The sequence below is a fragment of the Protopterus annectens genome, chromosome 5.part0 (genome assembly GCF_019279795.1).
Source record: "Protopterus annectens isolate FY-2018-M chromosome 5.part0, PAN1.0, whole genome shotgun sequence".
In the NCBI taxonomy this organism is placed as follows: domain Eukaryota; kingdom Metazoa; phylum Chordata; order Ceratodontiformes; family Protopteridae; genus Protopterus; species Protopterus annectens.
In genome coordinates, this window is record NC_056735.1 from 1,211,617,762 (window position 1) to 1,211,689,850 (window position 72,089).

Below are 72,089 nucleotides of genomic sequence, written 5' to 3' on the forward strand. Positions count from 1 at the left end.
TCCAGCCTTCTGTTGCGATTTCACAGGATTTATCAGACACCATTCCACTAGATATTTCTTCTCCTGCACGTGGAGCTGCTAGGCCTCCTCCAGCTATGTCTATTAAGGCCTTTGCCAGGGCTAAAGCAGCCAAAACTTCCAAGCCAGTGCCTGCCAAGCCCCCCTCTCACAGGCCCAGCACCAGCTCCCATATGCTTTCTTTGGCACAGGATCTCATCACTTTAATCCGGGGATCCCAGCCTCATCCAGACAGGGCCTCTCTCCCTCCTCCAGAAAAGAGGCCTAGAGCAGAGCCCCCTGAGCCAGTAGCCACAGATGACTCTTCTGATGATTCAGAACATTCTGATCCTCCTGAGGCTTCTTATTCTCCTTACGAAGATTCCGATGCTGAGGAGTCCATCCCTTCAGCCTCTCCTCCTGAGGAATTTTCCTTTGGGGAAACCTTGCATGCTATGAGGGAACAATTCCAGTGGCAGGGCCAGGATTTCTCAGACTCAAGAAAAAGGCTTAGGACCTTTCTACACTTACCACAGCATAGGCCTTTAGCTATTCCTCCAGTTCTATCTGTTGTTGATGATGCATTTAATGATGCTTGCACTTCTCCTGATACTTTGCCTCCAGCTCCTGCTAAACCAGATAGGTACTACAGGGTCCCGGACACTCATCACCACTTATATAAGGCCCCTTTTGCAGATCCAGAGACTATCTCCCAGGGCCCTAAAGCTGTAGCAGCTACTTCTTCTAAAAAACCCCTCCCCTCTGAAAGGGATTCCAGGTCCTTAGAGAGATGGGGTAAAAAAGTTTACACCTCTGCTACTTTGTCAGCTAGAGCTTTGAATTGCCAATTCCATATGATTCAATATCAAGAGTTTATGCTTGACCAGTTGACTAAAAAGCTGTCCTCTGAAGAATCTTTAGATAAAAAGTATGTTCAAGAACTGTTACATAACATTCAGCAGGTTAGTAACCATTCTTTAAAATGTGGCTATGATGCACTGGAGGCTTCCTTTAGATCAGCCATGACGGGCACAGTTATAAGGAGGCATGCATGGTTGAAAGAACAGGCATTACCAGACCATATCAAATCTAAGCTTTTGGATGCACCTATGGACAAGGTCAATTTATTTGGTGCCCCCGCACAACAGGTTCTCAAAAAGATGGAAGAGAAAGCAAAATCTGTGCAAACCGTAAAAGATTTCTTACAAGTTCAACCTCCAAGGTTTAGCAGGAATTGGCCCTCCAAGAATTGGTCCTTTCCGGAGTCCTCTAAGGCACAAAGAGGCAGGAATAGGCGCTCTAGAGGCAGAAACCAAACCAGAGGTGCCTACAGGGGTCGCCAGTGGCAGGGTAACAACCAACGAGGCACGGACACAGCCACCACCACTACAACAACTCAATCACAGTGACTTGGCGGTGACACCGCCTACCAGGGAACAACTAGAAGCACCCTTAGGCGGAAAGCTAACCTTATTTTTAACTGGCACTGCATTACAAGAGAAAAATGGATTTTGCAAACTATAGACCAGGGTTACAGGTTCCACTTCCATACTCTACCAGGAAAGAGAGGAATGCCGAACCTACCACCTACTCAAAGGGCAGAAGCTCTAAAACAAATATCTCAATTATTAAGAATGAGAGCTGTGGAAAAGGTACCACCCATGGAGCAAGGGAAGGGATTTTACTCCAGGCTCTTCCTGGTACCAAGAAAAGAAAACAAATGGAGGCCTATTCTAGATCTGTCTGCTCTAAACACATTCCTCATTGTCCCAAAATTCAAAATGCTGACTCTACAGCAGCTTTTTCCCATGCTGGGCAAGGAGTCTTGGCTGGTAACTCTAGATCTCAAGGAGGCATACCTGCACGTCCCCATAAGACCAATTTGCAGAAGATACCTCAGATTTCTTGCAGGATCAGAGCATTATCAATTCTCAGCATTGCCCTTTGGCTTATCTACTGCGCCCAGAGTGTTCACGAAATGCCTGGCATCAGTAATCGCTCATTGCAGACTTCAGGGGATTCAAATCTATCCCTACCTGGACGACTGCCTGATACAAGCGGACAACAAAAACAAATTAACAGAAGACTTACAAAGAGTCATCTACCTGCTTCAAGCCCTGGGATACACAGTCAATTCAGAAAAGTCAAGGCTGATTCCATCCCAAATAATAACTTTTCTGGGTGCAGAACTGGACACATCCAAACAAATGGCATTTCTAACTGCAGAAAAGAAAGAACAACTTCCTCTCTACTTTTGGCATTAACAAAGCAGAGCCATCTAACTGCAAGAAAAGTGTTACAAGCTCTAGGCTTCATGGCATCCTGCATAATCCTGGTCCCTCATGCCAGGCTTCATATGAGAAAGCTACAGTGGTACCTAAAGAATTTGTGGTCTCAGCACAAGCACAGCCTGGAAACCAAAATTCCAATGATTCCATGCCTGAAACAAGAGTTCTCATGGTGGGCACAGGCCTGCCAATCAAACACAGGACTGCCCTTCAGCAAAAGTCATCCAAGACAAACTATCACGACAGATGCCTCAGACCTCGGTTGGGGGGCACACATGATGGACAAGTGCATTCAAGGCCTATGGACTCAAGACCAACTGCATCTGCACATAAATCTAAAAGAAATGATGGCAGTAAAATTGGCAATCCAGGCATTCAGACCTCTTCTCCACGAAGGCCAGCTGTTGATAAGGACAGACAACACCACAATTATGTGGTACATCAACAAACAGGGAGGCACACACTCATACCCCCTATGCCGGCTGGCATTAGACCTATGGGATGTGGCTCTGGGTTACAACCTTCAGTTACAGGCTATTTATGTTCCAGGGAAGGAAAACATTCTGGCAGACATATTAAGCAGAACTATGACAGATGCCCACGAATGGATGTTGCATCCGGACATCTTCAAAGCCATCACAAGAAAATGGGGATTACCACAAATAGACTTGTTTGCATCCCCATGCAATCACCAGTTGAAGAAATTCTGCACAAGGACTTACCACCCACTTGCTTGGAAGGTGGACTCCCTATCCTTCAGTTGGAAAAGCATGACAGCATATGCATTCCCACCACTTCCTTTGATACACAAAGTGCTTCTCAAGATCAAAGAGGAACGTCCGAGGATCATTCTGATAGCCCCAGACTGGCCAAGACAACATTGGTACCCACTTCTGAGGAGCATGTCCAGGGAACAAATATGGAAATTACCACTGATCCCATTGCTGCTGACACAGAACAACTACAACATTCTGCATCCAAGCCTAAAAACTCTGCAACTAACTGCCTGGAACATCACATGACAGAAATTAGCACAAATGTATCACAAAGGGTTAAGGACATAATCCTGGAGGCTCGTAGACCTTCAACAAGAAAGAATTATGCAGCAAAATGGAAAAGATATCTCATCTGGAGCACTGCAAAAGGGCAAGATGTGACTCTGGTGAACATAGCCAACATCCTGGAGTACTTGGCTGAGCTCTACCACACAGGACTGTCCTATTCCTCCATCAAGATACATGCATCAGCTATTTCGGCACAATACAGCTTGGATCCTCCTGTCTTCTCGCATCCTCTGCTCAGACAGTTTCTGAGGGGAATTAAAAATGTAAAACCTCCCAGGAAACCTCCATTGCCAGCATGGGACTTGAACTTTATGCTAGAAAAACTGACTCTGCCTCCTTTCGAGCCAGCAGCTACAACAGACTTATAATACCTATCCTGGAAGACTGCCTTCCTGCTGGCAATAACTTCAGCAAGAAGGGTCTCTGAACTACAAGCATTAATGGCAGTACAACCCTTCCTGATCTTCCACCAATATAGAGTGTCCATGAGAACAAATCCTACATTTATGCCTAAGGTGGTATCCAGAGTCTCTTTAAATCAGGCTATCCACCTTCCTACTTTCTACCCCAATCCACAGAACAGGGGAGAAAAACTCTTGCATACCTTGTATGTACACAGACAATTACGCTACTACCTGGACAGGACAAAAAACAATACAAAAACTGACCAGCTTCTGGTAGCTTATGCAACAGGAAAAGAAGGAAAACCAATTTCTAAACAGACAATCTCCAAATGGATAGGAAATTGCATTAGACTGTGTTACTCCTACCATGGAAATAAAACTCCAGAGAACATCAGGCCTCACTCCACAAGGGCCACAGCCACTACCACAGCTTTCTTACGAGGAGTGGCTACCAAGGACATTATAGAGGCTGCTACTTGGACCTCCGTGCATACATTTGCCAAGCATTATAACTTACCTCTATATTCTAGATCCCGTGCTGGCTTTGCCACTGCTGTTTTGCAAGGGATCCTGACTACACCATAATCTATTCTCATTTCCTCCTCCCCTAGTTTAGCTGTGGTATTCTACCCATTTGTAATGACTGCAGATGCATCCTTGAAGGACATAGTACAGTTTTGTACCTACCATAAATGTAGATGTCCGAGAGGAATGCATCTGCAGTCGGGATTACCCACCCTCCTTCCCCTCTGAGGTACTCCTAGGGTACTTACCAATCTTCAGCTAGCTTGGGGGGGATCTATTATGGTGTATTTGTTTGTATATATGTACATACATGTTTATTTTGTGTGTTTGCTCTCTACTATTTGGAAACTTTGGCATTTATCCAAATTTAGCCTACCAAGAGGGCACCTGGCATCTGGGGCAAGAAACACTGAGGAAAATGGCATCGGCTGATGCCTTTATACCCGAAAACTGCCGCAATGACGTCGGGTGAAGTGCGACACCAGCCGAAGCCAGACCCAGACTTTGGAATCCGGCCGACCGAAGGGCTGCCTGACGACAGGACAACCCATTTGTAATGACTGCAGATGCATTCCTCTCGGACATCTACATTTATGGTAGGTACAAAACTACTTTTTTCTGTCTTCATCTAATATTCTGCCTTCTTTGGATATTACATATCCCAGGTATTTGACCTGTTTTTTTCCAAAGTTGCAGTTTGTTTTTGTTTACCTTGTGTCCTTGACTGGCTAAAAATTGTAGTAATGCTATGGTATCCTCTCTGCATTCTTGCTGGGTGGGGGCTGCCAGCAGAATGTCGTCTACATAAAGTAAACTCTGACTGCCTTTCAGTGGGATAAATCCCACCAGGTTACTTGCCATTTCCTGTGCGAATATTGTTGGACTTTCACAATATCCCTGTGGTAGTCACATATATGTATACCTTTTCCCCTGAAATGTAAATGCAAACCAATGTTGGCTGCCAGGGTGTATCAGTATTGAGAAAAATGCATTGCTAATATCTACCACAGAAAAATACTTTTGTTGAGGTTTCAAATCATTCAATAAAGTGTGTGGATCTGGCACCGCAGGTGCCCTGGGTATAACTGCATCATTTACAGCTTGTAAATCTTGGACCATACGCCATTCTCCGTTTGCTTTCCTAACAGGAAATAAGGGTGTATTACATGGTGAATCGGGAGATTCTATCAAGACTCCTTCCGTAAGTAAGGCTGCTATTATAGGTTTGATTCCTATTTCTGCATCCTTTCTCAAGGGATACTGTCTCTTTTGAGGTCTAAATGCTGATTTTGGCGTAATAGTAACTGGTCCTGTTGTACGAATAAGTCCTACATCTGATTTCCCTGTTGACCAGAGAGTCTCTGGTATGTCTCGTAAGGCTTTTTCCTCTTCCTCTAGTAAGAGTGCTATTCAGCTGTCCTCACTTGCCTGTGAGTGTACAGCTGGGTGTGTCTGCGTTATCCAATTTAGTTTCTGCTTTTGTACTCCCTGTTTAGAAAGTTCTAACTCTGCTTTTCTCACCTTGTGACTTTTTCTCCTAGGTCTGCCCACTTCACATTTCTATCTTTAGTTAAACTCACATGTGGTAATCGATTAGATTTGTAAAGTGCTAGGAATTCCTGGAGCAATGAACAGCTCACTACACTGTTTCCCGTACAAATTTCGTAATACTAATCTGTTAGCATGGTTTCTAAACAGTTCTTGCTCATATTCTTTATCAGGTCCTGGTTTGCTACAGTAATATAGAGGGCAATGCAACAAATGTTGTTTATCAGTGTCAAGGGAGGGGGATTTACTGATGGCTACACTCATCAATTCTTCGGTTACTGCCCCTGGACCAGTCGTAACTTAGCCCTGGCTGTACCAATAAAATGTTTCACCCTCCGGTCGCACTACAAAAGTATCCATTTGTCGCTGTGCTTCCATACCCTGCATAGTTGGAACTACGGCTATGCCAAATATCTGCATTAGGTCTCTGCCCAAGAGATTCACTGGGCATTTTGCAGAAACAACAGTTTTGTTTTTCTGGGTCATCCCTGAAACTGGGTCAGTTATCGGTATGTTGTGGGAGAGTGGCTCCCGATACAGCTGTCCATTAGCTGCTTTCACTAATATGTAGTCAAGTGATTCTGAATTTTCTGGTAGTTTGGAAGGATGTATCAGGGTCCGTGAAGCCCCTGAGTCACACAGGAATTTAATTTCCCTCCCCTCTACCAGAAGTGTAACTTCTGGTTTTGTGTCTGCTAAGTAGAGCTCTAGGCTCAATAATGCTAAGTCCAAAATTTCATTTTCTTCATTATCTGTTTTTTCATGCACATCCTCTACCTCTTCTATCACGTCCTCTACCCCTTCTACTACATTTGCACTTGTCTTTTCTTGTTTATTACTTTCCAGTGATTCTTGACTACCATATAGTCAGTCCTCACCCTCCTTGTCTTCTGTGGTTACCTTTTTATTTTGCCTGCAATCCCTTGCTAAAAGTCCCTTTTTCCCGCATTTAAGACATTCACCCCTTTTCATTCTCTCTTCAAAGTCCTCTGATCGTTTATCAGATTGTTTCCCTGGGTATTTTTCTTACCCTTCTTCCCAGTTTGTACTAAAAAGACTTCTGATCCGTCTTCTACTGCAAATACTTGAGTTTTAATTTTTCTTTTTGCTATTAAAATGCCTTTCGGCATGTCTTGCATATTCAAGTAATGACTGTGATCTACTTGTACGATGATCTACCATGTGCTTTGTAATAAAGCTGCTAATGGGTGCAATTCTGCCTTTCAAAAAATGCATTCTTTAGCTGCTGCTCATATGGGGAATCATGTGTTTTGGCTTCAGGTACCTGCATTCCACAATGGTTATTAAAACATTCTAATAATCTGGCATAATACCTAGCAACAGTTTCACCTTCTTGTTGTATGCATTGACTAATGCAAGTCCAATCAGCCCTAGGCTTCCATTTCTCAGAGATTTGGTCTGTCAGACCTTTCACTCTGTTGTCCAGTTCTGCGTTACTATGTGGGAGTGGTCTAAGCTCTGCGTCACTGGGATTCCAGTTGTCACTGATCATGTGCCAATCTGGACCTACGATTTGTCTACTTTCTCTACTTCCTCTCCATTCAAATGGTAACAACCTCATGCTCTGTAAGTCTTCTAAGAATTTTCTAAAATTAACTTTTGGATGGGGAATTCCCTCTGTGGCTTTCCGGATGTCTTCCGGTGTCCACGGTCTATATACTAGAAGAGTTGGGTCCTGTCCTGCCTGCGGATTTGGCACTTCTATGAGTGGACATATCTCTTCTTCACTCATAGCTTGTGAATTTGTATTCATTTCATACAATTCAATATCCCCTCTTAAGTTGCGCACTCGAGACCTGGTCTCGATAGGATCTCTGACAAACGGTTTTGGTTTTGCAGGAACAGCTGGGTATAGCGGAGGTGGATCAGCTTGTCCACTCGCTTCATATTCTGGTAAGGGAAGCGGAGGGGGCGGAGGGGCTGTTGCTATTACCAAGTTATTGTCTTCTTTATCTAAAAACATTGCTTTTGAATTTTTAATCTTTTGTTCCCTGTGGTTTGCTTCCTCAAGCCACCTGTGTGCCTGAGGGACTCCTAATTGTCGTTGCTTTTTTAGCTGACCTTTCGCGTCTGTTTTAAATTGTCTAACAAGTTTAATAAGTGAAGGTTTATTTAAATTTCCATCAAATTTGTACTTATTAACCCATTTTGTATAATACCTAACATTATCGTCACGGTGTAATTGCATATATTTCGCGTCTTCGGTTAAGGGCGGGTCTCGGGAACTTTTTGTGCACTGATTTCCCATGTTGCCTTAGCTAAGTTAGAAATTGTTACGTAACCCTTTTTATCACGTGGTACCATGATTTACACCTTTTCACAGTTTATCTAGAATGATTGCCTACATATTCTGTTTCCCTGATCTATGACAAGACAGCAATCTTTTTTGTCCCTGATCTGCACATGCAAATCTCCCTGACAAAAACAATACTGTAACAAGTCCCTGATCTAAAACAGAAAAAGGTAAATTCCTCCTTACCTGAGCCTCCGTGTCTTGATCCCACCGGAACGTTGACTCATCCTCCAATCACAGATCAGAAACACTGGCTGGCCTCTTTTGAACGACAATTCAGTCGGAGGTCTTTTAAAGCAGAAGAACCGATGTGGCCACTTCTGTGTACGGGTTCATGCCACCGGGCCCAATTCTGACCTGAGCCAGAGTGAGAGATATGTTTCCGGTCCGAAGGACCAATCTGTCAAAGGAAAAATATATTTTAAAAATGATCAGTACATGGTAGGTTCAGGTTAAGGCACTTTAATCTTGCAGCAAGGAGACAAAAATGTGCTAATACAGAGTTTGTCTAACTAGAATCAGGAAATGCAGGCATTTTTATACATTTTCTAATAAGACATTGCCTACCAAGCTGACGTAGTAAATCACAAGTTTTAACATCATCATTTCGTAGTGCTTGTTTATACGATTTTCTGCTTGTACTATCAATTTTTGTGAGAAACTTCCTAAGAAAAACAACATGGCCTTGGCTACCACCGGTTAGATATATGCAATGTTACCATTCAAGGTACTATGGCTAATTTGAGCACAAAGCAAGTATAGATTGCAATTCATTTCTCCAACAGTCCTTTGTCTATGTTATCTCTAACTTCCGCAGCTGTGCGTGTTCTCATACTTCGAACAGAGCGGATTGTTTAAAATCATTACATTACAGAATATAGCATTGTTCATTCTTTGCTTCTTGACCTAGCAGATAATCACCTGCTTCTCAAGTACATTTCCAAAAGGCATAAACATGAATATTGCTGTGCTAGCAATTACTAGGTCAGAGGGCATCTTGCAAGTTTCAGAAAGCACACTGCAGTTTCAAAAGCATCTTTTAGTCTCATATAAAATTCAGCTGTATATAAAATAATGCATATAAAATAGAATGAAAAACATGTTAACTCATTTAGTTTCTAATTAGCATTAAGCACACACATTAATACATATTTTTCTGACATAATCCCACTTCATAAAGGGGGACCTTCCACAGAACTGACAAACTGTTGGCCAATTGCTATTCTTTCACCTCTTTCTAAGCTCTATAAAAGGTGTATTCGTCTAAACACTCAGGTTTCGCCCATCTCATAGTACCACTACAGATGTCTTATCCTTCACTAATATCGTAAACCATCGCAGGAATAACAACTTTGTATCTGCCATCTTTCTAGACCTATCAAAAGCATTTGATATGGTCTCCCATGCCAAACTAATAGATGTACTAACTGAGCTATCCTTCTCACCATCTGCCAAAGCTTGGTTTCATAACTATTTATCTGGCCATCAACGATCTGTTCTATGGCAAGGTGACCTCGTTCCACACCTTCCTTTATCCATCGGTGTCCCCCAAGGATCTGTCTTAGGCCTTCTCCTTTTCTCCCTCTTCAATAATAATCTACACACAGCTACTCTACATGGTTCTGTAACACAGTATGCAGATGATTCAGCACTTATCTATGCTGCCACTTCTCCATCAGCTCTTCATTCTCAAACACAGTAATCTTTCAGTTCTGTTGAAACATGGTTAGTCAATGCCCATCTAATCCTGAACACAAACAAAACTAAATTATTACTCTTCCAGCCTAACAAGGCATCTATCTCATGCCCAGCATTTAACATAATAGCCAAAGACAATACTGTCCTCTTCCCAACAACCCATACAAAGCTTCTTAGAGTGGAAATAGACAATAATTTAACATTTGACTTACATGTGTCCCTAACAATAAAAAAGTCTATAAGAAACTTAGAAGTCTATGTAAGCACAAAAACGTTCCTGACCAAAATGGCCAAAATTACATTAGCACAAACCCATCTGCTCTCCACTCTACTGTATGGGTCTTCAGTTTTAACTAATGTTAGGAAAAATGACCTATCTAAGCTAGAAGCATAGTATAATAAAATTTCTAAGTTTGCATCTGACTGCCCATATAGAGCACATCATTGTACAGCTTTAAGGATACTAGAATGGCTCGAGCTCCCCAACCTTGTTCTTTACAACCAACTCTCAAAATTGTAACACAACCAACCAGAATCTGTGCATTACAAAATCTCATCCTTCCTTACAGTTCCAGCAGACCACTTTGCTCTAACAATAAGAACTTATTCACCGTCTCCAGGAGATTATTTATTTTCCATCTGGATATCTCATATATGGAACTCCCTAACTCCATTCTCTGAATCTCATCCACTAACCACTTTAAGCCATTACTTAAAGCTTATCTAAAAAATATCTGGCTGTGTTCCTGTACTAACCTCTCGTGAATGCTCTGATACATCAAAGTATACCCCAACCATATCCAGCTTCTTCCCTAGTGTTTAATCCTTTATTCCTACCAACCTGTCTTAACCTTATATCTTGACACAAGTCATACTTTACAAATAGTACTATGTTCAAGCCTAGGTTTTGTTGTCAAGATGTAATGTGTATTTTCTTATATATACTACATTTTGTTTAGTTTTACAGTATTGATTATTGTAATGTGTGCATTAAAATTTACTGTTACTCATGGAGCTTTTCTCCCCCGGGCCTCCGTTGAAAAAGGACCTGTGTCCAGTCGGACTTTCCCAATAAACAAATGTTAAATAAATAAATAATTAAATAATGCAGATGCTTTTATGACAAGTCATCTTCAGTTAGTGGCATAGATGATCTTGCCTCTCTGATAGAAAAGCGAGTGATTTCTGTTTCACATTCTTGTTTTATTTGTTTGATTTATTGTTTGTTTGTTTTATTACTTGTGGCACTTCAACTACACAAAACCCATGAACTGCAGAGTTCCAGAGAAAAAGCTTCCACGGTGACAACATAAACTTAACTAGTGTGCAAATAGAAATGAGAAAAACATTCAGGAATGGTATGCAGAATGGGGAAAGTATGACAATTATATAGATTTTGACATGCAAATGTAGAATTCATTTAGTGCGTTATATCATTATTCATAAGTACGAATTTATACAATTTGTGAGAAGTTTCTGAAGCCAGGTGACATGGGCAAAATTTTAGCAAGCACTGCAGGACGAACCTGTTGCAGGAATTGTTTTACCTTTAACTTGCAATGAGTCAAAATAGTAATCATATTGTTTGATGAGTCATGGGAGGGGTGGCGGCATGAAATGGTAGAGAGGATAAGTGAATAATAAGAAAAAAAGATGTTACGTAAAAGGTTGAGGTAGTAGGGTTTTAGAAGGTGAAACAGTCTGAAGGTAAAAAGTAGACACAAGGGAAAATGGAGGATGACATATTTTCATAGCTCATAATTTCTCTGAAATGTTGCAGCCAAGACTAAAGTTTAGAGAACAGATTAAAGAATACAGTGGAATATTAAATATAGACCGAGTTTTTATGCTGTTTTTGTGTGTTTGATAAATTATTACTTATGACATAGGTAATCATACACTTATGTAAATGAAAAAAAAACATATTGACTTTAATTTTAGTTGCAGACATTATGCATCACTTATAATCTATCTAGTTACTGTCAAACATTTCATAGCTCATTCAAATCCTGCCATCTTTTAAACCTCTTTCCTCATCTGCATGTATTGCTCCCACAATTTCCATTTTTTTCTGTGTAATTTGCTCTTACCCTTTTTTTCTAAAGAACCAATTTCCACTTGTTTTATCTTTGTTATTATGGTCACTATTTCTAGTACAGTTGGTTTAAACTTTGGTTTCCATTTCCTAATAATTGTTTTTTTGGCAGCCACCATAATTAGACTCAGTAAGGCCTTACTATGTCTAGGCAATTATGATTTTGTATCATAGCTCAAAAAATGATTTCCTTAGTCATACCAATTTACTTACCCCCATGTTTCTGACAGAGTAGTCTGCAGGGAATTTTTACAGTCTGCCAGTTCATTACACTCCCAGAAAATATGTTCCAATTATCTATATCTTCCTCATCACACCTCCAAAATTTGATATCTACCTGGGGAAAAATTCTTTGGAAGTCTACTTGGGGTATAAAAATACCTATGTAAACACTTCCAAGCAAAGATCCTAAATCTTCTAGACTTGCTTATTTGGGAGAAATACATACATCCCCTCATTGATTATGAATTGCTTATCCATTCTCTCTTCCCAATCCTTTCTAAACTCCTCTGATTAAGTCTTATAGTTATACAGTATTTTATAAGCTCTACTAATGACTAATTTTTTAACAGCAGCTTCTATTCCAGATTCTACTAAAAATGCTACTGGCACTGGTCTTTTGCGTAGTTTGTCCTGTCCATCATAATATTTTTGATTTTCTGATAACTCACTCCTGTTCACAGACTGCCAGTGTACCAGGCATAAAAATGCATATTAATGTAAACCTTGTTCTCTGAACTTTTTAAATGAATTAGAGTAATATTTAAAAATTGCTCCTGATTTTATTCACCCCATTATTTTTGGCTTTATCCAGATCGGAATTATTTCTATTGGTGTTATTTACTAGGTGGTTTATTTTGCTGTTTTTAGTTGGTAAAGTTTTCGTCTTTATCACTGCTTCTGCACCATGGGTTGTGCAGTTCTGATAAGATGTTAAACCAAAGTACAATTTGTCTAAATTGGTGTTAGCCCAGGTGGATGTAAAAGTTCCCACACACTTATCAGAGAGTCTTAGGGGTGCTTTATTAACATTAATTTTCATACCATATAAAATACTTTAAATTATATGCACACACATTTTTACATTCTTGCACAAGTTATCAATACAAAAACTCAACTAAATAATCCTATTTTTCATTCTTTTTTCTTTTATATTTATCCTCTATTCTCCCAGCTTCTGCAACCACATTCTTATTTCAGCTAGTGCATCATCCTTTTACATTTTCTTGTTGTATAACATATTCTGACATATTTTTCCAGAGCACCCATATTGTCACAAACAGTACTTTATGTAATTTATCATTATTGCATTTCTTTACTTTACCTTACAATCCCATATAATGTCATATTTATTTTTATACATTTAAGTCATTCCCATCTATCTATATTTGTTGTTAAATTTTCACCAAAATTTGTTATTCTTTTTGTAATAAAAACATATTTTGTTTTGTCCTTCACAACAGTCAGTGCATTTTCTTTCCTCTGTCACATTTTCATACTCCCTTCATTTGTAATGTGTCCAATAAAATTCTCCACAAAAGAAAAGTCCTGTGCTTCACAAAAATGATTCATAAAAAATGTTATTTTTTTTAATCTTCTTTTAATGAATTCCTTGGGTGCACAAAGCAGATTTTTCTAAAAACATATTATACCCTTATTTTCTTTTCCCATCAACCTCACTTACATATAACTTCTATAACTTCATTTATTGTCGTATTCTTTCTTCTCAATTCCATTTTTTCATACATTTTTAAAGTTTTTCATATAGCACTTAGTTGTTAGTAAATGTCTTCCTTTTACCTTTCTCATTACTCATTATAAATGCTAAGTGCACCACTAGATTTTTAAAGTTCAAACTACCTGATTATTTTTTATTATAAGTTGTTATTCTTCTCATAGGTTCAGTCTTGAGCCACAACTCAAGCTAAAATCTGTAATAACTATTTATTAATTTGAGTGGAAACATGTATACCCCCCTCCCCCAAATGTGCTCATCATCTTCTTTCGGCTGTTCCCGTTAGGGGTTGCCACAGCAGATCATCTGTTTCTATTTCTTCCTGTCCTCTGCATCTTGCTCTGTCACACCAACTACCTGCATGTCCTCTCTCACCACATCCATAAAACCTTATCTTAGGCCTTCCTCTTTTCCTGTTACCTGGTAGCTATATCCTTAGCATCTTTTTCCCAATGTACTCAGCATCCCTCCTCAGCACATGTCCAAACCAACGTAATCTTGCCTCTCTGGCTTTGTCTCCAAACCTTCCAACCTCAGCTGACCGTCTAATATACTTATTCCTAATCCTGTTCACCCTCGTCACACCCAGTGCAAATCTTAACATCTTTAACTCTGCCACATCCAGCTGTAACTCCTGCCTTTTTGTCAATGCCACTGTCTCCAACACATTCTTAATGCACAAGTATTTATCATAGGTAAGTACAAGGCTAGCTGCCCTTATGGACCATTTTAAGCGTAGCCAGTTTCCCTTTTTGTACATTAAATAACCTATCCCATTTGATTATAGATTGGCCTTACCCATCCCATGGTCAGTAATTATATATTACCCCTAATGAGAATAACTGGGATCATACCAGTATAATTTGAGGTGCCCCGTGCATAGGAGAAAGCATTTAAAAGCTGCCTGTTTCCATTAGTAGAACACTAGTCAGTCCTGGTATAAATTTTCTGTTTCCCATCCGTAGATATAAGTTTTGTTTGAATATGGACAGGAGTAAACTTAATTTTATATGAATATGGAGTCTGTTCCAGAGCAGTGATGTCCTCTGTGAGATAGATCTGTCCCTCCAAACTGTTCTGTTGATGTTGCAGAAGACGTTTAGCTCACTAGACCACATGTGTCATTTGACTTGCTGATGTGCAGTATGTCCATCAGTAATGGGTTGGAGGATGCCTTGTATGCCAAACACAGGTAGCTTCTTAGCAGTTTGTAGGATACTAAGTATAGTGAGGGCTTTGAGTTGGTCCATGTAGGACATGTCGTCTAGGCTTTGCATCCTGTGTCTGTTATATATTATCCATGGATACATGTATGTCTTTTTCCTGAAATGATAAAAACTTTTACACCACGATAACATTTGTTTATATGTTCCAGTATTTCTCTCTCCATTTACTTGTGTCACTTTCATACTCACCAAATGTCACTCACAAAATTTTTCTTTCTTGTTAAATGTATTCCATTTGTCTTTTATCTTGCTAAATCCCTTGCACTTCATTTTAACAGCAGAACAACTTTATTAACTTCTTTTCAGTCCTAATTATAACTTCAGTTATCCTTTCCATGTTTTTGTTTTTAGAATTAAATCATCTGCATATGTCATACATATTAGTAATATAACATTTCCTTCCATCTCACATCTTCCGTCCCTCATTTCATGCACGTCTGTACTGCTGCATTCATTACTAACTTAGATATGCACTTACGCATTGGGCTTCCATGTTTTACTTCTCATTTAATACTTAATTTTCTCTTCCATCCATCCATTATAACGTGTACTCTTAATTTTCATAATATTCATTTATTGCATTATTTTTCTACTGTGCCATAGGCCTTTAAAATCTGCCATATTGCTTTATGGCTCACGTTATTAGAGGCTTTAGCTACGTCATATGGTATCAGTCTTACTTTTTTATTTTCTTTCAGTTTTATCTCTATTACTACTACTTTCATTATAGTTAACATTTATTTTACCTATCTTCCTTGTATACCATAGATCTTTTTTCCTACTACCTCATCCAACACTTTATTCATCCCTTTTTGTAATATTTTCATAAATATTTTGTCAGTATTCCCTAGTGTTATAGTTCTCCATTTTTTTTATCTTTTCTTTCATCCTTTTTCTATACATTTTTTTCACTGATCAATATGTCTTCTTCCATTATACCTTTGTTCATCCATTCATTTACTATTTTGAAAAAAAACTCTTTCATCTTTATTCATTTACTTGTAATACTCGTAACTTATACCATCCAGTCCTGGCACCGATTCATTCTTACCTTCTTTTATCACCTTTTCTGATGTTCATCGTGTTACCCTGCTGCAGTCATCACACTTGGGTTATCCTGTCATCAGGCGGTCCCGCAGTCGGCCGGAATTCCAAAGTCTTGGTCCGGCGTCGGTTGCTGTCGCTTCTTCCCTGACATTAGTGCGCCAGGGGTATATATAATGCATCTGATGCCATCTTCTTCAGTCTTTCTTGCCGCGCGGTGCCCGAAGCAGAAGCAGTTCGCAAATGCTGCTCGGCCGACTCCTGAGATTTTCGAACTCGAATTTCAGACCGAAGTCTTCAATAAAGCTAAGTACCCCATCGGGGAAACTTTTCTTGCCTCAGACCGATGTCAGAAAAAGTTAACAATTGTATTTCTTGTGGGAAGCAAATACCTCATAAGGATTTTCATTCTTACTGCATACCTTGCCTAGGCCCAGACCACAACGTCACTAGTTGTCGTTTTTGTGCTAGGTTTAATAAGCGTACTATAAAAAGACGCTTTGATTTCGCATGACACTACTTCGGTAGAAAATTTAACTACACTATGCCGTCGGAGCAACCGACTACCAGCGTGCACAAAAAATGCAAGGATATGGACAGGCAGCCTAGACCCAAGCCAGACTCCGAGGCCTCGGCTGGTCCGGTCTCTGGTTCACTGGTCTTCAGTGAGGCTCCGACGCAGCCCCTGACTACCGCAGATCTGGAACCCAAGACCGCTTCGGAACTTTTGGCAGAAAGTACCAGGCTGACGCAGCCATTTTGTTCAGCCCCTACCGACGACACTGCTGAAAAAGATGTCAGTGCTGCAGAATCACCTTCGGTTTTTGAAGGCATTTTCAGACTGACGACGCTCACCATTAAAATGTATCCTAAGACGAAGACTCCTATTAAACCTAAAAAGACTGCACTTCAGTCCCCTGTTCAAGGCCCCATGCCTAAGAAACAGATGCTCAAAATGGCTGAAGATTTGATCTGTTTAATCAGGGGTTCCCAACCCCCTCCTGACAAAAGGCCTAGACAAGAGGAAGATTATGCATCCTCTGAACAAGTGTCTATTTCCTCAGGCTCCTCAGAGGACCAAGATTACTCCTTCTCCCCTTATGAAGATTCTGATGCTGAGGATTCCATTCCCTCAGCTTCTCCCCCTGAAGACTACTCCTTTGGGGAAACTTTACACACTATGAGGGAACATTTTCACTGGGAAGGTCAGGACTACTCTGACTCAAAGAAAAGGCTCAGAGAGTTTCTTTTACTCCCCCAGCACAGACCACTTGCCATCCCCCCAGTTTTAGACATTGTGGATGATGTTTACTTAGAATCCAGTTTGAATCCAGACTCTCTGCCTCCTGCTCTGGCCAAACCTGACAGATACTATAGAGTGCCTGATTCCCACAAATTTCTTTACAAAAGTCCTGTTGCTGATCCAGAGACTATCTCCCAGGATCCCAAAGGGGCTAAGGCTTCTGTGGCTAAAAATCCTGTACCCTCTGAAAGGGACTCCAGAGCACTAGACAGGTGGGGGGAAAAGGTTTACACCTCAGCCACTCTAGCTATGAGGGCACTAAATTGCCAGTTTCACATGCTAAAATATAATGTCTCAGTTAAAACAAAAAATGAGCACACTCCCTCAACAGTCTGAATTGAAAGAAAGGCAGGATCTGTTGCATGCAACTGAACAGGTGGGCAAACATACTTTACAATGTGGGTTTGATTCTTTGGAGGCTTCCTGCAGAGCAGCTGTCACTGGGTCTGTTATATACAGGCATGCTTGGTTAAAGGAACAAACTCTGCCTGATCATGTTAAAGCAAAGCTTCTAGATGCTCCCTTACAGCAGGATGTTTTTTTTTGGAGTTAAAGCAGAAGAAGTCTTAAAGAAAATGGAGGATAAGGCAAAATCTATGCAGACAGTCAAAGATTTCCTACAGGTACAGCCCCCTCGCTTCAGCAGAAATTGGCCAACAAAAAATTGGTCCTTTCCAGCTACTGACAGGCCACAGAGGGGTAAATACAGATGTCCAAGAGGCAGAGGACAACCACAAGCCCAGTACAAACCTCGACAATAGGGCACTGCAGCACGGAAGGGAGGAGAAGACAGATCCCAAACTACCAGAAGGCAAACTCAATGACTTGCACCTCATCTGGCCAAGCAACACTCTCTTGGCAGCCCCCTTGGGAGGAAAACTCACACTTTTTTAAGACAACTGACACATTGTCACAAAGGACAAATGGGTCCTAGACATAATTTCATGAGGATACAGATTCCATTTTCACACCTTGCCAATGAAAAGAGGAATGCCAAACTTGCCACAAAATCAATGGGCAGAGGCACAAAGACAAATTACAGCTCTCATGGACATGAGAGCCATTCAACTGGTACCTACTCGAGAGCAAGGCCAAGGATTTTACTCAAGACTCTTTCTAGTTCCCAGAAAGGACAATGCCTGGAGACCAATTCTGGACCTTTCAATTCTAAACACCTTCTTACAAGTAACCAAATTCAAGATGCTAACACAACAGCAGCTTCTTCCCATGTTGGGCAAGAAAGCATGGCTAGTAACGTTGGACCTCAAGGAGGCATACCTGCATGTCCCTATCAGACAAAGTTGCAGAAGATACCTCCGTTTCATTGCAGGTTCAACCCATTACCAATTGTCTGCACTGCTCTTTGGCTTATCTACTGCTCCCAGGGTCTTCACAAAATGCCTGGCACCAGTAATTGCATACTGCAGACAAAGAGGAATTCAAATATACCCATACCTGGACGACTGCCTCATCCAAGCAGAAAGCAAGGACATCCTCTTACATCATCTGGCTTTTGTAAAACATCTTCTAAGTTGCCTGGGGTACACAGTAAATGAAAAGAAATCAAAACTAGTACCCTCACAAAATATGACATTCCTGGGTGCCAGCTTGAATACAATGGCCCAGAAGGCTTATCTGATGCCAGACAAACAACTACAACTGACTCAGTATTTCAAAACAATGGCAACAAAGACCCAACTACCTGCAAGAAAAATTCTGCAGGCCTTGGGCTTCATGGCATCTTGCATACTACTAATACCATTAGCAAAGCTGCATATGAGGAAATTACAGTGGTACCTAAAAAGCATATGGTCTCAACACAGCCACAGCTTGGACACAATGATATCTCTCATTCCCTGCCTACAACAGGAGTTTCTATGGTGGTCACTGGCATGTCACCTCAACAAGGGTCAGCCTTTCACCTTGACCCCAGCCAGACAAACTATGAAAACAGATGCATCGGACTACGCCTGGGGGCACACATGGCAGGACAGTATGTTCAAGGCGTATGGTCTGCAGATCAAAGGAATCTGCACATCAATCAAAAAGAGATGCTAGCTGTACAGAATACTCTGACAGCCTTCATGAATCTATTACATCCAGGACAACTTACAATAAGGACGGACAACACCACAGTAATGTGGTACATAAACAAACAAGGTGGTACACACTCCTACCCTCTATGCAGGCAAGCAATGACCTTGTGGAACACTGCTCTGGCTTACCAAGTTCACTTACAAGCTCAATTCCTGCTAGGACAAAAGAACACATTGGCAGACCTCAGCAGAAACATCATGGATCCCCACGAGTGGAAACTGGATCCACAAGTATTTGCAATGATAACTCAAAAATGGGGCCTTCCAGACAGACTTGTTTGCCAGTCCTCAAAACTATCAACTAACAAAATTTTATACAAGGACACTTCACCATCAAGCTTGGAAAGTGGACGCACTCTCATTGAGCTGGAAAAACCTGACAGTATATGCCTTCCCTCCATTGCCTGTCCTCACAAAGGTGCTTCTGAAAGTCAGAAAGGAGAGACCACGACTGATACTCATAACCCCAGACTGGCCATGCCAGCACTGGTACCCACTATTGAGGAATATGGCGCAGGGCCCACCTTGGATTTTACCAGAAACTGCCCATTTTCTCACCCAGCAAAACAATCAGATTCTTCACAGCCAGCTAAAAACCTTAAATCTGGCTGCATGGAAAATCACCTAAACATCCAGCCAGCTCCACTTTCCCAAGCAGTTGTGGATGTTATTCTGGAAGCTAGGACGCCCAGCACCAGGAAGGCCTATGTGGACAAATGGAAAAGGTTTTGTGCTTGGAACCAAACTAAAGGCCAAAACACACTTCAGCCTCACCTGCCTCAGATTCTACAGTATTTAACTGAGATGTTGCACAAAGGACTTTCTTTTTCTTCCATTAAAATCCATGCATCAGCTATTTCAGCCCACTACAACACAGAACCACCCTTATTTTCACATCCACTTCTAAGGCAGTTCCTCAGAGGGGCAAAAAACTTTAGGCCCCCCAGGAGAGCACCTACACCAACATGGGACCTCAATTTTGTTCTGGAAAAACTTACGCTACCTCCCTTTGAACCAGCTTTCTCTGCAGATTTACAGTTCCTATCATGGAAGACTGCCCTGCTACTAGCAATAACTTCAGCTAGAAGAGTCTCAGAGCTGCAGGCACTAATGGCAGTGGAACCTTTCCTCATTTTCCATCAAGACAGAGTTTCTCTACGAACTAATCCTTCCTTCATGCCTAAGGTGGTTTCCAGTGTGTCTTTAAATCAAACCATTCACTTACCCATCTTCTTCCCAAACCCACAGAACAAAGGAGAAAGACTCCTGCATTCCTTGGACATTCACAGGCAACTTCGCTACTACTTGGATAAAACTAATGCTTTCAGAAAATCTGACCAGCTCTTTGTATCCTATGCTACAGCTTCACAAGGGAAGGCTATATCAAAACAAACCATTTCCAAATGGATAGGACATTGCATTCGTTTTTGCTATACCAATTATGGAAAACCAGTTCCTGCTACCATTAGGCCCCAGTCTACCAGGGCAACAGCTACATCTACAGCCTTCCTCAGGGGGGTACCAACCAAGGAGATTTTGGAAGCTGCAACTTGGAGTTCAGTACACACTTTTGCCAAACACTATCACTTACCACTTTACTCTTAAGACTAGGGCTGGCTTTGCCACTGCAGTTCTGCAGGGCCTTCTAGCCTCCTCTAACCCTCTATAACTCCTCCACCCATCCATAGCTTTGGGATTCTACCCAAGTGTTGATGACTGCAACAGGGTAACACGATGAACATAGTACGGTTTTGTACCTACCATAAATGTAGATGTTCGAGTGTACACCCTGCTGCAGTCCAGGTTACCCTCCCTCCATCCCCTCTGATCTAACTGGCTAAATCTATACAATACCTTCCTGATGTATTTGCTTATAGCTGGAGGGATTTTGTGTTTGTGCAAAAAATTACTTTATTTGGTACTAATTACTGACAACCTTTTTGGGGGCACCTGACATCTGGGGCAAGAAAAACTGAAGAAGATGGCGTCGGATGCATTATATATACCCCTGGCGCACTGACATCATGGAAGAAGCAACAGCAACTGAAGCCGGACCAAGACTTTGGAATTCCGACCAACTGCGGGACCGCCTGACGATAGGATAACCCAAGTGTGATGACTGCAGCAGGGTGTACACTTGAACATCTACATTTATGGTAGGTACAAAACTGTACTTTTCTTTTCTTGTTATATAATTTTCTAAAAAAAAAGTCTTTACATTTTCACTTTTTCTTTTTACTTTCCATTTTTCTTGCCCATCCATTTTCTCTTTTTCATACATTTTCTCTCCAAAATCTTCTACTACTTCCATAATGTTTTATTTGTAATTTATGTCTCCTTTGCCATCTAGGATAGCATTCATCCTTTTTTCTTTCATTTTTTACGTATTTTCCTAAATAAAGAAGAACCACCTCTTTCTTTCCTTTCAAAAAAAAAATCTTTGCCTATGCAACATAATTTTTACTTTTTCTGTATTCTTTTTATACATGTTTTTATGTTTCCCTTATCACTTGTCACTCCCTTGTTCTCTCTCTTTTGTATAATTCTACAATTTTTTTATTTCATTTGATTTATTTTTTATTCTTCTTTCTATTTCTAAATATACATTCTATATTTCTGCTTTTACATTACCCATAAGTGTGTCCATTTTTTATAAAATGTTCTCATTGTCATGTGACCTTTCCGTAATATTCCTTTCTTATCATTTATTCCTCCTTTTTAAACTCTGCAGTTAATCTCTTTATCCATTTCCCTCCTTTATTATCTCACTGTTTTCCCCTGTACCAGCCCAGACAGCGCTATGATCTGAAAACTCCGCAATCTATACTCACTGTGTTGTTTCTTTCATCTCTTTAGAGTACACTATATAATCAATTTAATTCTTAAAATTTCTCCTTTTATATGTCCATTCTGTATTCTTTCCTATTTTAGCATTTAGTTTTGTTAAATCCTTTAATATTTTAATATCTAGTGTTGCTTATCCCTTTTCTTTCCTCATGTTACACTTAAAATCTCCTACCATCACTATTGACATATTTACCAACACCCTTTTTTAATTTCTGCAAATAGCTGGATTCTCTTTTTGTATATTTACTAACACCTTTTTTTAATTTCTGCAAACAGCTGGATTCTCTCTCTGTCATGTTAGTATACACATAAATCACTATTAATCTTATGTTGTATGAGAATGAAACAAAAATATACATCACTACCCTTCATGGTACTATTAGTATTACATCTAAAACTCTTATTTCTTTATTTTTATAAGAATTCCTATTCCAAAATGTCCAACCCATACTACCTGTATTCTTTTCCCTTTTTCTTCTTTGCTACATCTGGCGTCTAGCAAACAAAAAAAAATCCTTGTTTATTTTTTATTTATCTTATAGTGTTTCTAATGCTATTCACAGTTAATCTAAAATTCCTGCATCATCATTTTCCTTTTTTGTATTGTTTTACTTCTAGGTCACATTTTTGTACTCCTTCTCCTAAGTCCCCCACCAAGTGATTTTTCACTATATTGTTCTTATTCTTTTCCTGTCTCCATTTCTCTCTCTCTCTCTCTTCTTCTTGTCCACTTTCTAAAATTGTAAATCTGTTCTCTTCCCATTTATTAATAACTTCACCTTGGAATGTTATTTCTTTTCTAAATACCTCTTCATTATTTAATCTTTCTTTAGTATCCCCTTCTCCATACCACCTTTTCTTTCTACATTTTCATCTATTCTTTCCTTTTCTTATGTAAGTCAGTCTTTCCATTTTTCCCTCTCCCCATGTTGGCCACACCTTCATTTGCTACAGTCTTTTACTAAATGATTTCCATTTCACAAAATTAACTTGAATGTGTTGGCTCCAGTACCTTACACATCCTGTCTTACATTCACAATTATTGTTTTTGAAATATATTGAATTTCCATATCATTAACATCTATTGCTACCCACACTTCCTAAACCCCAGTCTGTACATTTCTTTCATTACATATATTTTTTAACTTCTTGTATTTTGCTGTGTAATAAAAAATGTTTTAACTCACTCTAATCCATAGCTGGTATCCTAAATCACATATTTATTTTCTTAGTTGTCATCTCAAGTTTTTCTGCGTATCTTTTTTCAGTCTCAGTCAGAAATTTTTCCAGCAAGTGAAAGTTTTCAAATGTTACTTCATAGACCTCTTCAGCTCCCAAATTAATTAATGATTTTATATACTTAATGTTAAACTCTAGTGCCAAAATAATAATATCTATAATGCCATACCTGTTCACACTGCCATTGTTTTTTGCTTTTTAGTTCTATTGCAGGTCATTTTCTCAGTGGCTTTTTAGAAATTGCCTATGTTTGTCTTCCTTCTTCTATTGTTTCTTGCTTGCTGAATCTGCATAATGTATTTCTTGTAACAAAAAAAAAAACCCTGTTGCAGATCTTCCACCAGCCAAGAATACCTCAAATGTTTCATTTCACCAGATTTTGCTTCTGTTTCTAACTTCTCAGTTTCTTCCCCCTGTATTACTTTCTCTGCCATGCCACTCCATCCTGCTTGCTCTCCTTCCTTTGGCTCTGCCTGGTTTATCAAATCTACCAGCACTTGTTTCTCCAGTCTTCCACTTTCCACCTCTTTAACAATTATTTCATCTCCTCCTTCTCCTTGTTTTTTCAGTGAGTTTTCTCCTGCTGCTGTCTCCATTTCTGCTATACTTTACTCCATATTGAAATTCCTGAAACTGCAGCAGCAGCCCACTGGTGCCACTTAACAGATTGAGAGAGTGCTTCACTTCCTGTACTTCAAAGACTAGGGGTTCTTTATTAAACATCATATTAACAATATTTACAATATTAAAATATTTTACATTATTTACAACTATTTACATCCTTTTCCACTTCTTTTTCTTCATTCGCATAAACTTTATACATGCATTTCCTTTTTTCATTTATTTTCTGACCCCACCCTTTTTTCCATAACCAAAATCTTATGTGAAGTTGTTCAATCCCGCCGTTTATTCTTACACATGGGTACGGAGCTGAGCCATCGTCTTCAAGTCGGCCGCTTTACTAGCTAAAGAGCTTAGAGTAGCTCGAGGCCAGGCCCCCTATCCCATGATGATGTCCGTCCTACCCCAGATCTAGTTTGCCGCTGCAACTGACTGCAAGGTCTTCAGAGAGCTCGGGCCAGTAGTGTTTATTACTTACCTTTTTTGGATAAAAATTGTTTATATTTTCGCTAGATATTTACTGTAGGATCCTTTCTTGCTAAGTGTTGGTATATATAGAGTTAGAGTGCAAGTAGTTAGTGTGTTTGCTGTTACACATACATTTTTTTCCCTTAGTTGTGTGGAGATCTCACAACTTAGGTTGTTTTTTTTGTTTTTTGTTTTTTGCTGTGTGCTGTTTTGTTATATTCTAGTGTTATAACTTGAAGTGTAGTCAGGGCTCTGACAACTTCATAGTCTGAGTTTAGTCTCCATTGGATATCATGTCGGATCACAAAGAGAAGCAAAAGTCTGGCTTCAAGAAGTGCCAATGCAGACAGAAGATGTCCATTACAGATGCACATGTTAGTTGTGTTTATTGTTTAGGGCCTGTACACCTTCAAGAAGATTGCTCTATCTGCCACTCCTTCAGCAGCAGGGTTTTATTAGAAAAGAGAAGGAAGCTGGTAGATAGAGGCTTGTTGAAGCCAGACTTTCAAGAAGCTCTGGAGAAGGCTGACCAGACCTCCAAGTCCTCGAAGGGGTCGAAGTCATCAAAGGTGTTTTCAGAGCCCAGGTCATCGGCTCTGAGCCCTTCTGTGAAGGTGTAGTTGTCGGCTCCGCAGTCTTCAGAGCCATGCACCGAACAGGTGTTTCTGAGCCGGTCCCCGGTCTTAGAACTGGTCTCCGAAACTCTGAAGTCTCCAATCCTTTGGTCTGTGGCATCTTTGGCTCCTTCAACCCGATCTTCCAGGACCCTTTCCGATGTTGATGTGGACCGGGTGGTGCAGAGGCTTCTGGAGAACCTGGCACTGACTAAATTGCTGTCAGCTTTGACCCAACAGGGTTCGAAGCCTGTGACTGACCCTCTGGCTGTGGCTACTCCTCTGCCAAGCAGGACCTTTGGAGATGAAGGAGGTGGATCTGATGGTTGTGGAGAATTCGGAGCCAAGGCCTGTTCCAGTGCCTTCAACTCCATCAACCCTGACTTCTTCGGCTCCATTGGAAGAGTCTTGGTGCCAAAACTGTCTCATTGGTTCCGGGGGGAGGGTCGAACTGATGCGTTGGTTCCGACATTTCCCCTCTGGGCTTCAGCGTGGATGAACTCGGCTCCATACTCTGGTTTGGAGACCGCTGTCTCTGTGCCGGGGAGGCAGGCACCTTCTTCAGAACTGGCGGCTTCCTCGGGTCAAAGCAGAGGTGCCTTCGATGTCATGAGGAGGGTTATATCATCTAAGACACATGCATCATCAGGTCCTTCCTCTTCCTCCCCTATCATGCCACGTTCTGCCTCTACACCACAGGTCCCTGTGAAATGTCGAGACCTGGAGCCTCAGGTAACCCCATTGGGTGATCCCTGCTCTACTGAGACCACACCAGAAGCTCCCACTGATGAGGTTCCCAGGAAGAGATGGTGCCAGAGAAGGCACTTAGATTCCCCTCAGGAATCTTTGACATCAGACACCAACTTAGAGGAATCAGAAGGATCCCCACGGTCCCCCTCAGAGGATATCTCCTTCACAGATATCCTGGAGATCCTGAAGCAGAGGGGTGACTGGCAGTCCGTTAGCCCTACTGAGGATGAGTTGATGCTCCTAAAGGCCTTTGGGTCTCAACCTTCCACCTCCTGGGTAACTCCACCCTTCATTGAGTTGATGGAATTGGTCATTTAAAATGCGTGGGAGTCTCCTGAATCCATGGAACTGGTCCCTCGGAGGCCCAACAAGTTTATTACCTCCCACCAAGACAAGCTGTTCCTAACTAAAGGACTCTCAGTTGATGCCATGGTGGTGGCGGCTGCCACCAAGAAAGAGATGTCAGAAACCTCTTCCACTGTCCATCCTCCTAATAGGGATTCTAGGACCATGGACAGATACAGGAAATGCATCTTTAGTTCTGCGATATTTGCCATGTGATCGCTTAACTATCTGACTCGTATAACCCGAATTCAAAGATATATCCTGAAAGAGCTTGGAGATACTCTACAGGGTATTACAGATGGAGCTGTCTCTGACAAGGTGACGGCACAACTTAATACCCTTAACTCCATTGTGAACTCATCCATGTGGCTTATTTCCTGCAGCTGATGGTTCGAGTCGGGCACCGGGTTCAGCGGTAGCTCTTCGGAGACAATCCTGGATGCGCTTGTACTCCTTTGCAGAAGCCTTCAAGTCTTCCTTTGTCATTCGTTGGCTCATCTCTTTTCGGGCCCCAAGTCAAGGAGACTCTCACTAGGTGCGAGCAAGAGGGAAAGACTCTATCTGCCCTAGGAGTCCGTTTTTCCACCCCTACCAGACCATACCCTAAAGGGCAGAAAGGTGGAAAAATGTGGTTCTGGAAGTCCCAAGGAGCTTTTCAGAACACACATAGTGAACCCCCCTCTAGGGGCATTGGAGGGGGCAATAATGGAAGACGCCGCCCTGGTAGCAGAGGGGGGTCCGCAAAACCAGGGTGACAGGGATCAGTTCCTTGGTAAGCCTTATCAGTGCTCTGAAAGGAGGCCTGACTGTCCTGCTCTGGAGGCAGTTGGGGGTCACTTGGCTTTGTATCTGGATGCCTGGCTAGGAATTACAACAGATACTTGGGTACCAAAGCATCTTTACCAGAGGATACATTATTCCCTTTCTAGAAAAAACACCTGTTTGCAGTAAGATCCCAGACATCTACCCAGTCTCAGGGATCAAGCAGCCATAGAAATCCGGAAGCTGCAAGAAAAGAGAGTCATCCACCCATTCCCAGCAGACCAAATAGGATCTGGAACTTACTCCAGATTCTTTTTAGTTCCAAAGAAGACAGAGTACTGGAGGCCCATCTTGGATCTCAGCAGACTCAATGCATTTGTAAAGAAGAAGTTTTGGATGGTCACGCTTCAGTCTATCCTCCCATTCCTCAGAGTGGGTGATTGGATGTGCTCCATAGATCTCAAGGATGCGTACTACCACATCAAAATGGCCAGATCATCCAGAGATCATCTGTGTCTCCAGCTGGGAGCCAGCCACTATCAATTCGAGCACTGCCCTTTGGACTCACAACAGCCCCCAGAGTGTTTACCCAATGCATGACAGTGGTTACGGCTTACTTGAGGTGTCTACGATTCCGAGTGTTTCCGTATCTGGATGACTGGCTCCTTACCACCACCTCCAGGCATCAACTAATTCTGTCCAGGGATCACACTGTGTCAGTCTCTGCTCTCAGCTAGGCATTACCATCAATTTCGAAAAGTCTGCTTTGTTGCCATTGCAGCATATCTCCTTTATCAGAGCAGAACTAGACACTACCACCGCCACAATAAGATTGCCCCTGGACAGAATAGCCACTCTCCGAAAAAAGGTCTCAGACATTCTGCAGAGAAGAAAGGTATCGGCCCATCAAGTATTGAAACTCCTAGGCACCATGGCAGCTACGCTCATAGCAGTTCCTCTGGGATGTATGCATATGAGGATTCATCAATGGCTACTCTTCACCCAGTGGTCATACCAACAACTTCCCATGTCTTTCTTTATCATGATTATGGACTTTTGCAAGAAGGATCTTCGCTGGTGGTTGACCAGCCAACAAATTACAGTGGGTCGACCATTTGTTCTCCCCTCGCCATCAGCCACGGTGACCACGGACACTTCTCTGATAGGGTGGGGGGGCTTTTTCAGGGAAGAACAGCCCAAGGCACCTGGTCGGAGACAGAGTCACAATTGCACATCAATGTTCTGGAGCTGAGAGTGGTGCCGTTGGCATTGCAGCACTTCCACAACTCTCTGCCTCTAGGGATGGTTGCTATACAGACAAACAACATGTCGGTAGTCTGGTACATTAACAAGCTAGGGGGAACCAAGTCTTATCCCCTGTGTCAAGAGGCCTTGAGAATTTGGCGGTGGGCTGTGTCCACTGGGCGCTTTCTGATAGCAATGCATATTCTGGGGAAATCCAAAGTGATAGCTTACAAATTGAGCAGAGCTATTCTGCTTCCACATGAGTGGTCTCCCAAAAATGAAGTGGCGGAGATGATTTTCCGCAGATGCGGCCAGCCTTGCTGTGACCTATTTGCATTCCCTATGAATGCCAAATGCAGAAGCTACTTTGCCTTGAACCCCCCACCAGGGGACATCCCAAGGGACTCGCTCATACACAATCAGCCCCGGGACTCCTGTATGCCTTTCCACCCATACTCCTGATTCCGAAGTTCTTGCAGAAAGCCAAAACCCTCGGAAGGACTGTAATTTTAATAGCTTCTCTTTGGTCTCATCAAATTTGGTTCCCCTTCCCCTGACTCTATCAGTTGGAGGAACCTTGGATTCTGGACCCAGTTCCAGACCTACTGAGACATTTGTCAGGGGCCCTCCATCCCTCCCTTCATTCCCTCAGACTGACAGCTTGGCTGCTCCAATTCCCTACCTAGCCAGGTCACTCAATTTTTCTTCGAAGGTACAGCACTTTCTTGTATCCTTGCATAAGACTTCCACCAGGAAGTTGTCTGCTAGTAAATGGAAGCGATTTGCTTTTTGGGCCTCTCAGAATAACATTGATCCTTATGTTGCCCCAGTTGCTAGTATCCTTGAGTTCCTTTCTAAGCTTTTTCATGAAGGTGCGGCAGCTGCCACTATTAGAGTCCAATTAGCTGCCATCTCGAATTTTCACCTCGGGACTGAAGGTTCTAACTTAATATCTCATAGATTATGTTGGGCCTTTCTTAAGGGCACCTTTCATCTCAGGCCGCCTATTCGGCAGCCCTTTACTCCCTGGAATCTAAACTTTGTGCTGTCCCATGTTATTCTTCCCCCCTTTGAACCTGCATCATCCTGTCAGTTGAAGTTTCTCTCATGGAAGACTAATTTCTTGGTAGCCTATTTTCTTGATAGCCATTACTTCAGCATGTAGGGTATCTGAGCTTCAGACCCTTTCTGTCAAACCACTGTATTTAGTGTTCCATCCAGACAGGGTATCTCTGAGGACTAATCCTTCCCTTTTGCCAAAGGTGTGTTCAGAGACCAATCTAAACCAAACTATTGAACTTCCTACCTTTTTCAGTAATCATTCTAATCAGTTGGAGTATATGTTTCATAAACTTGATGTCCACAGACAATTGAGATTCTATTTGGACAGGACAAAGGAGTCTAGAAGATCTGACCAACTTTTTGTATCTTATGCTGACGCCAAGAAAGGGCTACCCATTTCTAAAGTTACCCTTTCCAAGTGGTTAACTGACTGCATCAAGTTTATCTACTCTTCAGCAAACCAAACATTAGAACATGGTGTGAAGGCTCATTCGACGTCTTAGGCTTATATATCTCATTTGCCTTTGGACACTATGTCCAGCTGCCACTTGGTCTAAGCCTCATACCTTTATCACTCATTAAAAAGTGGACAGGGCCTCCAGGGCCAGGGCTTCCTTTGGTTCCACTGTCCTCAGGAATATACTCCCGTGAGCCACCCAGGATTAGGGTGCTTGGGACGCTACCCATGTGTAAGAATAAATGGCGAGATTGAACAACTTCACATAAAGAAGTTATGTACTTACCATAACATTCCATGTGAGTTGTTCATCTTGCCTTTATTCTTACATTCCCACCCACCTTTCCCCTCTAGGTTCTCAAAGAACAGGCAGACTTGGGGTCTGGTAGTCTTGTCTGGGAGTTGTTACTCCAGCTGGAGTATTGGTGAGTTAGACTTGCGCATGCTGAGTTCAGCAAACTAGATCTGGGGGTAGGATGGAGAGCATCATGGGATAGGGGGCCTGACCTCGAGCTACTCTAAGATCTTTAGCTAGTAAAGCGGCCAACTCAGAGCTGATGGCTCGGCTCCGTACCCATATATAAAAATAAAGGTGAGATGAACAACTCACATGGAACCTTATGGTAAGTACATAATTTCTTTTTTTTTGTTCAGTATATCTGCCAATATCAATTTTCCATTAATTTAATTCTTACAGTCTTTCATTCCATGTAGTTCATATTATATAAAAATCTTCCTATTTTTTAACATATTCCTTTCTTTTATTACTATAATAACCATATTCCAACATATCCATGCATACATCCTGCATTTGCTTAATACCTTCTAGGACATTCTCTTGACATAATTTTACCCATAACCTCTTTATCATTTCACATTAAAACAAAAAAGTGTCCCATTGTTTCAGCTTCATCACAATAATTGCATATTCTTTCCTGTATTTTTAATATGACATATTCACTTTTGTTGGCATTTTTTTATTGATCATCTCTGTAGAAAATCTTTACATTCTACATGTTTCTTAGACCATTCCAGTCTTGTTTGTATGGCTTTTACTTTTTAATTTTTTTTTCCCCAAGGGAAAACATTATTTTTATTCATTATATTTAAATGTCATTCTGCTATTTTCTGTTATGTTCTGTATCACTTATTTTTATCTCCCATAATGTTTTTTTCTTGATAAATTTGTATTTCCCTATTTATACCATTTTTCCTACATTTACATCAAACACATTTTCATGTATTTTTCTTTCATTATTGAACTTATTAATAACTTTTCTTTTTAACCATTGTAGCACTTTATGTAAGTTCATTGAATCTGCAAAAACAGCTGTGTTTATCAAACCTAACTCCCTTCCCTTTCTTTAACATGTAATACACCTTTCTTTACTAGATTTAACCTGGACCCCATATAAATGAATATACTAGTGACATTAATTCCTTTTCATACGCTATAGGGATCATAAACAAACTTGCTAAATGTACAATTTTCCCCAGTAGTACAGTATTTGTTAAGTGTATTTTCTTTCTGTATGGCAATTTGTGTGTCCCAGAATAAACATGTACTCCTCACTTTACAAATTATATATTCCCATTGATGCATTCTGACTACCTCCTTACCAAATTTTATACCTAATATTTATATTTCTCCCATATTGAACTTAATATTCTCTATTTCACCTGGTATTCCTATACCCTTACTTTTGTCAGTATTTATACTCATTCCAATAGCATTCAAATATTGGTTATGTTGTTTGACAACTACTTCTATCCAGTCTTTATTCTTTTGTCATTAATACAGTATCATCCACATAGGAGAACATAACTGGTACCTTAATTCCATCAATAGTCGTATATTCTGCTATTGCTAATGAAGTATTAACCTTACTAACCACTGTATTCTTAACTAATGCAAATGTAATACTACTCAATGGATAACCCTGTCTTATCCCACTCTTTATATCTATATCTTGACATAACACTCTATTCACTACAAACTTTGCTTTATTTTTTCATATGCTGAAATAAATACTTTTATTATATTCTCACCTATATTGTCTCAATATGTCCCATAAAATTTTGTGTTGTATCTTGTCAAATGCCTTACTCAAATCACCTATCATAATTTTAACATCTGACTTCCTATTCATTATATAATCTGTAATTTCTCTTTTCATTAGTAATGCCTGATTTCCTTTTTCCAAATATAGTTTCTTTTTATATTTTAATTTCAGCTTCAATCTATTTTCTATTCTTCTCATAAAAAATCTTTTAATCTGAATTATTTAGAACTGTCTCCATTTTATATATTCTCTTTTTCCTCATTTTCCATATAAATTTCATAACTCTAATGCATCTTGTCTAAAACCTTCTTTTGATCATTCAGTACTTCCACAAAACACTTCTGCCAATCCATGATGTCTCTCAACATCATGGGATAGGGGGCCTGACCTCGAGCTACTCTAAGATCTTTAGCTAGTAAAGCGGCCAACTCAGAGCTGAATCCATATATAAAAATAAAGGTGAGATGAACAACTCACATGGAACCTTATGGTAAGTACATAATTTCTTTTTTTTTTGTTCAGTATATCTGCCAATATCAATTTTCCATTAATTTCATTCTTACAGTCTTTCATTGCATGTAGTTCATATTATATAAAAATCTTCCTATTTTTTAACATATTCCTTTCTTTTATTACTATAATAACCATATTCCAACATATCCATGCATACATCCTGCATTTGCTTAATACCTTCTAGGACATTCTCTTGACATAATTTTACCCATAACCTCTTTATCATTTCACATTAAAACAAAAAAGTGTCCCATTGTTTCAGCTTCATCACAATAATTGCATATTCTTTCCTGTATTTTTAATATGACACATTCACTTTTGTTGGCATTTTTTTATTGATCATCTCTGCAGAAAATCTTTACATTCTACATGTTTCTTAGACCATTCCAGTCTTGTTTGTATGGCTTTTACTTTTTAATTTTTTTTTCCCATGGGAAAACATTATTTTTATTCATTATATTTAAATGTCATTCTGCTATTTTCTGTTATGTTCTATATCACTTATTTTTATCTCCCATAATGTTTTTTCTTGATAAATTTGTATTTCCCTATTTATACCATTTTCCTACATTTACATCAAACACATTTTCTTGTATTTTTCTTTCATTATTGAACTTATTAATAACTTTTCTTTTTAACCATTGTAGCACTTTATGTAAGTTCATTGAATCTGCAAAAACAGCTGTGTTTATCAAACCTAACTCCCTTCCCTTTCTTTAACATGTAATACACCTTTCTTCACTAGATTTAACCTGGACCCCCATATAAATGAATATACTAGCGACATTAATTCCTTTTCATACGTATAGGGATCATAAACAAACTTGCTAAATGTACAATTTTCCCCAGTAGTACAGTATTTGTTAAGTGTATTTTCTTTCTGTATGGCAATTTGTGTGATCCAGAATAAACATGTACTCCTCACTTTACAAATTATATATTCCCATTGATGCATTCTGACTACCTCCTTACCAAATTTTATATCTAATATTTATATTTCTCCCATATTGAACTTAATATTCTCTATTTCACCTGGTATTCCTATACCCTTACTTTTGTCAGTATTTATACTCATTCCAATAGCATTCAAATATTGGTTACGTTGTTTGACAACTACTTCTATCCAGTCTTTATTCTTTTGTCATTAATACAGTATCATCCACATAGGAGAACATAACTGGTACCTTAATTCCATCAATAGTCGTATATTCTGCTATTGCTAATGAAGTATTAACCTTACTAACCACTGTATTCTTAACTAATGCAAATGTAATACTACTCAATGGATAACCCTGTCTTATCCCACTCTTTATATCTATATCTTGACATAACACTCTATTCACTACAAACTTTGCTTTATTTTTTCATATGCTGAAATAAATACTTTTATTATCTTCTCACCTATATTGTCTCAATATGTCCCATAAAATTTTGTGTTGTATCTTGTCAAACGCCTTACTCAAATCACCTATCATAATTTTAACATCTGACTTCCTATTCATTATATAATCTGTAATTTCTCTTTTCATTAGTAATGCCTGATTTCCTTTTTCCAAATATAGTTTCTTTTTATATTTTAATTTCAGCTTCAATCTATTTTCTATTCTTCTCATAAAAAAATCTTTTAATCTGAATTATTTAGAACTGTCTCCATTTTTTATATTCTCTTTTTCTCATTTTCCATATAAATTTCATAACTCTAATGCATCTTGTCTAAAACCTTCTTTTGATCATTCAGTACTTCCACAAAACACTTCTGCCAATCCACGATGTCTCTCAACATGTAATATTCTGTCCCATCCAGTCCTGTTGCTGATTCTGTAATTACTGTTTTTAACACATTATTCACTTCACCCAATGTAATCCCTTTTTCCAAATCCTCACTGTCCTATTTTATTAAATTTTTAAGATGTTCATCATGTTACACTGCTGCAGTCATTACACTTGGGTTATCCTGCTGTCAGGCGGTTCCCCAGTTGGCCTGAGTTCCAAAGTCTTGGTCTGGCATTGGTTGCTGTTGCCTCCTCCCTGATGTCAGTGCAACAGGGGTATATAAGATGCAGCCAACGCCATTTTCTTCAGTCTTTCTTGCCGTGTGGTGCCCGAAGCAAAAGCAGCTCGCAAGTGCCGGTCGGCTGACTCCTAAGATTTTCATTCCGAATCCAGAACCGAAGTCTTCTACAAAGCTAAGTACCCCGTCGGGGAAACCTTTTCTTGCCTCAGACCGATGTCAGTAAAAGTTAATAACTGTATTTCTTGTGGGAAGCAAATACCTCACAAGGATTTCCATTCCTATTGTATCCCATACCTAGGCCCAGACCACGACGTCACTGGTTGTCGGTTTTGTGCTAGGTTTAACAAGCGCACTATTAAAGGTCGGTTTGATTTTGCCCGACATTATTTTGGCAGAAAATTAAATTACACCATGCCTTCGGAACTTCCAACGACTGGAATACATAAAAAGCACAAAGACAAGGACAGGCATCCAAGGCCCAAAACTGACGATGAGGCCTCTTCTGGGCCGGTCGCCAGTTCTCTGGTTTTCAGCGAGACGCCTTCGCAGCCCCTGACGACCGCTTCTGCAGAACCACAGGCCACCTTCGACTCCCACGTGGAGCTGGCTGGGGCTTTGGACGCTCAAGTTTTTCAGCCTACTGAAACTAACCCTTCAGAGGGAGCCAAAGTAGCTGAGCAATCCACAGCTTCAGAGGGTGTTTTCAGACCTACTCAGTTAAGCATTAAACCCTCTGCTAAGTCTAAGCCTCCCTTAAAAACAAAGAAACAAATACAATATTCTCCAGGACAGGCCTCCATGCCTAAGAAGCAAATGCTCAAAATGGCCGAAGACCTTATCACCCTGATCAGGGGGTCCCATTCCCCTCCTGATAAAAGGCCCAGACAGGATGCAGACTATGACTCATCCGACCAGGTGTCCATTTCTTCAGATTCATCCTCAGACCTAGGATATTCATTACCCCCTTATGAGGATTCTGATGCTGAGGAATCAATTCCATCAGCCTCTCCGCCTGAGGACTACTCCTTTGAGGAAATCTTACATACCATGAGAGAGCATTTCCATTGGGAAGGCCAGGATTACACAGAATCCAAAAAAAGGCTCAGAGACTTCCTTTTATTACCTCAACACAGACCCCTTGCTATTCCGCCAGTGTTAGATATTGTGGATGATGTGCATACTGAATCCAGCTTAAATCCTGACTCCTTGCCTCCAGCCCCAGTTAAACCTGACAGATATTACAGAGTCCCTGACTCACACAAATTTCTGTATAAGAGCCCTGTTGCTGACCATGAAACTATTTCTCAGGGACCTAAAGGGATTAAGGCCTCATCAGCAAAAAACCCAGTTCCCTCTGACAAGAGATTCCAGAGCATTTGACAGATGGGGAAAGAAAGTATATACGTCTGCAACTTTAGCAATGAGAGCCTTAAATTGCCAGTTTCACATGCTAAAATATCAGCACTTTTTGATGTCTCAGTTGAAACAAAAAATGCTTCCAGATTCAGCTCCTCCTAATTTTAAAGAAATGCAGGATTTATTGCATGCAGCTGAACAAGTGGGAAAACATACTTTGCAATGTGGTTTTGATTCTTTAGAGGCCTCCTGTAGAGCAACAGTTACAGGCTCTGTCATTAGAAGGCATGCTTGGTTAAAAGAACATACGTTACCAGATCATGTTAAAGCAAAATTATTGGATGCACCTTTGCAGCGGGATGTGTTATTTGGAGTTAAAGCAGAAGAGGTATTAAAGAAGATGGAGGATAAGGCAAAATCTATGCAAACGGTGAAGGATTTCTTACAGGTTCAGCCTCCTCGATTTAGCAGAAATTGGCCAACAAAGAATTGGTCCTTTCCAGTTACAGACAGACCTCAAATGGGCTAATACAGACGTCCAAGAGGTAGGGGTCAACCACAAGGTCCTTACAGGCCTCGACAATGGGGTGCACCAGGCCAGAAGGAAGGGGAAGACAGGCCCCAACCATATAAAAAGCAGCCTCAATGACTTCCCACTACAGCTGCCAAACAGCTCTCTCTTGGCAGCCCCCTTAGGAGGAAAACTGGCACTTTTCTATCACAATTGGCCTTGGAGCACCAAAGACAAATGGGTTCTCAACATTGTATCTCAAGGTTACAGGTTCCACTTTCACACTCTGCCAAGGTTAAAAGGAATGCCAAATCTGCCACCAAATCAATGGGCAGAGGCTCAAAAACAAATTACAGCACTCCTGTACATGAGAGCTATACAAAAGGTACCACCACAGGAGCAAGGACAAGGATTTTACTCAAGACTCTTTCTGGTTCCCAGAAAGGACAAAGCCTGGAGGCCCATTCTGGATCTTTTTTCTTTAAACACTTACCTGGATGTTCCGAAATTCAAAATGTTGACACTACAGCAGCTTCTTCCCATGCTGGGCAAGAAAGCTTGGCTCATGACCTTGGACCTCAAGGAGGCATACCTGCATGTCCCTATCAGACAAAACTGCAGAAGATACCTCAGATTCATAGCTGGTTCAATGCACTATCAATTCTCTGCACTGCCCTTTGGCTTATCTACTGCGCCCAGGGTCTTCACAAAGTGCCTGGCACCGGTAATTGCATTTTGCAGACAGAAAGGAATTCAAATTTATCCATACCTGGACGACTGCCTGATTCAAGCAGAGAGCAAGGACATTCTTCTAAAGCATCTGGCATTCATAAAAAAGTTATTAAGTTGCCTGGGGTACACAGTAAACGAAAAGAAATCAAAACTAGTGCCCTCACAAGAGATAATATTCCTGGGTGCCAGTTTGAACACAATGGCCCAGATGGCTTATCTCATGCCAGACAAGTAAGGACAACTGACTCAATACGTTCAATTGATGGCAACAAAGACCCAACTCCCAGCAAGAAAAATTCTGCAGGCCTTGGGTTACATGGCATCTTGCATACTACTAATTCCATATGCCAGACTGCATATGAGGAAACTACAATGGTACCTAAAGGAGTGTATGGTCTCAACACTGTCAAAGTTTGGAAACAGTTATACCACTAATTCCTTGCCTTCAACAGGAGTTTCGATGGTGGGCTCAAGTTGTCACCTCAACAAGGGACAGCCTTTCACTCAACCCACAGCCAGGCAAACACTGACAACAGATGCATCGGATTATGCCTGGGGAGCACACTTGGCAGGAAAATGTATTCCGGGCGAGTGGCCCACAGAACAAAGGCATCTTCACATCAATCAAAAAGAGATGCTAGCTGTACAAAATGCCCTTATAGCTTTCAAGGACCTGCTGCATCCAGGACAACTATTACTAAAGACAGACAACACCACAGTTATGTGGTACATAAGCAAGGGGGCACACACTCCTACCCCCTCTGCAGACAAGCCATGACCTTGTGGAACACAGCTGTAGACTACCAAGTTCATCTGCAAGCACAATTCCTGCAAGGAGAGAAAAACACGCTGGCAGACGACTTAAGCAGAAGCATCATGGATCCCCACGAATGGGAATTGAATCCACAAATATTCAGAATGCTAACACAGGAATGGTGGAGCCCGGACATAGATCTGTTTGCATCCCCAATGAATTGCCAGCTACAGAAATTCTGCACAAGGAGTTACCATCCACAAGCATGGAAAGTGGATGCCCTCTCATTCAGCTAGAAAAACCTACAAGTATACGCTTTCCCTCCTCTACCTCTCCTTACAAAGGTACTCATAAAAGCCAGGCAAGAAGAGCCAAAGATGATCTTGATTGCACCAGACTGGCCATGCCAGCACTGGTACCCAATCTTAAAGAACCTAGCTCAAGAACCACCCTGGATTTTGCCTCAAATCCCACATCTGCTGACTCAGCACAACAATCAGATACTTCACAGCCAGCTAAAGACCTTAAACCTAGCTGCATGGAAAATTCCTCAATCAAGCAAGCAATGCCTGTCTTCAAAGCTGTTATGGATGTCATTCTGGAGGCCAGAAGGCCAAATACCAGGAAAGCCTATTCAGATAAATGGAAGAGATTCTGTGCCTGGAACCAGGCTCACAGCCGTGACCCTCTTGTCCCAAATATTCCTCAGATGCTACAATATTTAGCTGAGATGCTGGACAAGGGCCTCTCCTTTTCATCCATCAAGATCCACGCCTCTGCCATTTTTGCTCATTACAACATGGATCCACAAATTTTCTCTAATCCTTTGCTAAAACAGTACCTCAGAGGGGCAAAAAACATAAGACCACCCCGTAGAGCACCTACTCCAACTTGGGACCTCAACTTTGTTTTGGAAAAATTAACTTTACCTCCTTTTGAGCCAGCTAACACAGCAGAATTAAAATATATCTCTTGGAAAACTGCACTGCTACTGGCAATAACATCAGCATGAAGAGTTTCAGAATTACAGGCACTAATGGCAGTGGAACCTTTCCTCATTTTCCACCAGGACAGGGTGTCTTTAAGAACTAACCCTACATTTATGCCAAAGGTGGTATCAAGTGTGGCTCTAAACCAAACTATTCACTTGCCAACTTTTTATCCAAAACCACAGAATAAAGGGGAGAGACTACTGCATTCTTTGGACATTCACAGGCAGTTACGCTTCTACTTGAATAAAACCAAAGCTTTCAGAAAATCTGAGCAATTATTGGTAGCATATGCTGCAGGAGCACAGGGAAAAGCCATTTCAAAATGGATAGGACATTGTATATGTTTCTGCTATACACACACCATGGGAAACCTGTACCTAGCAGCATTAGATCTCACTCCACCAGGGCAACAGCCACTTCAACTGCCTACCTCAGAGGAGTACCTACCAAGGATATTTTGGAAGCAGCAACATGGAGTTCTGTGCATACCTTCACCAAGCATTACCATTTACCTTTATACTCCGAATCCAGAGCTGGCTTCACCACTGCTATGCTGCAGGGCCTTATAGCCACCCCTTATAGAACCAGCCACCCTACCTCAGCTTTGGGATTTCACCCAAGTGTAATGACTGCAGCAGTGTAACACGATGAACATAGTACAGTTTTGTACCTACCATAAATGTAGATGTTCGAGTGTAAACACTGCTGCAGTCCAGGTTACCCTCCCTCCTTCCCCTCTTACTTGTTGGTATGTACCTATGTCTTCTACCCTTCACTACCTATGGGGAGTATTTGCTGGTAACTGAAAGTTGTTTGCTTTTCTTATGTATACTTTACTAGCAATTTGAATTGCCTACCTATTTGGGGGCACTTGACATCTGGGGCAAGAAAAACTGAAGAAAATGGCGTTGGCTGCATCTTATATACCCCTGTCGCACTGACGTCAGGGAGGAGGTGACAGCAACCGATGCCGGACCAAGACTTTGGAACTCAGGCCGACTGGGGAACCGCCTGACGGCAGGATAACCCAAGTGTAATGACTGCAGCAGTGTTTACACTCGAACATCTGCATTTATGGTAGGTACAAAACTGTACTTTTCCATTTTTGTTCTCTTTCTATCTTAGGCATTATAAATATCTTTTCTATATATTCCTTTGTTACAGTCACTATTTCTTGTTGACTGTTAGCAGTTTCTCCTCTCGTTTCTTAATTCTTGTATTATTCTTTTATTTTCCTTTACGATTTTGTTTAAATAGGGTGCAACCTCTTCCTTTTTCCTTGTAAAAATACATTTGTTTAAACAATAACTTTGTAATCTCTTGAGTCAGATCATGTATTTCCTTTTCCATCTCAAAGTCTTTCTTATTTTTTACTGAATCTCTAAAAGCATATTTACTTACTTATTTTTATTTGTTCTCCTGTTTTTATTTTAAATTTTGCCATTCTAAAAAACATTCTTGTATTTTTCTTTAAAACTTTTCCACCAAGATGGCCAATTCATGTAAAATCTCTCATACCTACATGATCTTTCCATAATTGCCTCTTTCTGTTCCTTCCTTATCTAAAACTTTCTAATTTAATCTTTCAATACTTTTGCCTATTTTATGTATCCCTTTTTTTCTTGACTCTCTATCCATATTGCCAAATGATCTGACAATCCTGTAACTTATACCTTCTTGTATAATTTTCAGAATTTCTGAAACAATAAAATAATCTGTCTCAGTTATTAAATTATTCTTTTTTGTACGTCTACTGTTCCTGACATCATTTTCACATCCCTGGTCTCTTTTTTTTTTTTTTAAAATCAAAATTAAAATCACTAGCTAGTGCTATATCCATATTCACACTTACATAATCTAATATTTTTAAGCATACCTTCTCTTTCTTTTTTCATCACATATGTGTAAACTGCTTTAATTCTATAAACTTGCTTTTTCCATTTCATGTCTGTGACTGTTAAGCTAGTCAGTATGCTTACTGAACTTTTACATAATATTCCTATACCTAAGCACATATCTTTCTCAATGTTCTAAGTAATCTCACATTTTTTTTTTACTTGTAACCTTTCCACTTCGATTGCAATATATCTTCTGTTAAAACAATATCCTTATCAAGAGTCCTGCACCATTCTAATACACCTATTCATTTTATATTCTTTATACAATTCACATTAATTGCTAAAATTCTCAGATCTGCATTTATTAATTTATTTCCATTTCTTTATCCTTTGCCTTTTTATTTTCTTTCATACCAAATCCTGTAAACTTCCTCTTCCCATCCTTTACCCCTTTCCCCAGTACAGTTTTTCTTCCCTTAACCACACTGCAACTAATTTCTTCATCACTTATTTCTATCATTATTTCACACACTTCTTTTTATATCCTTTTATCCTTTATATCTGCACCTTCTACTGTTTCATTATTATCTGTTGTGGTCTGTTTTTTTTTTTTCTGGATCTCTTTCTATTACTGCCTCGTTATCTTTTGTTCCTCCTCATAGTCTCTACCCACTAACTCCTTATGTCTTTTTCCCTGCAGGCCCTCCATAAGTGACCTATTATTTTAACATTTAAAGCATTTCAATTCACATCTTTTTGCATCATGCCCCATTTTGCCACAAGTATAACATTTTCTTTTGTCACAGTTAATTAAATGATCATCCATACCTTTGTTTCCTTCTACATTTATAATACTCGGAATATGTACTATTTTTCATTCTCCATTTTCAATGCAACACAACACTCCCAACCCCCAATCCATAAACCTCTATTACCATAATTTTTTGTAATGTCCATTTATATACAGTCTTTAAACAGTTTTTTAGCAATTCTTTTTCAGTTTCCATTTGAAACTGTACATATTTTTTTTCTCTGTCTGTTAAATGTTTGTAAAACATACAAATTCCATGGATTACATTTTTTTTCTTTAGCTCATATTGCTCCATAAAATGTCTCCATGTACTCTCCTGTTTCAAAAATAATGTCACAAAAAAGTGTGTCTTAATGGGAATGTTTTTACCTCTTTTGGTGATATTCCCATTGGTGCTATTATATTATCCCAAATGTCATACCTGCCCATCTCTTTATCTGTCCTACAGCCTATTCGTACAAGGTACATTCTCCTTAATTCCATCTTTTTTTCTACTAATTCTGCATTCGACTTATTTTCCCTTCTCACTTCCTCCACTTCTTCTTGAATCATCTCCATAATGTCTCCCCACACCTTTTCACTCTCCAGCTCACTTTAGTTTATCAAATCTTGCAGATAAACATTCTGCAACCCTCCTGACTGGAGAGTTGTAATAGTACATCCATTCTCTGCTTCTCTTTCCCCTTCAAACACTTGTTACTAAAAAACATCTTTGGACTCTTGTGAAAGTACAACCTCCTTTGCATTACTCAGGACCTGTGTTTCTCACTTTTCATTGCATGCTGGCACAAGGTCACATGCCTCCGCCTGTTCTACCACATCGTTTTGTGAAGGCTGAACTGTGATAACACTCCAAACTCCATGCTGTACAGTGTGGATACTCTAAGATGCTCATGTCCGCCATACTCCCTCCTTCTCCAAGCCACCACTGTGCCCAGACGGAAGTGTCACAGTCACCAGCATCTCTGCTCACGACAGAGTAGGGGTGCTTTATTAACATAACTTAGACACATTATTTACATGCATTATTTACATTTACTTATATTTTTCATCTGCCATATAACACAATCCCATATATCTTAATTATTTCCCCAGCACTCCCATTTCCACAGCTAAAAACGTATCTTTTTCAAAATTTTAGACAATACCCATTTACCATTAAATTTGATTTCATTCAGTCTCTCACTCCATATTGTCCATGAAACATAAAACAGTTTATCAATCTCTTTCACCTCTTTTCGTCTTTTGTTGCCATAGTACAAATATTCCAGCCTATTCATATTTATGTCTTCAACACTTTTGAAAAATTTTAGTGTCTTATATTCATATACTGTTGTAGAAACAGAGGAGCATTGCACCACAGATAGTAAAACTTTTTGGCTATAACTTCAAACATGCAGAATATCCAATGAAACAAACATACAGCATCAGACGAAAACTTCAGTTTGTGAGCTCTGTTGTGCTGAATTCATGATGTATAAGCATGACATCGCAAATGCAAAAGCCAAGTTAAAACTTTAGTTGAAGTTCCACAATATTAGAACGAGCAGATAACATAGAAAAAAACATATAAAACAAAGAACCCTTCTGATATAAACAAACGGACAAGCGCTTTCAGTTTTATCAAGCCTTCTTCAGATCCAAATGAGTCAACAGGGTTCAGTGTTTAAAAATCAGTAACATTCAATGAGGCGGACTTCACATAGTAACGAGTATCAACCAATCAAATGGGTTTGTTGGCACACACCTCCATGTTGTTACGGCAAACATTAATCTAGAAACTCTTTATTAGTAAATAGTAAAACTCTTATGTTCTTTTAAAATAAAAACAGTATAAGACACATATTAAGTAATTTTTCAGAAGGGACCAAAAAATCCTTGCAGTCAGTTCTCATTTAAAAGCGAAGTCCATATTTCAAACCAATACATAAGATGCAATTAATAGTAATAGAAAATTAGTAATAAAAAATGCTGCAATTTACTTCAAGAGAAGAAGAAGACTTGGTTAATTTAACTGAGAGAGAAGAAGCCAAGTGGATAATGTGGTTGAGGGCAGATTGTCCTCTGAGCCTTAATGGTTGTGTTCCATTAAAACCTTTCCTCAAGAATAGACGAGCAGCGAAGTATGTGTGTTCGTGATTTGTTTGCTAACTTTCTAGTAACATGCATAGTACCCCAGGCTAGCCCGATATGTCGATCTCGGTCTCTAATGTTGATAAAACTGCTGAAAGGAAGCAGCAAGGAGTGTTTTTATGGTTCCTTTTGTTATTTTCTATTACTATTCATTGCATCTTATGTCTTGGTCTGAAATATGGACTTCGCTTTTAAATGAGAACTGATTGCAAGGATTTTTTGATCCCTTCTGAAAAATTACTTAATATGTGTCTTATACTGTTTTTATTTTAAAAGAACATAAGAGTTTTACTATTTTCTAATAAAGAGTTTCTAGATTAATGTTTGCCGTAACAACATGGAGGTGTGTACCAACAGACCCATATGATTGGCTGATACTCGTTACTATGTGAAGTCCGCCTCATTGGATGTTACTGATTTTTAAACACTGAACCCTGTTGACTCATTTGGATCTGAAACCGCTGATCTGTTTGTTTATATCAGAAGGGTTCTTCATTTTATATGTTTTTTCTATGTTATCTACTTGTTCTAATATTGTGGAACTTCAACTAAAGTTTTAACTTGGCATTTGCATTTGCGATGTCATGCTTATACATCATGAATTCAGCACAACAGAGCTCACAAACTGAAGTTTTCTTCTGATGCTGTATGTTTGTTTCACTGGCTATTCTGCAAGTTTGAAGTTATAGCCAAAAAAGTTTACTATCTGTGGTGCAATCATCTTCTGTTTCTATAATTGTTGCTGTTTCTTGAGCGTTCTCTAGTGGAAGTCACTTCTCCTTTTGGATATTTATATACTATTTTCCATAGTTTCTTTACTATTGTACAGTTCAAAAAGACATACTCCGTTTCCTCAATCTCCCCAGAATAATTACACTGCCTCTTGTATTTTTTATAAGGCATGTTGGCTTTAACAAGTAATTTTCCTATTATCAGTCTCCACATAAAATCATTACATTCAAATTTTTTTGCACCATACAAGCCTTATCTTACTTGCATTTCCTTCTTCATTTCCTAAATGTTTCCACGGTATATATAATAATGTTCATTCATTATATTAAAATAATATTCTTTTTTTTTTTTTATGCATTTTTATATTCAATTTCCATAAAAGATTTAATTCTAATACTCTTTGATGTCTTCATTTACAAAATCTTTCCTTCTTTTCCCAAAACGTAGTAAAAAACAAGAAGTTAGCAAACCCAGTAGGTATTCCAGAAATAAAATAAACCAGGTGCTCCAAGGGACCAGAACGTGTATCCACAAAACATTTATTGTCTTACAGTTTAAAAAAGTTTAAAAACAAACTACTGTTGTAAAAAATCAAACAGGTTTAGCGCTTTCGCCTTACAAGTAAAATACATCATCAGAACCATTGCATTTAGAGCAGCTAGGCTTTTATAACCAAAGCCCCACCCTTAATTGAAAACAAGTCATGAAGCCAGGTCCTGCATTTAAAGCTACATACTCAGCTAGCACTCACCTTGAATAAATATGTGTAATAAATGGTTGCAAAATGAAACATTCTGAATATAAAAATAAAAATAAATATAAAATAATGTAGCTACTGTGCTTGCAAAAGCCATACTACAAAAGCAACAATTACATGTTTTTATGTACATTGCATCAACTTGTCTTTTACTAACTTGCATTTAGACAACCTATATTTTTATTGAGCTTTCTTTTAGCTCACTGGCAATGGAAACTGTTTCGTTTAAGCCTGGTGGCACAGTGACATTAAATCTCAACTGCCAAAGCATTTCTTTATGCAGTAACTTATTTTTCCAGTCCCCACAATATGCTGCCATGTCAATTTGTTCTACAGCAAAAAACGTAAATTTGTCAAAACCCCACACAGCTGACCGAGTGCTTAGCTAAAGCACTCTTTTTGTCATTTTGCTGGATGCTATAAACATGCTGGTAGATACGCTTATTAAAAGCATTGTTGGTTTTGCCAATATAAAAAGCTTGTCATTGTATGCACACAGCAAAATAAATCACTCTCTCCATAAAACAATTAACTCTGCCTCCCTTGGAATAGCCCCTGATTTTATCATATAGCCACCCTTCATAGTGCCATTCAACATAGCCACATTGATTACATCTTCCACATCTAGAATTTTTAGGAAAATTATCCATCCTACATGCAGGTTTATTTTCCAAAATACTTTTAAAATTACTCCATCTTTTAAAAGTGAAAGTAGGCTTAAACTCATTAAATCCCAGCGTGGCCTCATTGCTACTTATAATAAACCAATTTTTCAAAATAATCTTTTGTATTTGGCATCAAGTCAGTAATGAAAAACCATGTTAGTACTTAAATCAAGGGACTGGTTGTGAGTAACAACATCTTATATAACATTTTGTTCACTACATACCTGTCCTGCCACTTAATCCACTAGGGCACAGGGGTAATTACAATCCAAAAAAATAAGTTATGTACTCACCATAACGTTCCATGTGAGTTGTTTATCTCACTTTCATTTTTTTACTGATGGGTTTGGAGCCAATCCTCGGCTCCGACTTGGCCAACTGCAAAAGCTCGAGGTCTTCAACAAGCTTGAGGCCAACTTTCTATCCCATGATGCACCCTGATCTTCCCTCAGATCTTGTTTGCTGCCAACTGACTACCTAGTGGTATAAATATGCCACTCAGAGAGCTGGACAAGAGACAAAGCACCATATAAGAAAGGTGATGGACCTCAAGTAGACTGGATGGGGGTTGGAGGGTGGGACATAAGAATGAAGGTGAGATGAACAACTCACATGGAATGTTATGGTGAGTACATAACTTCTTTATGTGCAGTTGTTCTATCTCACTGTTCATTCTTTACTGATGGGTAGCATCCCAAGCACCATCTTTCTTGGGTGGCTCATGGGAGAATATTCCTCAGAACTGTGGAACCAAAGGAGGTCCTGTCTATGGAGGCCTTGTCTACTTTGTAATGAGTGATAAAGGTATGAGGTCTTGACTAGGTAGCTGCTACACAAATAGAATCTAATGGTAACCTTGCAGAAGGCCATTGAGGTTGAAACAGCTCTAGTAGAGTGGGATTTTACTTTTTGTTTCAAGGGAGCAATATCTGAGTTATAACTGAAGCAAATGCAATCTGATAGCCATCTTGACAAGGTTACTTTTGACACTGGAGCACCCTTTTTTGATTCTGAAAAGGAAACAAAGAGCTGATCCGTTGATCTGAATTGTTTCATTCTATCTAAATAAAATTGGAGTTGTCTATGAACATCAAGTTTATGAAGCATGTGTTCCATCCTATTTGTGTATGAGGAAAGAAAACTGGCAACTCAATGGATTGGTTAAGATTTGTCTCTGAACAAACTTTTGGTAAAAAGATGGATTAGTTCTGAGCGAAACTCTGTCATTATGGAAAATCAGATAAGGCGGTTTAATGGTCAAGGCCTGCAACTTAGAAATCCTCCGAGCAGAAGTAATGGCTATCAGAAAAATAGTCTTCCATGAAAGGAATTTCAAAAGACAAGTTGATGCTGGTTTGAAAGGAGGTAATATGATTCTGGACAGAACAAAACTTAGATTCCATGGCATGACTGGAGCCCTGATTGGTGGACTCAAATTAATGGCACCTTTAAGAAAGGCTTTAGCGAGTTGATGTGACATGGCACTGGAGTCTTGGAAGCCAAGATGAAAGTTTGAGATTGCTGCTAACTGAACTCTGATGGTAGCTGGAGCAGCTCCTTCAATGAAAAGTTTAGTTAGAAATTCTAATATAGATGGGATCAGAGCTAGATAAGGATCAACATCATTCTGAGACGCCCACAAGGAAAATCTCTTCCATTTGCTAAGATATAACTCTCTGGTGGATGATTTATGAGAGGATGATATAATATGTTGGGACTCAGCTGAGAGGTTGTAAATCCTGGCTATTGTAAGAATTGGAGAAGCCAAGCTGTCAGCTTGAGGGAATGAAGAGAAGGATGAAGAGCCCCCAATGAATGGGTCAACAGATGTGGAACTGGGTCCAGGGTTCTTCCAAGAGATGATGTTGGAGGAAGGGGAGCCAAATTTGCTGGGGCCAGTAAGGGGCTATTAGGATCATGGTCCTTCCCAGAATTTTTGCTTTCTGTAATCTCTTGGGAATCAGAGGGAAGGGAGGAAATGCATAAAGGAGACCCAGGGGCCAACTGTGCACCAGTGCACCCCTTGGGGCATCTCCTGGCAGGGGAATCAGGGCAAAATAGCTGCTGCAATTCGTGTTTGCTGGGGTTGCAAAGAAATCACAGCAAAGCTGGCCCCACCTGCAGAATATCCATTCCGCTACTTGTTGCTTTAGGGACCACTCGTGAGGCAGTAAGATTGCCCTGCTCAGCTTGTCTGCTATCACATTGGATTTCCCCGGGATGTGTGTTGCTATCAGAAAGCACTGGGAGGAGATTGCCCACTGCCATACTCTCATGGCCTCTTGACACAGAGGGTAAGATCTGGTTCCTCCTTGTTTGTTGCTGTACCAGACCACTGACATGTTGTCTGTCTGAATTGCAATTGTTCCCAGAGGTAGAGAGTCTTGAAAGGACTGCAATGCTAGAAGTACCACTCTCATCTTTAGGACATTTATATGCAGATGAGCCTCATGTTTCTTCCATGTGCCTTGGGCTGTTCTTCCCTGATAATGCCCCCCCCCACCCAATTAAGGAAATGTCCGTGGTCAATGTGGCTATAGGATTAGGTAGAATGAATGGACGTCCCCGAGATACATGTTGAGACGTCAGCCACCATTGAAGGTCCTTCTTGCATGTATTCATTATGGTAATTTAGTGTGACATTGGACATTTCTGAAAGGACTAATGAGAGAATAGGAGTTACTGCAGAACTCGCATGTGCATTCGAGTGAGGGGGATGGCAATGATCACTGCCATCAATCCTAGCAATTTGAGTACCATTGAAATTGGAACTTTTTTTCTTGGAAGCTGGTCTAAAATGTTTCGTAATAGACAAATTATTTCTGGAGGAAGCGTTAATGTCATTGAAACTGTGTTTAGTTCTGCTCCTATAATGACGGTCTGTTGCGATGGCGATAAGGCAGACTTTTCTGAGTTTATGGTAATCCCCAATTTATTGCAGAGATTTAAGGTTGTGTCCCCCCTCACATGAATAAGTTGATGCTTGGTAGTGGCAGTGAGGAGCCAGTCATCTCAATATGGAAACACTATCTCAGGTCAGCGGTGACTATTGCCATACATTTGGCGAACACTCTGGGGGCTGTAGTGAGACCAAAGGGCAGAGTGCGAAATTGATAATGGCTGGCTCCCATCCGGAAGCATAGATGATCCTTGGATTGCCTATCCATCTTTATGTGGTAGTACGCATCCTGAAGATCTATAGAGCACATCCAATTGTCTTTCCCCACAAAGGGAAGTATTGAATGAAGCTTGACCATCCGAACTTTGTCTTTTTTACTGACTTGTTTACTCTGCTTAGGTCCAGAATAGGTCTCCAGTCCCCTGTTTTCTTTGGAACTAAAAAGAACCTTGAGTAAGTTCCGGATTATCTCTGGTCTGCTGGGACTTGTTGGATGACTCTTTTGTCCAGCAACCTTTGGACCTCTGTGGTTGCTTGATCTCTGTGACTGGGTGGAACATCTGGGATTTTCTTTATTAGAGGGGGTAGAGTGGCAGAAAGGGAATTGAGTATTCTCTGGATATTATGCTTTGTACCCAGCTGTCTTTAATTTTTAGCCAGTTGTCTAGGTACAAAGATAGGTGTCCCTGACTGCCTTCAGAGATGAGCAGTCGGGCCTCCTCTCAGGAGCACTGATAGGGCTTGCCAAAGAACTGATCTCTGTAGTCCTGGTTCTGTGGACCCCCTCTGCCGTGTGGGCGACGTCTTCCATTATTACCCCCTCCTCTGCCTCTAGAGGGGATTTCACCATAAGTGTTCTGGAAAGATCCTTGAGGTTTACGGAACCATACCTTTCCACCTCCTCTCCCTTTGGGGTGGGGTCTATTTGGGGTAGGAAAACATGCTCTGAAGGCAGACAAGGTCTTTCCCTCTTTCTCAGTCCTGAGAAGAGTTTCCTTTACCTTAGGTCCAAAAAGGGATGAACCGTCAAAGGGGGTGTTAATGAAGGAAGACTTAAAGGGTTATGCAAAGAAACATAAGCGCATCCGGGAATGTCTCCTGAGAGTGATTCCTGTACCAGCTGCTCTGCTTGTACCATCAGCTGCATATGACAACAGATGCATGAAAGAGTTCACTATCGAATTAAGAGTGGAGAGCTGGGAAGTTACCTTGTCCGAAACTCCCACATCTACTGAACCCTGCAGGCTGTCTCCTAGCTCTTTCAGGAGATCCCTTTGTAACCTAGTAAAATGTGTGAGGTAGTTCAGCAATCGAAGTACGAAAGACACTGAACTAAACATACACTTCCTGTATCTATCCATAATCCTAGATTCTCTATTAGGAGGATGAACAGATGAAGAAGTCTCTGATAATTCCTTCTTGGTGGCTGCTGCCACCACCATAGCATCAACAGGTACTCCTTTAGTAAGGTAAAGTCTGTCTTGGGGGCTAGTTATAAATTTGTTAGGCCTCCTGGGGACAGGGTTCCTGGTGTCTGGGGACTCCCATGCCCTGTAAGTGAGTAATTCAAGCAACTCATCGAAGGGTGGAGACACCTAACAGGTGGAGGGTTGAGACCCAAAAGCCTTCAGGAGGACTGACTCATCATCAGAAGGGTTAAGGGATTTCCAGCCACCCCTGTTTAAGAATCACTAAGATATCTGCAAAAAAGATATCTTCTGAGGGGGAGCCTTCTGATTCATCCAAGTCAGTATCCAAAGTGACTGACTCCTGTGGGGAGTTCAGATGCTTCCTCTTGTAAAGTCTCTTCCTAGGCACTTCTTCAGTGGGGGCTTCTGGAGAGGTCTCGGAAAAACATGGCTCACCTAATGGAGCTTCCTGAGGCTCAGGATCTCTACGCTTCAATGGAGCATGTGATGAAGAGGCATTCACCAGTGCTTTCAGGAAGGGAGCTGCTGGAACTGATGGGAGTGGTCATCGGGGCGGACAAAGCCCTCCTCATAGCCCTGAAGGCCCCTTGGTCCCGATGAGAGGAATCCCTTAGATCTGAAGATTCGATGGAAACCATCTGCATCGACACAGAGGGCTCCAAGCCAGAGGCCGGGGCCGAACTCACTCAAGCCGAAGCCCCGAGAGGTAAAGACGGCACTGACAAGTCGGTCCTACTATCCTCCCTGGACCCAACCAGTGAGTGTCGGCCCTGAGATCCCTCGGTCGGCGCCGAAGACATCAGGGCAGTCAGGGCCGAAAAACCTGGAGTAGGTGTCAGACCCAAGGGGTCCACAATCATCAGTTCCGTGCTCTCTGGCTCCTTAACTTCCATGCAGATCACAGGAGGAACAGATGATGTAGGAGAAACTAAGGTTAGCTCCGAAGCCCTCAGGGTCGGTGCCGATAAAATTTTTGCCAGCTCCAGTATCTGTAGAAGCTTCTTCACCACGCCGTCCTCATCCAAATCAGATAGTCTTCTTGAGGCCCGAGAGGAATGTGATGAAGCCACTGATTGCAATATAGGGGACTTTAAGGTAGGAGATACCAGCTCCAAGGTCAGGGACCGGCTCCTAACCGTTATGACAGTTCTGAAAGCTGTGGAACCGATTTCAAAGCTTTAATAGAAGCTGATTTTGATGCAAATGGACTTTTTGTCGGTTCTGTATTTTTAGAGTGCTTGTCTGACTTGTCCAGTGACTCTTGAAAGGAAGATTTCAGCAGACTCTTATCCATTAGCTTTTCCTTTCTCTCATGCAACACTCTTGAGCTGAAGGAGTGGTATATATCACAGCTTTCCTGCAGGTGTACCTCACCGAAGTAGTAGACACATTCAGTATGTCCATCAGTTATGGACATCTTTTGCCCACATCTTGGGCATTTTTTGAAGCCAGACTTGACTTTTTCTTTCTCATGCTGAGACATATTTCCAAACACAAATACTAAATATGGTCAAGTATAGTAACAATGCCCTATAAAAAAAAAGAGGGCTATACAATAATATGCACACACAATAACTAGTAAGCCTTAAGAAAAGAAGGCTGTAATACTTAGCTAATAATCTAAATATTTATCTGCCCTGTATAAAAAAGGGCTGTAAATGACCAACAAACACACACCACACACTAGTAATGCTATAGCAAAGACTTAAATGCCTTAAAAAAATGGCCACTAACATCTAATTATAATATTAGAACAAACAACTAGGTGTCCTGAGAAAAAAGAGGGCTATAATCTAATATAAACACACTAAATGCCCTGTAAAAAAGAAGGGCTATACTGTAAGATAAACACACTCTCTATGTGATATGAAAAGAAGGAGAAAAAAGGGACCTAAAAAATATGGCCATTAATTTCTTAGTAATTTAATCTAACTGAGATAGGGAGAAATGAAGGTCTAAACAAAATGGCCCTAATAACCAACTACATTATCTAAGAAATATTAGAAAAGACTAACACTCTTAACTAGTGTTTAAAGACTAAGCTATTATAACAGCTATAAATTTGAGAAATATAAAGAGAAATATGAAGTTATTCACTGTCCAGAGCTGGTGAACGTCCGATCAAATTGCAGCAGCAAACAAGATGTGAGGGAAGATCAGGGTGCATCATGGGATAGGGAGTTGGCCTCAAGCTGGTTGAAGACCTCGAGCTTTTGCAGTTGGCTGAGTCAGAGCCGAGGATCAGCTCAGAACCCATCAGTAAAGAATGAATGGTGAGATAGAACAAATTCACCTACATTCTTTTCAAGACAATAAATTCTTCTTGACACCTGTTGTCATTTGATGTCAATCTAGATACCCTAATAAATTGACTTTTTATAATGCCCCTTTTCTAGTGGTATGGGTGGCAGCTGGAATAAAATAAAAATGTATTACAATACGTGGGATTTCTAAATATCCCTGTTTCCAGTGTTCCCTCTGGTGAACGTTGAATTTTAATATCCAAATACACAATTTCTTTGGCATTGGCATGGTAAGCAAAATCAAGAAACTCAGTACTATGTTGCATCAACCCCAGCAATTCACTAAACTGATCTATGCTACCTTGCCACAAAATTAAGAGGTCATCTAAATATCTATAGTAGGCTTTGCAAAGCTTAAAAAGTGGAAACTTGAACAAGGACATTAATTCCCACCTTAACAAAACACCATTTGCAAACACGGGGGCACAAATGGCCCCCATGGCCACCCCAGAACACTGTTTATAATACTCATTGCCAAACACCAGGAAATTCTTGGACAAAATTATTTCCATGAAATCATGTATTAAATTTTCATCATTTTCAGTTAGTCCCCCATAAAGTTTAACTATCTCATCAAACCATAACAAGCCTTGTTCTTGTGGGATGACAGAAAACAGACTTTTAATGTCACAAGTAATAAAATAATCAAAATCATGGTCAGCCTGCCTTATTTTGTCCAACAAATCCCATGAATCATGAATGATATGTCTAAAAGGTTTAAACAAAGTTTTGTTTTGTGTCAACAAATTTGGCTAGTGGCTCAGTGATGGACCCTGCTGAAGCCACGATAGGTCATACAGGTGGATCCCTGATGTTCGAATATAAATTCAGGATGCCAGAAATTCTTGGGATGACTATGTAGTCATGGAGTAGCTATGAAGAGTATATGATAAAATCAGGGGCTATTCCAGGGGAGTCAAATTTAATTGTTTTACGGAGAGACTGATTTATTTTGCTGTGTGCACACAATGACAAGCTTTTTATATTGGCAAAACCAACAACGCTTTTAAAAAGCATATCTACCAGCATGTTTGTAGCATCCAGAAAAATGACAACAAGAGTGGTGGTCCCCTGCCATAAACAAACTGTACAACAGAAGGAAGAAACTGTTGCAAAAGAGAGTAAAATTCCATGAGTGAAGGAGCTCCCTGGTCAGCCTCAGTAAGAAGCTGAGATCCCTTATAAGATCCTCCAAAGCTAGCTATGAAAACAAAATCACCACTAAATCCAAGGACAACCACAAAGCATTCTATAGCTATGTCAAGAATCTAGAGGGTAACACCCAGATCTGCTCTGAGTTACAGCACAAAGGCACGAATATTACAGAACCAACTGATATTGCCAACATCCCGGCAGATAGGTTCAGTGCTAACTTTACCCCCTCTCATCCCCCTAAAGGGCTCATATCTATACACGAAGAATGCAGAGTCCCTGTAATCACAACGACGCAGGTAAAAGCTGCACTCTCTAAAGCCAAAAACACAGCATCCATGGGACCAGACAACATCCCAAGCTGCCTTTTACATGAACTTTAGAACAAACTGGCTGCCCACTTAAGCACCATGTTCAATAATAGCCTCACATCAGGCTTTGTGCTTACTGTATGGTGCACAGCAACAGTTATCCCACTCCACAAAGGGGGAGCCACCACTGATCCTGGGAACTATTGACCTGTTAGCCTGATGAGCCTGGTCTGCAAGGCCATGGAACGTATCATCATGGAACTCATAAACAAAGACATTGGTAACCGCCAAACTCTGGATCCCACCCAGTTCGGGTTTGTGAAAGGCAGATCATGCCTCCTGAACCTGATCGACTTCTTTGAGGCAGTCACCAAAGTCGTGGATGAGGGTAAGATGGTTCACACAGCCTATCTTGACATCGCCAAGGCTTTCGACACCATCCCCCATTCTGGAATTATAACTAAACTCACTAAACTAGGTATAAATCCCTACTTCACAAGATGGGTTGCCAACTGGCTCACTGACAGAACCCACACTGTAAAAGTTGCAGACTCCAAATCTGACCTCAAATCAGTGACAAGTGGAGTACCACAGGGTTCTGTCGTGGGACCTCTGCTGTTTGCTATCTACTTCTCTGAAGTACAGGCTAACACAGAAGGCCTCTGGCTGACAAAGTTCACAGATGACTGCAAACTAGGAGCCATAGTCAAGTCCCCAAATGATGTGGACATCCTACAAAAGGGCCTCATTGAGACAGATGCCTGGTGTCAGAGGCATGGCCTCAAGCTCAATGCCAAAAAGTGCAGTGTCATCCCCTTTGGAAAAAACTCTGTACCCATGAACTACCACATAGGCAGCAATCTACTTAACACCGAATGCTTGATAAGAGACCTTGGGACCCAGGTGGACAGTAGTCTCTCTTTTGATAGTCACATCGCCATAGTAGTCAGGAAGCCCTTCTACATGGCACACCTCATCATAAAAGGGTTCTCATCCAGGAAAAAAGAGGTTATTCTTCCCCTCTACTCGTCACTCATTAGAGCAATTATAGAGTACAATGCCCCTTTTGGAATGTACCTCACAAGACATCTGCAGCAGCTGGAAAGGCCACAGAAGTACATCACAAAGAGGATTACTGGCCTCAAACAAATGCCCTACACTGACTGCTCAAACAACTCTAGCTTTACTCCGTAGCATATTGCCTACTCCGGGGTGATCTCTGCCTATCATATAAAGCTATGTCAAACCCAGAGCTGTTGGACATGCTACACCTAAAGAAATCCCAATCCCTCCGAGCTACACACTCTAGGGACCTAAACCTTGTCACCACAATACACAGGACATGCTGGAGGGATAGATTCATGTCCCAGAGATTTCCTATACTCTGGAACAAGCTACCCATATATGTCAAGCAAAGTTCTTCATTAGCACTCTTCAAGAAAAATCTTGATGAGTGGATGGGAAATAAGGAAATTAACTTTCTTGGGTGGCGTAAGCTACGGAACCTTGCTGGCTAGGCTTACGTAGGCCCTTGGGCCAATAGCCTAGTACCTACCTATGAACCTATGACTTATTTTCAATTAAGGGTAAGGTTTTAGTTATAAAAGCCTAGCTGCTCTAAATGCAATGGTTCTGATGATGGCTTTTACTTGTAAGATGAAAGTGCTAAACCTGTTTTTCTTTTTTTAAAACAGTAGTTTGTTTTTAAACTTTTTTAAGCTGTAAGACAATAAATGCTTTGTGGATACAAGTTCTGGTCCCTTGGAGCACCTGGTTTATCTTATTATTTTTCCAAAACTTATTATCTTCCAACAATTCTTATATTTGTCTTTCATTATAAGATTTGTTAAGGTCTTATGTTTTTTCTTCTAATCCTGCCAAACTTTGTAAAGATCAATGAAGCTGTGTGAACAGTTGGGTTAATCAGTCCCAGTCCTTCCTTTTCTTCAGCATACATAATCCCACTTCTAACTGTAGATCCACACATAAATGAAAATACAATCTGTAACTCTTTCAAGCTTGGATGGTATCATATAAACACCTGCTAAATAAGCAAATTTATCTAAAATAATAGAATGTGTTAAATACACTTTTTTCTTATACAGTAATTTAAATGACCTCCAAAGCATACAAACTTCTCTTAATTTTTATATAATTTTCTCCCGTTGCTTTTCCCTATACATTTTTGTCCCAAATTTTATTCCAAAGATATCTATAAACTCATAATTGAATTGAATCCCTTCTATGCTATCTATTGACCTAATGCCACTACTTTTGTATTTATTAATACATACACCAAGCATTTCTAAGTACTGATTTAATATTCAAATTCCTTCTTCCAGCCATTCCTTATTGTTCATAACTAAAACTGTATCATCTGCATAAGTAAGAATTATTGGAATTTTAATTTCTCCTGTTATGCATCATGCCGTTTTCAAACCTCTGTTCATTTCACTAACAACTCATTCATAACTAATACAAATAAAATGCTGCTTACTTGACATACCTGCCTTTTCTCACATTCTGTTTTTATTTCTTCACTTAAACACCCATATAGTATCATTCTCACATTATTATTCTCATACACTGACATAAATGTATTATTTTATCACTTATACTATAATCTCTTAATATATATCCTGCAACACATTATATTGTATTCTATCAAATACTTTACTTACATCTCCTGCCACAACTTTAGTTTCTTCCCCTTTATTTAAAACGTCATCTATCACTTCTCTCAATATCTGTAATAAATCTTGACTCCCTTTACCTTTTTTTTTTTTTTTACCAAAAATCACATCATGTAATTTAGCTGCACTATTTCCTAATCTTTTTCTTTTTATTGATATAAATTTCCTATAATCTGTATTATTCAACACTATCAGACTTGTTTCTTATATCCTCTTTTTCTCATATTAATTTCATAACACTTGTACATATTTCTTTTTCTACTCATTTGTGAAATACACTTTTTGCCATTCTTCCATATTATAATACATGTAATACTCAATACCATCTGTTCACGTGGGTTTTTCCACATCTAATTCCTTTAAAATTATATTAAGTTCTTCTACATTTACCTTTTTTTCCATATTGCTTTTACCCACTTTACTTATTTTTTTTACTTTCCATGTCTGCCTCTCTTCTATATCCCTTTTTTAAATGTGTTGTCTACATACTTTATTATGTCAAGTATTTTTTTCTTGCACATTCACTTTCCTTCATTATTCTTCAATACCCTTATTATTCTCTCATTTTCTTTTACAATCTCATTTAAATATGGCACCACCTCTTCTTTTTTCCCCTGTAAAAATGTATTTGTTTATGTAACTTTTTTATCTTCTCCTGATTCATTTTGTTTATCATCTTCTCCTTTTATAAATGTTTGTCTTATTTTCTGTTACTTCCTTAAACACCTCCTGGCTTAGTTGCTTATATTTTCATTTTACTTTTCTCTTTCTCATTGCTTTATATTCTAGAAAACACTTTTTAAAACTTATCCACCTTTTCATCCAAATTTCATAAAAAAATTCTCATATTCACATGATCTTTTCATAACTGGTTAATCTCATTTCCGTCTTCCTCATCTAAGTCTTTTTCATTATGTCTGTTAATGCATTTACTTAATCTTACATATCCTTCCTTTTCTTGCACTTCTACCCATTTAACTAAATGATCTGAAAATCCCGTTTCCTTCATTCCTCCCTTACTACTTTTAGACTGTCATATAGTACAAAATAATTAATTTACATTTTTATCTTATTTCTTTTGTAAATAATTTTTTTCTCATCCCATGTATATATAATTTTCCACTTTTTATTATTTCATGTACCTTACTACAATCACTTCCTACTTTTCTTATTTTTCTTAAATCACAGTTGAAATCTCCCACTAATAGTAGTATTTCCATATTCACTCCTACCTACTTTAGAATTTTTTAAAGATTATTTCTCTTTCTTTCATTGTAGCATACATATAGATTGCAATAATTCTCTATGTCTTTCTTCCATCTGATATTTATCACTGTTGTTCTACCTAATTCTACTATGGTATAATCTAAAACTTTAATTGTTTCATTGCAAAACACTGCAATACCTGACCATGTATCTGTTCCCAGATTCCAAATCATGTTTCCATTTTTAATCTTTCTTCTTGTTCTCTTAACATTATTGTGCTTTTTGGTATGATTATATGCATATTAAATTATGCACACCATTCTTAAACACCTATTCTTCTTATAATGTTCTTTATACTATTAACATTTATTGCTAAGATTCTCGGCTTCCTTTAAGTAAACTTTTACTACCTCATTTCACATTACCCTTTACCATGTTTATTTTCTTTTACAACTGCACTCTCATGCTTTCTTTGTCTATTTTTCACCCTTTTCCCTATATAATTCTTTCTACCTCCCACCATTTTCCAGTTTACAAATTCATCTTCACTTGTTTCTTGTATCAGTTCATGAAATTCATTATTTTCATTTTTTTTCATCTATTTTTTCTTTATTACCAGTCTCCTCACCATACTTTTCTTTACATTTCTATCTACACATTCTTGTATTTGCTGATGTTCTTCAACTTCTATATTTTCTACAGAATCCATCCATGCATGTCCCATTTTCCCCACGTTTTACAAATCATACAAGAATGCTAAACGCTGACTGCCACAAATATCCAGAGACAAAGCTTCCCAAAAAGAAAGTGACAAACGTTAATGTAAAGTACAAAAGTAATGAGAATGGAGGTTAAGAGCTTTCACCCTTTCCATATGGGCTTCATCAGAACAACTGACATATAATTCACTATCATTTAAATAAACTATTTGGCACCAAATGCCGTTTTTTTTTTTTAAAAAACGCTTAAAGGAGCCTACTTGCAATAATGCACTGTTGTCACTAACACGCAAAACTTCACATCAAAGAATTAATATCTGTATAAAACATACATTAATGCTTGTATAAAACATTTACAACCTGAATAACTTACATGTTAATACTATATAAAAAATATATGAAACATTCATTTAAAAATACAATAATTAAAAAAACAGTCTTGTTCCCCATGCTGTACATATATGTATTACTGAATTAATGCATACGTATAATATGTTGAAAATGTACAATAAGTATGTATAACATATTATGTACAGAAGATATATATGTAATAATTCTGTGAATAGTTGTATAAAAAAATTTTTATGAATGAAGTATTAAAATTATTAAAAATATCCTTTCTAAAAAGACCTTTAATTAGCAGCAGCTGAGACAAAAATGAAAAACTAAGATAAAAACTAAGATAACAAAACACTAACTAACCTACAGTGGGATACGTTGACCTAAGAACCAAGAAATGTAATCCCTTACACATTACAACCTTCTTTTCAAGATAGTTTTAGTGGGTATATAATCATTGAGACCTGGTAAAGTACAGTTTTGTACCTACCATAAATGTAGATGTCCGATAGACATGCAACTGCAGTCATAACATGTGGGTTGTCCTGCCTCAGGCAGCCCTCGGTCGGCCGGATTCCAAAGTCTGGGTCCGACGTCGGCTGATGTCACATTTCTCTCCAACGTCAGAGCGGCTGGAGTACATAAGCATCAGCCGACGCCATTTTCTTCAGTGTTTCTTGCCCCAGATGCCAGGTGCCCTCCAAGGAAGGCTGTAATCAAATTGGAAGACAAAAACAGGATTCCAAACAAATAAATGAGCAATAAAATAAATACACCATAACAGATATCCCCAGCTAAGAGTAAAAGGGATAGGAGTGGACCCTAGGCATAGAGGGGTATGGAGGGAGGGAAAATCCGACTGCAGTTGCATGTCTATTGGACATCTACATTTATGGTAGGTACAAAACTGTACTATGTCCTTCAAGAATGCAACTGCAGTCATAACATGTGGGTAGAATACCATAGCTTAGCTGGGGGAGGAGGTATGCTCTAGGAAAGAGATGGTGTGGCAATCAAACCCTGCAGGACTGCCGAAGCAAAGCCTGCTCTGGATCTGGAATATAGAGGGAGATTGTAGTGTTTGGAGAATGTATGCACGGAGCTCCATGTAGCAGCTTCTAGAATGTCCTTGGTAGGCACCCCTCTTAAAAATGCTGTAGAGGTGGCCGTAGCTCTGGTGGAATGTGGTCTGACATTGGCTGGAACAGTCTTTCCATGAAAGGAATAACAGAATCTGATGCAATGTCCAATCCATTTAGAAATAGTCTGTTTTGAAATTGCTTTTCCTTGGACTGCAGGGGCGTAAGCTACAAAAAGTTGTTCAGACTTCCTACTGGCCTTGGTTCTGTCCAGGTAGTATCGAAGTTGTCTGTGAATGTCCAAGGTATGCAAAAGTCTTTCCCCCCTATTCTCAGGATTGGGGAAGAAAGCAGGCAGATGAATGGCTTGATTTAGAGAAACCCTAGATACCACCTTTGGCATAAATGTAGGGTTGGTCCTTAATGAAACCCTGTCTCTGTGGAAAATAATAAAGGGTGGTATTGCCATTAGGGCCTGTAGCTCCGAAACCCTTCTTGCTGAAGTAATTGCCAACAGGAAAGCTGTCTTCCATGAGAGAAATTGCAAGTCAACTGAAGCTGCTGGCTCAAAAGGAGGTAGAGTCAGTTTTTCTAAGACAAAATTGAGGTCCCAGGCTGGCACTGGGGCCTTTCTTGGTGGCTTAATGTTCTTGATTCCCCTGAGGAATTGTCTTAGTAAGGGGTGAGAGAAAACAGGAGGATCAGTGTTGTATCTAGCTGAAATAGCAGATGCATGTATCTTTATGGAGGAATATGAGAGGCCGTTCTTTAACATATCTGCCAAATATTCCAAGATAAGTGGGATGTTCAGCAATGATGCATCGTGTCCCTTGCTGGTATTCCAATTGCTGAATCTTTTCCACTTTGCTAAATAAACCTTTCTGGTGGATGGTCTTCGAGCCTCTGTTAGTATCCGCTGAACTTCCTTGGAGAGAGATAAGCTGAAGTTATTTACGGGATCTCCCAGGCTGTTAGCTGCAGTGTCTGAAGATTTGGATGCAATGTTTCGAAATTGTGTTGAGTCAAAAGTAGAGGCCACTGAGGGAGGGCCCACCTCCTGGTGTGACATATGCTCCGTAGTAGTGGGTACCAGTGTTGTCTTGGCCAATCTGGAGCTATTATGATTCCCTTGGGCTTCTCTGCTTTGATCTTTAGTAATACTGAGGTCATCAGTGGCAGAGGTGGGAATGCATAGATTGCTAGGGAGTTCCAGTTGAATGAGAGGGCATCTGTTTTCCAAGCTTTTGGATGGTATGTCCTTGTGCAAAATTTTGGTAGAAGATGGTTGAGGTGAGAGGCAAATAGGTCCACTTCTGGCTTGCCCCATGTCGAAGTGAGTTGTCTGAAGGCCTTCGGATGTAACCTCCACTCGTGTGGATCTGTGAAATTCCTGCTTAGGCTGTCCGCCAACACATTGTCTTTTCCTGGAACAAACTGGGATTGTAACTGGATGTTTAGGCTCAGTGATTTCTCCCAAAGTTGCATTGTCAGTCTGCAAAGGGGGTAAGAGTGGTTGCCCCCCTGCTTGTTTATGTACCACATCACAGTGGTGTTGTCTGTCCGTATCATTAAATGGCCTTGCTGGAGTTGGTGTTGAAAAGCCTCGATGGCATGCATTACTGCCAGCATTTCCTTTTGGTTTATATGCAGATGTGTTTCCTTTGGAGACCATTGTCCTTGTATACACCTGCCTTCCATGTCAGGACGCCATCCAAGGTCTGAGGCGTCTGTAGTCATGGTCTGTGTTATCTGTGGTTTTTTGAATGACATACCTGTGTTTTCCTGGCTCACCTTGGCCCACCATAGGAATTCCTTTTGTAGGCGTGGAATGAGTGGTATGATTGTCTCCAAGTTGTTGCTGTGCTGAGACCAAATGCTTTTTAGGTACCATTGAAGCTTTCTCATGTGTAGTTTTGCTAATGGAACCAGTAGAATGCAGGATGCCATGTAACCCAGGGCCTGTAGGAATCTCCTTGCAGTCATCTGGGTGAGTTTTGCTAAACCTTTGAAGTAATGAGTTAACTTCTCTTGCTTGTCTTCTGTCAGGTACGCCATCTGAGAGGCTGTGTCTAGTTTGGCTCCTAAGAAGATTATTTGCTGAGATGGCTGCAGTCTTGACTTTTGGAAGTTGACTGTGTATCCCAGAGCTTGAAGTAATCGTATGACATAATCCAGGTTTTTTGTCAACATCAATTTGTCGTCCGCTTGTATGAGGCAGTCGTCCAGGTATGGGTAAATTTGTATTCCCTGGAGCCTGCAATGAGCAATTACTGAAGCCAGTCATTTTGTAAATACTCTGGTCGCAGTAGATAAGCCAAATGGCAATGCTGAGAATTGATAATGCTCTGGCCCTGCAAGAAATCTGAGGTATCTTCTGCAGCTGTGTCTGATAGGGACATGCAGGTATGCCTCCTTGAGGTCCAGAGTAATCAGCCATGACTCCTTGCCCAGCATGGGAAGGAGTTGCTGTAGAGTCAGCATTTTGAACTTTGGTACTATGAGAAAGGTGTTTAATGCGGACAAGTCCAGTATTGGTCTCCATTGAGATTCTTTTCTTGGAACAAGGAACAGTCTTGAGTAAAACCCTGTTCTTGTTCTTGTTGTGGAACTCTTTCTATTGCTTTCATTCGAGTCAGCAGAGTGATTTGCTTGATAGCCTCTGCCCTTTGATTTTGTGGTAGGTTTGGCATGCCTTGTTTCCTTGGTAAGGTATGAAAATGAAACCTGTACCCTCGGTCTATAATGTCCAAAATCCATTTGTCCTTTGTCAGTCTGTGCCAGTTTTCTGCAAACAGAGATAATTTCCTGCCCAAGGGAGCTTCTAGTTGTTCCCTGGTAGGCGGTAGTAGAGGAAAGTCATTGAGTTTGTGGTTGTTGGGCAGGTGAAACCCCTGCGTCACTTCTTTGATTTCCTAGCTGCCATTGTCGTCCCCTGTAAGGGCCTCTGTATTGGCCTCTTCCTCGGCCACGTCTGTTCTTACCCCTTTGAAACTTTTCTGGATTAGGAAAGGACCAGTTTTTTGAAGGCCAATTCCTACTGAATCTGGGGGGTTGAACCTGGAGGAAATATTTCACAGTCTGAACTGATTTTGCTTTTTCTTCAATGGTCTTTAACACATCCTTAGCATTTGCACCAAAAAGCTTGTTCTTTTCCAAAGGTGCATCCAGAAGTTTTGCTTTTACATGATCTGGTAGAGGTTGATCTTTTAACCAAGCATGTCTACGAATCACTGCCCCTCATAGCTGCCCTACATGAAGCTTCCAGTGCATCATATCCACACTGCAGGAAGTGATTGCTTACTTGCTGAGTGTTATGCACAGCTTCCTGCATGGTCTTCCTGTCTAAAGGATCAGGAGAAGCTAATGTTTTTTGTAAATCTTCTAAGAGATAATCCTGATATTGTAACATATGAAAAAGGCAATTTAAAGCTCTCATAGATAAGGTAGTGGATGTGTAAACCTTTTTGCCCCATCTCTCTAATGACCTTGCTTCCCTGTTGGAGGGCAAAGGATTTTTTGAGGTGGAGGCTGAAACTCCTTTAGGCCCCTGTGAAATAGTTTCCAAATCAGCAGAATGGGCCCTGAATAAATGGGAATGAGTTTCTGGGACCCTGTAATACCTGTCTGGCTTGGCTGGAGCAGGAGGAAGAGAATCAGGGGTAGCACTAGAGTCAGAATACAAATCATCCAGAACATCAAGTACAGGAGGAATAGCTAAGGGCCTGTGCTGAGGCTTCTTAAGGAAAGTCCTAAGGCGTTTCCTAGAATCAGAATATTCCTGACCCTGACACTTGAAATGTTCCCTCATGGTGTGCAGAACTTCCCCAAAAGAAATATCCTCAGGAGGGGAGGCCGAAGGGATGGAATCCTCTGCATCCGAGTCCTCATAGGTCTGGAAGAGCTCTTCCTGGCTGTCAGAGTGGACAGAGCCCTCAGAGTCTTCATCTGAAGGAGTAGGGTCAGAGGGGTCAACCCGGGGCCTCTTATCAGGAGGAGGCTGGGATGCTCTCTCAGGATGGGCCTGTGAACCTCTAATCATGGAAATTAAATCAGCAGCCATGGACATAATTTGTGTCTCCGGAGTCGGCTGAGGTAAGGATTTAGGAGTAATATGCTTTGATTTTCTGGCTGCCTTAGCCCTAGTGTAGGCCTTAATAGACATGGCCATAGGAGGCCTGGCAGCTCCACGTGCAGGAGTGACCTTGTCTACAGCAATAGTCTTGGGCATTTCCTCGGTTTCGGTATCCGGAGGAAAATCTATAACTGGCTTCGGAGTAATGTCTGGAATCGGAGTCGTCGGTAATGCGGTGTCTTCGGTTCTGAGCGGTGGAGAGACCGTCTCAGAGGGAACCGGAGCACTCGCGCTAGGTTTTGGCATGGAGTCAGTGGTAGACGCGGGCCGAGGATGTCAGTCCCGGTCTTTTCGCTTTTTGGGAGTTTGCGATGTCGGAAGATCTGACGGCATGGTGTAAGCGAATTTATCGCCGAACAAATCTTCAACGAACTCCGCCCGGCGCCTGAGAGTGCGCTTGTTGAAGCGAGCACAGGCTACACAGGCCGAGACGTCGTGGTCTGGGCCCAGGCAAGGGAGGCAGTAAGAGTGGAAATCCTTATGAGGTATTTGTTTACCACAAAAAAGACAATTGTTAACTTTTTCAGTAATTTCTGACATCGGCTGAGGCAAGAAAAGGTCCCCAACGGGGTACTTAGCTTTTTTGATGACTTCGGTATCGTAGAATACAGGAGCTGACCGACCGGCACTTGCGAACTGCTTCTGCTTCGGGCACCGCGCGGCAAGAAAGACTGAAGAAAATGGCGTCGGCTGATGCTTATGTACTCCAGCCGCTCTGACGTCGGAGAGAAATGCGACATCAGCCGACGTCGGACCCAGACTTTGGAATCCGGCCGACCGAGGGCTGCCTGAGGCAGGACAACCCACATGTTATGACTGCAGTTGCATTCTTGAAGGACATCGTTGATACAGCTGTATACAATTGCCACCAAACTTCTTTATATCCAAGTGTGGCCTTAATGTCCCCTCCCCTGGGATCTAATTTAACATTTTCTAAAATTGCAAACCTAAGCTTGTGTGTATTACCACACTTTTCAGTGTGCCTATATTAGGCATTATTCACATCTTTCTTACTAATACTATAGATGTGGTCATAAATACTTTTTTTTTCAAAAATCTTTCCGTTTTTCCTATGTACTACCCTGTGCATACCATGCACTTAGCCATGTATATGTACAAGGAAATCCTTCTATGTGGCACCCCTCATCACTAAGGGCTTTTCATCCATTAAAAAGGAGCTCATTGTCCCACTGTACTCATCCCTCATTAGACCCATTATAGAATACAACACCCCATTTGGTATGTACCTCTCAAGACATCTGCAACAACTGGAAAGGCCGCAGAAATACCTCACTAAAAGAATCACAGACCCAAAGCAGATGCCCTATGCTGACCGTCTAAAAAAACTCCAGGTATACTCTGTCGCATATCATCTACTCAGAGGCGATCTCTACTTAACATACAAGGCCATGTCAAACCCAGAGCTGTTGGACATGCTACACTTAAAGAAATCCCACTCCCTCAGAGATGCATGCTCCAGGGATCTAAACCTTGTCATCACAATGAACAAAACATGATGGAGGGATAGGTTCCTGACCAAGAGACTCCCCAGACTCTGGAATAGACTGCCCATACATGTCAAGCAGAGTGCCTCTTTGGCCCTCTTCAAAAGGAACCAGGGATCACATCAGTCACCCTGCTAGACAGGGGTTCAGGGAAGTAAATACTATGGGAAGAAATAGCCAGGGAATTGTTATGGCTAGGCTTGTATAGCCTAGTATCAACCTATGAACCTATAAGATATGAACTTCTACAAATGGACTCTCCTGCTCCTTGAGCTATACCTCCAGTCTTGCTAGCTTTTCTGATTGCTTTTAATGCAGCCTCTGTGAATCCTGATTCACAGCTCCCTGCCCTCGAAGGCCTGACATGTTCTACAAAGTCCCTAAGGGGGCCAAGTTTCTTATTAAATGCCCTGTAGCAGACTCTGGCACTGTATGAGTTTCAGCTGCTAAGCCCTCAAAACTGCTTCCATCCACCTCAGTTCTTCCTACAGATAAAGACAGCAAGGCCATGGAGTGTCTTGTAAAAAAGGTTTAGACCTCAGCTACCCTGGCATTCAGGACAGTAAACTATCAAACTCATATGTCAAAGTATGCCATTGCACTTTTAGGACAAGTCACTGATCTTTTGACTGAGATCCCAGACTCTCCTGCCAAGACAGATATCGATCCTTATATCCTTGTCTTCTCAGGTCACTAGTATTCCATTATGTGCAGCTGAAGCCTCTGCCAGGTCTTCTGCATCTGCCTCAGTCCTGAGAAGATATTCCTGGCTATGGTTACAGCCCTTACCGGATGATATTAGAGCAAAACTATTGGATGCGCCTCTGGATAACTCTGCCCTCTTTGGGAAAAAGGTGGCTGAGTTCTTCAAAACTCTACAAGAGAAGGAGAAGGAGTTACAAGACCTGAAGCACCCATTTTTGTCTCCTATTCCCAAATTCCAAAGGAATTACCCCTCAAAAACTCACTTTATAAGGAAACATTCTTCTCCTCCTCCTCCTCCTGTTTCCAGGGGCAGAAAGAGAACCAGGAAGCAACAAACTCCTTTCAGGCCTGCTCAGGCTCCGTCCCAGAAGCCTCAGTTTCAGGACAGGGCAGGTAGTCTGTGACTACCTGCCATTACTGAACAAACCTCTCAATTCTACCCCCCCCCCCTTCCCTAAGACTCTCTCACTGTCTCCCCGTATGGAAACACATAACCTTTGACAGGTGGGTCTTATCCATCATAAGAAAGGGTTATTTCATGATCTGGATCACATCACCTGTCTTAAGGGGTATTCCACAGCCACCCAAAGAGCAGCACCCCCTTTTCCAGCAGGTTATAGACTCCCTTATTGCCCAAGGAACAATTCAGTCTGTCCCTATGACAGAAAAGGGAAAAGGTTTCTACTCCAGACTCTTCCTAGTCCCATGAAAAGATGGTTCCTGGAGGCCAATCCTAGATCTTCTCACCTCAACCTTTTCCTGCAAGTACACACCTTTTGAATGTTTACTCTGCAGACCATCTTCCCCTTGATTTTACCTTAGGGATTCCTAGCCACCTTGGACATCAAGGATGCCTACCTGCACATCCCCATAAGGCCGAGTTACAGGAGATACCTATGCTTCTCTGTGGGTTCCTCACATTTTCAGTTCTCTGCCTTGCCCTTGGGCCTTTCTACACCAAGGGTCTTCACCAAGTGCTTGGAACCAGTGATTGACTTCTTCAAGACTCAAGGGATACAAATATTCCCTTACCTGAATGACCTTCTGATCCAGGCAGACTGTTTAAAATCCTTGCTATGCCATCTACAGACAGTAATATCACTCCTGCAAGCACTGGTTTCAAGATAAACTACCCCAAGTCCAACCTAAACTTCTGTTAGGACCAAAAATTCCTGGGATGTAGGATAAGGATGGATATCCTGAGGGCCTTTCTGCCACCTGAAAAGGTGGAAAACTTAAGGGAGTATCTGATCTCTGTCCTTCAAATCAGTGTCTTGACTGCCAGGCAGTACCTCAGACTCCTGGATCATATGGCATCGACTATTCCCATGTTGCTTTTGGCAAGGCTCCACATTAGAAAGTTACAATGGTACCTAAGATCTACATGGACACAGCACTCTCACCCCCTAGAGTACAAAAATCCCCTTCCTACCTTGTCTCAGGAAAGAGATTCTCTGGGGTTGAATCAAGTGACATCCAACCCAGGACTCCCCTTACAGGTTCCCTTGCCAGTATAGATGCACACGGATGCCTAAGATCTGGGATGAGGAGCAGCCATGGGTTCCCTGAGAGTTCAGGGCACTTGGTCAGACTCCATCAGACAAGAACATATCAATATCAGAGAGATAAGAACACTTCTCCTGGCCCTGAATGCTTTCCAACACACACTGAAACAGGGTGTTTATATCACGCTATCGTAAGATGAAAATAGCGAACGCTATTTCATCAAACCTAAAATATCTAAACCAGATAATATCGAACATTCAAAACAGCAAATTTTTTCCTTGGGGAAAATATTTACTATTCTGAAACACATACACACAACACAAGCACACCTAAAAAACATCAATCCACACACATACACTTATAATCCTACAACTAACCCTACACTAAACTGTACATACACTACTATCTATCCACTTACCTTAACCCAAACCCTAACCCTAAGGTCTGTCACTATCGCACACTCACCTAACCTGCGCCCTAACCCTAACTCACCTAACCCGCGCCCTAATCCTAACAACCACACAATCGCACACTTACCTGAACCTGACCTGTAAATTTCCACCACTGCGCTGAAAATAGCGAAGCCACAGAACCGGCCAACCGAATTCTTTCCCTAGGAAAGAATTCAGTGTTCTGCAGCTTTGCTATTTTTAACATTTGCTCAAAACGGGTCAATGTTAGAACATTCAAAGTTTTAAAACTTTGATGTTCTGATATAGACCGGAAACAGGAACCCCTAAAATTGTTCACAGACAACACTACAGTTCAAGTGGGGGGGGGGGGGACAAAATCCTATTTGTTATGCAGCCTAGCTCTCCAAGTCTGGGAGCTTGCCACACAACAGGGAGTCACTCTGCAGGCAGTACTAATCCCTTCAGAGCAGAACACCCAGGCAGACACCTTGAGCAGGTCCATGTCACAGTCCCACGAATGGATGCTCCACAAGGATGTGTTCTTGGACATAGTCCACAAATGGGGTACACCTCAGGTAGAGCTGTTTGCCTCTCCTCTGAAGACAGCTTCTATCATTTTGAACCAGGATACTGAGTCCCCTTGCAAGGGCAAAGGATGCCTTCTCAGTCTCTTGGAAGGGTATGTTTCTGTATGCATCCCCCCCTTCCCACTTATTCAGAAAATCCTACTGAAAATTCAGCAGGACAAACCAAAAATTTTGTTGGTGACCCCATGTTGACCAAGACAGCATTGTCTCCCCTCCTTCTGTATTTAGCTAGAAGCAATCATCACAAGTTACCTCACAAAGAGGACTTTCTCACCAGGACAAGGGATCACTAATCCATCCCCACCTACAATCAGTGAACCTTACTTTGTGGGTGATAAAATTCTGATCCCTTACAGACATCTTTGCAATGAGGGCATGCTCACAGTCCTGCAGGTGGCCAGGAAACTTAACAGTAGGAGATCTTATTTGTATATATGGTGTCTACAAAAACAGTTGGACCCTTTTCAGGGTGATGTTCCCTTGGTGCTGTCATACCTGTGTGAGCTCTTGCAGACAGGGTTGGTGTACTCCTCTGTTAAAGCCCACCTTGCTGCTATTTTAGCTCATCTGCCTCTGGACCCTCCTTTGGCATCTCAGTTGCCTGCAAAGTTATTCCTAAAGAGAGTGCTGCACCTTAGGCCCCCCAGGAAACCCATCCCACCCCCATGGGGCCTGAATTATGTTTTAGAGAAGCTCATGGTAGCTTCTTTTGAACCAGCTTCTAAGGTCTCTCTCTAAAACACTGCAATTGGAAAACAGTACTCCTAGTAGCCTTGACATCATCCGAGTTACAGGCCCTTATAGCTATTCCCCCTTTCCTCACCTTCCACAAAGGCAGGGTAACTCTTAGGACCAACCCTCCCTTCATGCCCAAAGTGGTCAATGAGTTACCCTTAAACCAAGCTATTCACCTTCCCATTTTATTTCCTCATCCTCAGAAATGACAGTGAGAGAGTCTTACACTCCCTTGATGTGCACAGACAGTTTAGGTTTTACCTTGACAAGACCAAGTCTATCAGGAAATCAGACCAATTATTTGTCTCCTTTCATCCCAGGGCTCTGAGGAAAGCAGTTAAAAAGCAGACCATTTCTGCCTGGATTTCCAGGACAATTTCTTTCTGTTATACATACCATGGAAAAGCTTTAGGGTCTAAGATTAAAGCACACTCCACTAGGGCTATGTCTTCATCTGGGGCTTTCTTTAAAGGGCTGGACACTGCCTCCATTTTAGAGGCAGCTACATGGGCCTCAGACCACACCTTTACCAAACATTGTAGATTGGATCACATTTCCAAATCCAAGGCAGGATTTGCCAGGGCGATCCTTCATAGATTCCTCGAAAATAGTTCCAAATCTCCATCCTCTTCTTCCCTTTGAGCTTTGGCACTCACCCAAGGGTTTGGAATATTGCAACATGAGAATAGAAGGACATACAATAGTTGTGTAAAATCTTACCTTAAACATAGTTGTCCTTCTCTTCCATATTGCAATATTCCTTCCCTCCCTCCTTCCCCCTTTTATTAAACTATCCCTTCTTGGCTGGCACTGGACTTGTACAGTTATCCTGGGAGTGGGGTCCAACTGGGGTGCTCAATTCTGAGGTCTAGTACGTGCAGACATCACTTTTATGGCCTACATTCCCTTAGCCAATGTCAGACATCCCATGTACCCTGCAGTGACTAGAAGCTTTTGTATGCTGGACGTACGTTTGAGTAGCAAGAGAGGAAAACCCCAAGGGTTTGGAATACTGCAACATGGAAGAGAAGGACAGCTATGGTTGTGGTTAAGATTTTACATAACTATTCTTTAGAAGTGCCACTAACAAAAGCATTTCCATGAGTAGGGGAAGTTCACTGCTGTCCTGGTCAAATTTGCTGTAGTCAGTATGAGTACCACCTCATGTTTCCTAGGAAAAAGACCACTGGCATAGTGAGACTGACCCATTCCACAAAATGTATAAATAAATAAACCATAAATTATGATTGCCACTATATCTCGGTTATTTCAATATATCTTTGTACTTGTCATTTTTGCATCATAATAAACCTGCCACTGTAAAGTGATCTTGGAGATTTTCCTCAAGCCTCCTTTGTATGAACCATACTAGATGGAAGGATTTTCTTTTTTACTTTCATGTAAATTGAATGACAGTATGTGGATCCCAGCACCTTGCAGCTTTTGAAACCTATTTTTATTTTTACTTTTTTTCTTGAGTTACTCTGATTTGTGCTCTCACAGCAGCTCTTATTTAACAGTAGTTGTAAATTCTCAACAAAATAAACTAGCTGTACTGCATGCTTTAACACTTCCATTTTTTAGTCCAGGGGCTTACAGACCCTCGATCACATTCTTCTTGAGATGTCAGAACTATCATTGTAATCTACGAGCTCTTAACTGATCACTCTTGATTCTTCTTCAAAGAACATTTAACAGACATTGAAACTGCTTTGCTATTCAGCAGTGTCAGCAGCTGGAAGATGTGTGTTTTATTCAAATGTTGGACAACTATGCTGTATTTGTTTAAAAAAACTCCTTACAGTGCAGCACAGAACAAAATAAGTTTGACTTCCTGTTCTTGAATTTGGGTTAATGATATTTTTTTCTTTGTACTGAAGCACAGATGTCTTTAAGCATTACATTCTCCCACCTCTGTTGTATTAGTATCTATAATGTTGACTTGCTACACTGTAGCATACCAGCACTTCATCCATATAATCCTTGAGCATGACAAGTTAATATTTCTATGTTGTGAATATTGATAGGATTTGTATGAGGAAATGGACTTTTGTTTTTCACAGTGGATTATGGTTACGTTGTTCCCATGTGTGGCTTATGGGTGATTGTTACCATGTATTGTGTACTCGATACTTTACTGGCATGGCATTTTGGTGGTATTTCTTTTACATGTTCTGTGTGCCCATAGGGGTCTGGCAAGAAATTGATCCTGGAGTCACCACTGTACAGAGGCAGACTGGAGTAATCAGTCAGAGAGTAGTAAAAACAGTAACTGTAGAACTTAAAGTTAGCACAAACTTCAGATCATGGATATTTTTTTCATTCTTCATATTGTTCATATAGTATAAAACTTCAAAACACTTTTTATTTGTGGTAGAATTTAGACATTAATATATGTGCTTTTTATAATTAAGAAGTCTAGACAAAGTGAGTGTGGGATTAAGTACTGGCAAAATTATTGTTATACTTTTGTAGAACACTGTTGAAATGTTTTGTATTACAACTGTCGTGTTTTATTTTACTTCTAGCTAACTTTACTAGTGTTAAATTGTTTGCATGCTTGCTGACATCATTTAACTGTAACATTTGTTTGACAATATATGTTTTTCAGATTTGTTAAACAAGATCAGTGATTACCTGAGGCAAAACAGTTTTGATGGTGTTTTAGTGGCTGTAATCATATGGAACTCTGATGGTTAATGTAAATGTAATAATATCAGACCCCAGACTCTCTTCTCAAGAAATCCTTAAATTTTA